At 42.1% G+C, this 71,827-nt stretch overlaps 1 protein-coding gene and 1 long non-coding RNA gene across 5 annotated transcripts; both read left to right on the forward strand.

Moving 5' to 3' along the window:
* Nucleotides 1–14,185: 14,185 nt before the first annotated feature.
* OGFRL1 (opioid growth factor receptor like 1) lies at nucleotides 14,186–41,235 on the forward strand. Of its 4 annotated transcripts, none has more exons than XM_069011338.1 (7): nucleotides 14,186–17,745; nucleotides 27,087–27,173; nucleotides 27,690–27,771; nucleotides 33,723–33,801; nucleotides 33,892–33,958; nucleotides 34,101–34,246; nucleotides 36,225–41,235. In XM_069011338.1, exons 1-7 carry the CDS (start codon nucleotides 17,722–17,724, stop codon nucleotides 36,979–36,981), a joined length of 1,242 nt encoding a protein of 413 aa, XP_068867439.1. In that variant the 5' UTR covers nucleotides 14,186–17,721; the 3' UTR covers nucleotides 36,982–41,235. The 4 variants fall into 4 exon arrangements, with proteins under 4 accessions (XP_068867439.1, XP_068867437.1, XP_068867436.1 ...); XM_069011336.1 differs by lacking the exon at nucleotides 14,186–17,745 and adding an exon at nucleotides 25,360–25,718 and having other exon boundaries at nucleotides 27,693–27,771; XM_069011335.1 differs by lacking the exon at nucleotides 14,186–17,745 and adding an exon at nucleotides 25,361–25,718.
* Nucleotides 41,236–44,874: 3,639 nt separating this feature from the next.
* LOC138108534 (uncharacterized) lies at nucleotides 44,875–49,827 on the forward strand. Its single transcript, XR_011149994.1, has 3 exons — nucleotides 44,875–45,014; nucleotides 46,477–46,808; nucleotides 49,406–49,827. It is a non-coding gene; the product is annotated as an uncharacterized lncRNA (long non-coding RNA).
* The last annotated feature ends 22,000 nt before the right edge of the window (nucleotides 49,828–71,827 follow it).

The following is a 71,827-nucleotide window of genomic DNA, read 5'->3' on the forward strand; positions in this document are numbered from 1 at the left end:
GGTGGGGTTTGTTCTTCTTCTTTTTTTTTTTTTTTTTTAATATCTCTAATGGAAAGCTGCAAGCTTTTTCTCAGGATCAAACTTTTCTGGTGAGTGCTGCACTTTAGGCCTTCACACCTGAGGATGGACTTACTGAGGGGATGACCAGCTCTGTTTGAGCTGTGAGCTTGAAACATGAGTAAGAGGGCGGTTAGAAATCAGAAGATTGGCCTTGTGCTGTGTTAAGGCAACTATAGGACCAATAAAATGAGCATTCACAAGTCAAGAAAATCTGGAATTGCAAAATGCTTGCTGTATCAACCGAGACACAGCTTGGCAGTAATTGCTGTAGGATATCTAAATTAAGCAATGAGGCTTCTGTGGTGGCAACTGCTAGGAAAGACTTTGCAATGTACATCAGCTCCTCCAAGACCCAAATGAGCTTTTACATTCAAGGGGGAGTTGTCAGCCTTGAGATCCTCACAAACAAGCTACTGAGGCCCTAAATCAGAAGAATACTTTAAAGCATATCCTTAAGCACTTTGTTGTTGATGAGGGGAGACATAAGCTCTTAATTATTTGTGCTGAACCAGGGAGCTGGGAGACTCCTTGAGTATCTTTTAAAACACAAACGCTAGCTGTGCCCTGACATGCAGAGCCTGAGACACTGCTGCCTTACCCTCTCTCAAGCTGCACTTGTCCTCTATGAATATGCTCACTAACCTTCAAGTAACTTGCCTTGCATCTGATTCTTTGTGGGAATTTTGCCTATCCCGAGTGCTTATCAGTTTAGAGGAATAGGCATAATGCTGTGTTCAGCTTTAACTGGAGCACTTTTGGTAACTGTCCATCTTACTCAAATACTGCTGAGTGTGGGGATTATTATATAATCTGAAAGACAAATGGAGGATGAAGCCAGGAGGGGAACTGACTTTGTCTTTTGTGTTTGCATCTATATCATAACCAGCTATTGGTAGATACTTCATCCCTATCAGCACAGCTAGCATTTTGGAGTTCACCACAGGAGGCAGAAAAAGGGAGAAAAGAACTCCCCATCCCCTCCCCAAAGCAGCAGGCAGTCGCAGCTGTTCTCAAGGAGAAGGTTTGTGTCAGCAGATCTTATACAGCTATGCTCAAAAAGTTTGTGTCAGCAGCCATAAAAGCTGGCCCATCAGCATTTCTGTTTTATTCCATACACAAAATGCATATTACTGAACAATTATGCCAAAGGCAGGGAATATTTCTTGATAGCACAACTTGTAAGTAGCATCTCCCTGTGGGAGCAATCATGTCATGTGCCACAGAAGTCTGTATGGGTTTAGATGTGAATCCTTGTTGTGGGTACTTACTGTAAGGTTGTGTTGGGAAGCAAGTCATTTGGTGTTACATTGTGGCCAAGGTAATCTCGGCCTGATCCAAAGTTCATGGAAAGGAGTGAATTGCTTGTAATTCTAAAAAGCTTGTTCAAGCATGCTCCCCAAAAGCTCATTCATTATAAAGGAAGCTTAGTGATGTTTAGATTTTTGGCCTCCAAAGTCTTCAGAGAATACATAAAACACACAGTGATTTTGGTGTGCAGTTCAATCTAGCTGGTGTAAAGAGAAGAATGGAGAACTAGGGTGAATTTTGAATAAAAATTGATTTACTGCTTTAATATATGTTTACTGCTCTATCTCAACCGCCATTTTACTGTGTTTTGGTTGTCTCCATTAAGAAAGATGTTTTCATTCCTCTTTTGTCAAAAGTCACAGTTCAGAACAATTATTTAATAACTTTGGTGGAGAAACAGAATTGGGTTTTAATTTCACTTTTTATTGAATGAGCCCTGCTTTTCTCTCCTGTGAAGAGGCAACAACTTGCTGCACAGTTCTCATCTCTGCTTATGGTAAGCACAAGTTCTATAAGAAACAAACCAAAGAAACCCAAGCAAAACATCATGCTTAAAGTAGTTAAGGAAATAGAAGTGAAGCATAAAAATCCACAGACACTCGTTGTGGATTTGGTTTTTATCCATATACAGGAGCTTGACTAATTAATTGCATGAGTCTCCAAGTCTGATTTCTGATAGTACAAACTTCTTTGGACATGGGGACTCTGGTAATCCAAATCAGTGTGGAAATCGCTATGATGCTATGATCTGCCTTGCCTACTTGTTGGTTGTTACCAGTCTGCTGCTGGAGGTAACTGCTGCCAACCCATCAGCCAGCAGAGCAGATTTTATGAGGCACCCATTTCTTTCAACCAGCCTTTGATAGTATTTATGATAGATCTGGATACCTGTACAAGGCAGTGAAGGGAATACAAGGATTAGGTGTGCTCAGAAGTTTGCAACCAGGCCATTGGTGCCAGGTGATAATCTCCAGTGGGGAGGGGGTGGTGTGTGTGTGTGTCACTATAACAACTCTAAAAACAAGAAACAAAACAACAAACCCCAAAACAAAACAAAAATCACCAAAAAAAACCAAAACACCATCAACAGGAACCAAGTGTGTTGCAAAGTCATCTGACCACAGCTGAAGGCAGACTAAAAAGAAGACCCTGTCTATGTAAGAGCTGACATAAATTTTAACAAAACAATACCTAAGGGTGCAAGGTAGAAGAAATGTTTTCATGGTGTTGCAGTTTCTCTTTTCCTTTCTCTTTTCCTTTCTCTTTTCCTTTCTCTTTTCCTTTCTCTTTTCCTTTCTCTTTTCCTTTCTCTTTTCCTTTCTCTTTTCCTTTCTCTTTTCCTTTCTCTTTTCTTTTCTCTTTTCCTTTCTCTTTTCCTTTCTCTTTTCCTTTCTCAACTTTAACTTTCTCTTTTCCTTTCTCAACTTTAACTTTCTCTTTTCCTTTCTCAACTTTAACTTTCTCTTTTCCTTTCTCAACTTTAACTTTCTCTTTTCCTTTCTCAACTTTAACTTTCTCTTTAACTTTTCTCCTGAAATCAGGAGACTCTCAGAAAAGAGAGAAAAAATCAAGTCATTAGGTATGCAGTATTTTCTGTTTTCTCCATGGACCTTCTAGAAATATGGTATTCAGTCAAATCAAGTAAATGAATACAACAGATTTTACTGTGTTGTGTTTATGAGAGAATGACCCAATTATGAATTTGTAGCCATATATGCAGGCACAATCTTGTTCATCTCAGAAAATGAAAACAAATGGCCTGAGGACTAACTGTGGGTGTTTCTATATAAGCTAAAGAATAGTTCTGATATCGTACCGTCTTGAATATCTCTCCACCACTTAGGGACTGAGTTGATAGTCATGACCAGTGATCTGTTTTCTCAAAATCTCCTCTACAGTAGTACCTTTATGGCTCTGATGTGCAGGATACCACCTGCCTTCTGTCATGTGGGTTCAGAGTCAGCACTGGCCAAGAACATTTGTAGGTACCACACAGTATTTCCATTATGTTCCTCATCTGACTGCACACCTTCCTGCAAGTTATCTAGAAGCTAAGATATCTTCTCTCCATTGGTTCATGGTGTCCATGAAGTGGGTGAAACTAGAGGAGAGAAGCTCTTGAGAATTTTTAATCCTGCACTGTTTGAACAATTCAAATAACTTTAATGACTCATGAAAAGATAAGGGGCACCAATTGTTTCTCTTTGACAAACCCTTCTAACTGCCTAGGAGAAAGGAAAGGAAGGGGATCAAGCTGATTCATTTGTGAAGCAGTCAGTTTCCTCGCTGTCCAGACAACCTTAGTTTCTTCAAAAACACTTTTTCCTAATACAGAGCTTAAATTAATTTTTTTTGGTTTCAGCTTCAGCCCTTGACACCAATGCAACTAATCCCAGTGAAAATATTTCTCTTCCTTTCAATCATTCTTTCCCTGTGAATATCTGTATAGTTATTTAGCTCTTTCCTTTAATTATTTTCCCTTTAGGCCAAATAAATTTAGTTCTTGTTATCTTACTTTCAAATTGTATTTTTAAATAACAAAGCAGTGTTAAATATAGTTTAAATCAGACAGCATAATGCATCTGAGATTTCACACTAATTTCAAAATTAGGCTTTAGAAGACAATAGTATCAATTTTACTAAGACCAGCAATATAATGTTATTAATTAGTCCCTTGTCAGAAATTTTTGAACATTTGAAATAATAACTGTCTTTTAAAAGTAATTTACTGTGTGTTACTGACATATAAAAGCCTATTGTCAGACTTCACGTGAATTCTCCATACTATTTTAATACTAATTACAATGACTACTTGAGTGTTTAATTTTTAAACACTGAATTAATTTTTCTTTTGCTTGTTAAAACACTGTAAAATAGCTTGGAAAATTTTGTGACATTTGACGTTGGATTTCATAATGCCTGATGGGAGGTGTTGCATGTTTCCTCACATCCTGCTTTGGTAATGTTAATGCTGTTCATTCTTTAGCAAGAATGGGGCTGGGAAGAAGTCCAGGCTTATCAATCTATTCCTGAGGGAGCTGGAAGGTCCAGGGGATTATGGGAATCAGATATTCTTAACTTCTAAAGCATTTGTTTGAATTGCTAGTAACTGAAAAGTTTAATATACTAAATATATTTGCAAAGCCTCTTACATACCGTTTGTATACCAAACAGATGCAGGATTTGAAGGAATACTAAGTAAGTTTGCTGACAATACAGAATAGGGAGGAACTGTTGACTTGGAGGCAGGGAGGCCCGGCAGGGAGACCTTGACAAATTAGAGAAATGGGCAGTCAACAACTGTGTGAAGTTTTAACATCTGCTCTTGGTATGGGGCAACCCTGGATGTGCATTTGTGCTGGGGAACAAGCTACTGGAGAGCAGCTAGAGAGCATGGAAAGGGACCTGGGAGTCCTGGTCGATGGCAAGTTGAACACAAGTCAGCAGTGCCCTGGCAGCCAGGAGGGCCAGCCCTGTCCTGGGGGGCATCAGGCACAGCATCTCCAGCTGGGCAAGGGAGGGGATTGTCCCGCTCTGCTCTGCACTGGGGCGGCCTCACCTCAAGTGCTGGGTGCAGTTCTGGGCACCACAATGTTAGAAAGACATTAAACTGTTAGAGAGTGTCCAAAGGAGGGCAACAAAGATGGTGAAGGGCCTTAAGGGGAAGCCGTGTGAGGAGCTGCTGAGGGCACTTGGCCTGTTCAGCCTGGAGAAGAGGAGACTGAGGAGAGACCTCACTGCAGTTACAACTTCCTCATGAGGGGAAGAGGAGGGACAGACACTGATCTCCTCTCTGTGGTGACCAGTGACAGGACCTGAGGGAATGGCCTGAAGTTGTGTCAGGGGAGGTTTAGGTTGGATTTTAGTAAAAGGTTTTTCACCCAGAGGGTGTTTGGGCACTGGAACAGGCTCCCCAGGGAAGTGGTCACAGCACCAGCCTGACAGAGTTCAAGAAGCATTTGGACAATGCTCTCGGGCACCTGGTGTGACTCTTGGGGATGGATCTGTGCAGGGCCAGGAGCTGGACTTTCTTGATCCTGATGGGTCTCTTCCAACTCAGGATATTCTATAACTCTATGAAATGGTATCCTGCAGTGAGTTTTTCAGTGGGTATTGTCTCCTGAAAAAGTTATATAGCAGTTAACAAAGATGTAACAACTTGAATTTGACAGAAATTATCTCTTAGCTCAGTAATACATTGCTGCCTATTTGAATTGTTCACTATAGTTTTTACATACAATATTGATAAGCCATTACCTGGTAGTGTATATAGGTCTTCTGTTAAGGTCAGATTTGTAGATACTCTTGAAATTAAAAGTGGAAGTGATGAGTATTAAAGGTCTATCACTGCCTTCTCACTAAGATCTTGACTACCACTGGTTAAAACTTCTAAGTGCAGAGGCAGACTTACTGAGATGCCTGCAACATGACTAAAAAATATTCTGAAGATGAATCTTTTGAGTAGTTTGACCAATAATTTGATCTTTGCAAAGTCATGCCTTTAGCTCCAATCACTGGGTATTTTAAAGCAGGCTCATGAGTGATGGAAGTTTACTTTTTTCAGGTGACAGTCTAAACACATTGCCAATATACCTAGTTTAAATTTACTAAGCAAGTATGCAATAAACTAAAGTCTACAGAGGTATATAAAACCAGGGTTGCTTGGATTTACTGACAATAGATGCATGATGAGTATTATTAAGAGGAAATTTATGCTGACTTTCTAATAACTCTCTCCTAAAATATGTATTTCAGGCATTTCTGTCAGCTTTATTATTTTTAATTTTGGTCTAAAGATTTTTATCTGATGCGATTGTTTCCTTTGGGGATTGTAAAATGCATAAATTTCTCAAGATGAGAGAGTTTCTGTGATTCATTTTTCTTGGGCTCTGTTGGTTAAGATAAAACTCCTTATCAGTGTCTGTAGTGTTGTTTTTTACTCTGAATTCTTCTCTTAAATCTTCAGTTTGCTTTAAAACTGCTTATAGCATAGAAAAGGTTTCCCTTCTGTATGAGTGCAGGAGGTCTGTGTACTTGTGTGGATATAGGAAGCCTTATCCTTTTCATAGGTGGAAAGAATTGGGGTTTGAATTCCCATAATTTTGTTTGTATTACAACTAAGTTCAGCCTGTGATCATGTTGAAAGAAACTAGAAACTGAAGTCTTCTGGGAAAAGTTCCTGCCCTAAAATTAAATGTCTATTGTTTTATCTAAATTTTCAAATGCAAGTGATTTAAGCCTCATGTCTTTAAAATAAGTATTAAAACTGTTCATCCTACCCATGACAAAGATGTGTCTTGCTTGTCCAGTGCAAGCAAAGGCAGCCCCTGCTCTGTCTGGCTTCTTGCTTCTGGTTCAAAACTAATCAGCCCTGTGTAGACGTAACTACACTTAAGACTGCCTCTAATGTCTGGAAAGACCTTATAGAAGAAAAAATTAGAAGACTAAATTTTACTATTTCTTGGAAATGGGTGGATGAAAGTTGATACAGATTCTAGTTTAATTTCTTCTGAATTACTGTGACTTTCCGGTACTACAGAAGCAACAAGGATCTCTGGCTGGGTTCAGTTCAGATCCTCAAGCATGGCTTTTTACTACATATCCTGCCTAGCCTCCAGCTGCTGGTCCAGAAGATTCTGTTAAATCCTGTGGGTGGCCTACCTACCAGCCTTGTGTGGGTGTTCTGTTTACAATGGTGTCTGTTGTGGATCAAGCTGAGTCAGTCTCCAGGGTCTGTTGACTATGTCTTCCTTGACTTCACAGGTAGTTCACCTGGGTGGCTGATTTGAACTGCAGCCATGGAGTGTACACCCTACACAGTCTGCTAATGAAACCATGATTAGACTGCAGGTGTGCACTAAGGCACAGCCAGGCACAGGAACAGCCCAGGAGCTCAAGTGTGCAGGGTGCTTTGCCTGTTGATGTGTCAGGGGCTGCACCTTAGTGAGCATCCGGGCACTGCCTGTGGGACAGCAGGGGGGAAGGAGGTGAAGCACGCCCTGCTCCTGGCCACTTAGGAGAAGACTCCTAGCAGGTAGATAGGTAAGGCTTTAAGACATTTCCATTGAAGATATGAAGGTAGCTAGCCAGGTCTGAATCCATGCCTGGGAAATCCACTATATGAGCAGGGCTACAGCCCACTAAACTATCCCCGCCCTCTCTCAAACACCCCTTTATGAGCTTGATGACTATGTGAAGCCATTTTATGTGAAATTCAGTGTGGACTATTTGCTTAAATGTTTACCCAGTTTCTCAGGGCAGGCCATGGCATATGCTAAGTTCCACATTGCTGCTACACTACAGCAGTATTTATGCACATTACCCTTAATAAGGTTAATTGAAACTTCTCTAGAATGGTTGCATTAATTCTACAGTGTAGACATAGTTCCTTTTACAGGGAATTTCCTGTAGTTCTTGAGCAATCCTCAGAGGCAAATGAAGAAACTTGAAGATGTTTCCTCCTTGTAGCAGGCAGAAGTTTGCTGGGGCAATTCCTGTGATGCTGGCCCTAGGCTGACTAACCAAGTGTGCAAGATTGTTGTGTATGAGTATGTTGCAAACTTCATAATTGTATGATGATCTAAAAGCTGACTCCTTTTTTGTTTTCTTTGTCATCCTGTCATGCTACTATAGATCTATATATATACCCACACATGCATAGCCACACAGTTATATATGCAAACACACTGTAATGGGGAACGTGGGTGGCTGTTCTCATAGTTCTATTTGGAAAGCTAAAACTAGGCTTTTGATGTTAAAAATGGTGTACAGTGCCCAGAGCAGTGGTTCAGCTTTGCCTCCTCTCCCTGTTTGCTGGGTAACCATAGCTACTGCACTTCCTTAGCAAGAACAGATTTGTGAGAGATCCCTTCTTGCAGAATTACTGATGTAATTCTTTTACAAATACCAGCAGGAAGCTTCTGCAGTGGAAGTCCAGTTTCTTCTACTGCTTCAGCCTGTTTCCTGGCATACCTGCTCAAGCCATGAGCAAAACCTGCCCCTGGTTTGCTCAGTCGCATACCTGTCACCCCTTTAAATGGTTTTGGTTGACAGGAGCAGCTGACACCACCTGTCCCTGATCTAAAGAAAATAACCAGCAGTTCTTCTTCTGCTGAGTATGTTGATGTTTAGCCATAAATCCTAATAGATTGATTATCCTGAATTGTTTTCACCAGCTACTGGAGATGCAAGTGTTAAAAAAGTACAAGCCCCTTCATAAAAAGAATCCAAGGATTTCAGGTCTCCTGCAGACAAGGCAAGCCAGGGGGGAGAATAAATCATCACAGGACTGTGGTACTGATGATTTGTATTCTTGTAGCACCTATTCCTTATTCTTGAACAGACACAAAATAAAAGGTATTCCCCTGCCCCAAATGATGGATAATCTTGGCACAACGGAAGGAAAATAGCAGATGGGTATAGATGCATCAGGGAGTACAGTCAGCCTAGGTCAGGATAATGCCAACCTTAGCTTAGCAACTGTCTAACTTCAGTTGAATTTTTGAGGCTTTATGACTTTGGAACATTTCAATACAGAGATACAATGCACACACTGTCATTGTGCTGTCATTAAAAAAAAATAAAGGAAGACTGTTTTGTAACATTTCTAATATGTAAGGAAAGGTTAGATTTTCATTATTCTTTTAGTGATACCTATTTGCAGTGTGGTTCTTGTGTGAATAACTCCCTGCTGTAATTGCTGCGACCCACCTACAAACCAATGCACTGCCAAAAAAGTAAAAATTAGGCAACAATGATGCCTTAGTGTAGGAGTCTACAGCCTTGCTACTGATGTGTACTCCCATTTCAGTGAGACAGAGAGCCTCAGCTAACTAGCCATCACGTGCCTGCAATGGGGCAAGTGCTTTTTAGGCTTCCTGAGCTGTGTTGATTAGGTTGTTACTGACTGTGATATAACCTGGATTTCCTTGGATATCTCAGATGTCGCCAGACACCTGAGCTCAGGCAGCTGAATCACAGCCCTCATCCCTGCTGTTTAACACCGAAGATGTCTGATCAGAGCCTGCGAACATGGCGCACAATCTTCATTTGGGTAACCTCAAGTGTTGGTGTAAGAGTGGCAGCTGAAAAAATGGCTTAGTGTTGGAGGGATGCTCAGCCTAGATATGTGCAGAGTTAACATCACACTGGGGACAAAGAACTCAGTATGGCAGTGGAAGAAAGCTGATTTTCACTAGCTGGGCTGAGTAGGCAGAGATCCTACACAGCATGTTCTCAGTCAAATTCTTTAGGTTACCTTTTACCCGAACAGCTTGTCAATGCAGTATTCTTGTTTTGAATGCCTCATCAGGTGTGTCACATCAAACTGAACACTGTCTTTGCACCCAGTGACTCAGCTTTGCAGGGAATAGGTACAGTGGGAGCTACCCCTCAGGGGGCAGTGCTTTGGGCATTTCTGTAGCCTGTGCTGGTGCCAGCCTGGGTGCAAACCTTCTGCCTTGGCAGCAGGCAAACACACCTGCATCTGGAGAAGCAAGGGTCAGCTGTGCTGCCAGGCTCTGTACCCTCAGGGCAGGACTCTGGTACTGATGTGCACTTCATGTGTTGCAGGGGAATAGCCTTGCACAGGATGGGTGATGATATTTGCCTGATGGGAACCCAAGGTAAACCTTGGGGCTAGGAAACCAAGTGATCCATCCCTGAGTCCTGCTCCATCTGCTTGTAGCCCACCAAAGTGAAGCCACATCGCTTTCTCAGCATTACCCATCTCATCCACCCTGCCATGCTCTTTATGTTCAACTTTCACATCACTTGGTTGCATTTTGTCTTAGTTTTGAGCTAGCTTTGCAGGTGAACAGTGCTGTTGTACTGCCATATGCTATGTGACTTGCAGCAGTGCTTACAGGAGCTGAGATCCCTAGTGTGTCACTCAGGGTAAGGGAAGTAGCTTGCCATGGCTTTGTACAGGGACATGGAACAATAAGTCCTTGATTGGAACCTCTGGATGTTAGTTTAATGCAAGCAATGACTGGTTCATTTACAAGGAGAATGGGAGTGATGCTGTTTTTATGAAAAGTAGACCTAAGGAAGGATGTAAGTTTTGTTCACAGCTGAACCTGTCTTACTTTTCTAAATTGTTGTATCACCTAAATTTTTTATCTGTCTCCACTCTTGGATAAAAATAAATGCTTTCAGTAAAAAAAATTCTTGGTTATTTTAATGTGTACTTCCTTTGCAAATGAATAGGAAGAGTTAGAGAATGAAGAAGCAGCATTACATTAGTGTGTGAAGCCGTATTATAAGCCAAGATACCCATGGAGGATCAGAACTGTCTCTCTTACCATGCAGAAGAAATACAAAAGTATTAATGTCTGATTATATTTGAGGAAAGTAGGAACACTTTGGAACAAAAATGACAAAGATTGATTTTAAATTTTAGGTTTTAAAGAACATTAGCTATTAAGAGATGTATTGAATTGTGTCCCTTTAGTCTTGTACAGAGTGTGCAAAAATTAAGTTTTTGTGATTCCATTTAGCCTTTCTGGTGTTTTTATGCAATGTCAGAAAATCCGTGCAACAAAGTTTCAATTTTATAGTTATAAAGTTGGAGTTGTTCTACAATTTTTTCCTTGATACGCCTGCTTTACAGAGCAAACCACTAACAAGATAGCCTTGTTCCAATGTACTTCCAAAAGGTTGTTTTATTGTTTGGGTTTGGGGTTTTTTTGGTTGCGTTTGTGTGATTTGCTGGTTTTGTTGGGTTTTGGGGGTTTTTTTAAGTAAAAGATATTTTGATCCCTTAGTAGCAGCTTTGCTAGAATTGAACTTGGGAGTAGCCTACTCAGAAAAACTCAATTTCAACACATACTCAGATTAAACTATGAAGGATTGAAAGAGTTTACTTATTTTTTAAAAAAAAGCCACACCAGTGTAACTATGGAAACATGCCAAATCAATTTTTAAAAATCAGAATTATTAGAATCATTTCAGTTGGAAAAGGCCTCTAAGATTATCAAATCCAACCATTAACCCAGCACTGCCAAGTCCACCACTAAACCGTGTCCCTCAGTGCCATATCTACACATCTTTTAAACATCTCCAGGAATGGTGACTCAGCCACTCCCTTGGCCAGCCTGTTTCAGTGCCTGAACAAAGATTCTAAAAGGAGTAGGGATGCTAAATACGAATTTTTTCCTTCCTGAGAATAGAAGTGTCTGCTTGTTAACAGGAAGGATAAAAGGTTTTGTAACTTCCCCAAAAGTATGTAAATAGCTTGCATGAGAAAGACTTTAAAGCTGGTGAAGCAATAAAGGCACTCACAGATGTCATGTAAAGGAACTCTTGTAACGATCACTTGGAGCAGTAGCTCCAAAGTGTAGTGCTCTGGCTGGGATGGAGTTAATTCTTAGCACTTCACATGGTGCTGTGTTCCGGATTTGTGGCTAAGGCTGTGTTGGTGATACTTCAGTGGGTCATTGATTAGCAGTGCTTGCCCAGCCTCCTTAAGTTTTTCTTTTTCCCACTCTGTCCACCAGTGAGGAGGTGGGGGACACAGCCAGGACAGCTGATGCAAATTGGCCAAAGGGATGTTTCACACCACATAGAATCTTGCTTAGTAATACAAGCTGGGGTAGGGGAAAAAGAAAGGACAGGGAGTGGCTTCCTAGGTGGCCAGTGTTCAGAGACTGGCTGGGCATCAGTCTGCCTATGGCACACCGTGACAGACTAACTTCCTTTGGTTGACTTGGGTTTTTTTCATTTTTTCTTCACCTTTTAAACAATCTTTATCTCAGCCCACGAGTTGTCTCAGTTTTGTTCTTCCTGTTTTCTCCCTCTGCCCTTCTGGAGTGGCAGAGTGAGCAAGCAGCTATGTGGGTGCTTGGCTGCTGGCCAGTGTCAGCCCACCACAGTCCTTTTTGGCACGTGATGTGGTGGGGCTTGGGGGATTTAAGATGACAGATTTGATCAGAGTGTGCTAGACTGAGCTTACAGCTGTTGCAGATATTTAGCTGTTACTTGGCAGGCTAGTGCTTGCTCTTCCTAGCTCTGATGATGGCATATTTGCTCCCTTACCTGCTCCATTACTTTCTCCCTTTCTTGCTGTACGTTGAATTCCAGGGCGTGTCAATGGCTGCTTTCTGCTTTTGCTGCTTTCTGTGTTGTTTGTCACTTTGTTTTGCCTTGCCTAGAAAACCTACAATAAAAGCACTGTCCTGAAACCAAGCCTGGTATTTGCCCTTGCGTCACTCACTGCCTCCCAGTCTCTGGAGAACAGTGTTACAAACCAGCAGCAGTTCTTGCTCTCCTCAGCTGCTTTTTGGGGAGACTGAAGCACCTCTCCCTTCTATGTGGTAGATGTTTCCAGCCTTATTGCAATGACCACTCAGTTTCTTGAACATCCCTACTCAACCAGATGTGGGCTGTGAATGTGATTTTGTTTTCTTGTACGGGCAGCCAGATGGTAGGGGATGTGACACAGAGGTCTGCCCTGAGGCAGCTGATCCCTGGGTGACCACAGCAGGTACACCTTGAAGCATCAGCAGCAGTGATGGAACACCTCCAAAGCATGTGACATGGGATAAGACCACACGAGAGCAGCCACACCCCTGGAGGGACTGCAGCCATGGGTAAGGCTATGCTGGAGCAGGTTTCTTTGAAGAACAGTGACCATGGCTAAGTATGCTACAGCAGGTATAACCCTGAAGAGACTGTAGCTTATAGATAAGGCTCCATTTGGAGCAGCACAACCTGCAGTCTGTGGATAAGGCAGCTAGGTCAGTAGTGCTGGAAACGGTCTTGGTGCTTTGTTTTGCAGTTTGCCCTGTTCTTTTGCAGCCATTAAAAGTTAACTGGTAGGTAATAAAATCATGGTTAGTTTACTACAACAGCCCAGTTTGTATTTTGAATTTACTGACTATATCTGATAGATAGAGGTAATCAACAGTAGTTAATTCACTACCTTATGTCTTGTGCGAAATTTGTTTCTGCCTTTGTTTAATGGATGTTTCCTTTGTTAAAATACTGAATTTTGGAAAACTAGTCCACCATCCATTTGGTGGTTGTTTGTTTCAGTTGCTTTTGAGTACTCTAATTCAGCTATCTCATCTTTCTAAACTCCTTCAGTGGTTAATAGAGCAGTGGACTCTTCCAGGATCCTCTTCACTTTGGGTTACATTAGCAAGTAGTGCAAGCCAGTGGCAGACCTGAAGAACAAAACAGTCAGTGCTGAAAATCTGACACCCACATTACTAAACGTAGTAATTTTTCTTTTTTCCACAGAATAGTCCTAATCTGGTCCTATGGCCTGAATGCCCATTGCATTTGGAGTGTATTGGGTACACTCCTGGACTCCATCTTCCAGTTTATTTGATCTAAACCAAATAAAGTTTATGTTCCCTGAGACTGCGTGAATGAATAATACGAACCAAAGCCCAGAAGGTGGAAGAATTTGGAACTTACCTTTAAAAGCTCTACTCTCTTCTGATCCAGGCTAAAATAGTAATATAGATGCAGCCTCAAAGCAGTGATGTCCAATTACAGTTCTGAATTTCTTGCTGTAGCAGCCTCCCCCGTCTTCACTCCCCATAGAGCAAGTTTGTGGAGACTCAGCAGCTACTTCATTGCAGAAAAGTTGAGTGCCGAGAGTTATGCTGTGACTTCCATGTGACACTACTGCAGTGTGGACCTTCCCACCTGGCAGGAACGACCTTTTCAAGAGTCTTCTAAAGCAGCCAATTTGTCAGTCATTCATCAGATGGCCAAGCAGAATAAGCTCATGTAAATTAAAATGTTTCTAGTGCTTCTTGGGTGTCTTTAGATACCATCAGTGTTTCTGTCTGTATGCAGGTAAGTCAGTTGTGTTCCCTTTATAAAGTAGACAAAGAAAGAGGTACTCCATCAGACCTAGTTTAAATGGCTGTTTAAGGATTAAATGGTTCGTTACCTAAAAGTTTCACTTTCTCACCCCTGACTGTAAGGGTGCTCTGAGCAACCATTTAGACATACCCAAAGCTGCATGAGAAACCCACTTCTCCTTTCCATTTTTGAGCCAGACTTCAAAGATATATTTGAGGGTTGGTTTGTGTTTGGTTCATTTTTTTTGTTGTTGTTGTTGGTTTTTGTTTTGTTGTTTTGGGTTTTTCGGTCAGATTTAATAACTTTTCTCATTTTCTGTGATTTTCATACCTTCTGACCTGGTGATGACTACTTTCACATTTTGTTCAGTTCCTGGTGATTTTTGCCTCACCCAAAATGTCTCCCAAATATAGCAACCATCACTAGTTCTCATCCCATGGTCAGATCTCCAATCCCATTTAATCTCAGGACTGCATACAGAAATACTGATCTTGGAACAAAGTTTAATTTATCTCTTGGTGGATGGTTGACAGCATTGACAGCCTGCAGTGTATTAACATACTGAATTATCAAGCCCCTTAAAGGAGTAATGAATGCTGCTTACACTGACTTTCTGCCAAAAACATCCCTTTGTAATGTAAATGAAAGAACACAGCAAAGCTGTCTTCTCAAACACACGGAGCTGAAAAGGGCTGTTCCTATTCTATCTTTTTAGCCCTAACATGATGTTTACATTACCACAGGTGCTTTATTTTTCACTCTGGCACACCTTCAGACCTGTCAAGTATTTCCCTGCTTAAGGATAGCTATGAGTGGTGTTAGAGGGTGACAAATTTCATAGAAATGTAATACAGAAATGAATCATTGTTTTCATCTGAAGCAGAACAGGGAGATGATCATTGCATTCTAGAAACAGCAAGCACCTGCGTGAAAGTGAATTGCTTATGTCAGAGTTTGAACCAGCTCCCAAAAAACCCATCCAGAACACTCAATATTGTTACTCATGCAAGGCTGGAAATCTTTATTTTTTATCTTGATTCCTTTGAAGAATTCATTTAAGGAACACAAACGTTCATCATGAATTTTTTTCTCCTGTGTTCCATACAATGTTAACAGTACCTCCTGTTCTTAACTTGTAGCCTCCTGCCACAAGGAAATACCACCACAAACATCACAAGCCAGGAAATGCCATTGCTTTAATGGTATTAAGAAAAAACAGTGGGGCTTTGTCCTTTTCAACAACAACATCAAGAAGAAAAGTTGCCTCTTTTCTTGTTAGCCATACATTTCTGTTGTAGCGTGGCGATTTTTTTTTTTTTTGGTTATGGCAATAGTGACACAAGTGTACATTGTTTAACTGTTCTTAGCCTCTTGGTAAGGATCCTCCTGTCCCCTGAGCAAGTGGCATTTACCCCACAAGGAAACTGTTCCCTGCTTCCAATCCCTAGCCTGGATCACTCCTTTTCTTTTTTTGTCTGTCCTCAGCTCTTCATGCTGAGACTGAATTTGGCTGTGTTCTTTTGCCCATGTCCTGGTTTGTGTTTTGCTTTGTAATGACCTCTAATATAACAAATGTAATGTTTGACAAAATAACAGCTTTATCCACTGTTCTGATTTCATCTGTAATTATGGTGACAATGTGGGCTTTTTTAGTTTTGCTTTTACTATTTTTTAACAATGCTATTGATCAACATGTAATTTGTACTCTCTTGTTTCTCCCCAAATCTTGGAATTCCCAGCTCACCTAGGTGAGTTTTTCTCTTTTGAAAAATTGACTCCTCCCAAACGCAGCTGCCTAATTATGATGTAAGAAAGCATAGAGTTCATACAGAGCAGTAAAAAAACTGCACAAAGCATTCACTGTATTTTAGCACATTACCACCAATATTTTGCTGACCCACTTTGCCACATGCAAAAGGATGTCGATGTGCTTATTTACTCATCTCTTCATTCAGGAGAGAAGTGAGCCCGTTTGGATGATTCATTCAGCCTGGTCAAACAACAGTGTGAAAGTGTGGCAATGTCTTTCCTGAGCCCGTCAAAGGCTGCTTGTATTCCAGCTGCCAGGCGGTTTCACGCTGTAATAGGGCATGTTACAAAATGAAATGGGCTAATTCCTTACAGTGCATGTGCTCACTGTATTCAGATCATTTTTTTCACTGCATCAGATTCCTAAAGTGAACATTTATTATGTTATTTGTTAACACATAACTCAGATTTGTCATATCAGGAAAAGATCATCCCTATCCCTTCTTAGCTCTCTGTCACTAGAAGCAGAATTTCATCTCTTTAAACTTACCGTCTTGCATGCTCTGTTGGGATGGCAAATACACTTAATGTATTTATGGCACCACAGAGATAAACAGGGAGAGGCTTTTGCTGGCTCTACTAACATGCTTTCTTCAGAATAGAAGAGCGCAATAGCAGTAGGATGAGGCTTTGGTGATCTAAGGAAGTCTGTGATAGGGAATATTACAGGGGCAAACAAGATAGGTAGGAAAAAAAATCACTCATTCCAGAATATGTGTGCACTAACTGCTGACAGTTTCATATGAGGATCATGTTGTGTAAAGTGTAACATGCTTCAGTCCCATCTCAGATCACAGACTGTGAGCCATGTCTTGCTCCTCATCACTCCAAAGCAGTTGAATTCCTCAACTCTGCCGTCATCTCTCTCCAGCCTGGCCACCTTGAAGTCACACAGAGATTGGCAGGCATGGGGAAAGGTTGCTTTGAGGTGCCATCAAAGACTAACAGGTAGGGCTGATGTGGACCTGTGTTTTAAGGCTGTGCAGAGTAATTTAACTAAGTGAACTAACCCAAATGATTTTAAAAATCACTGGGCCTGCGATAAGTACATGAAAGCCAGCATTGTTGGTGGTTTCTGTTTCTGGTTGTGTGTCTTTGCTTACTTTTGTATCTCAGTCTATGTGTCTTTGCCTTAATCACAAGCTAAAAGCCCTGTGGAGCATCAGTAACCTAATTAAAAATGGCTTCCCTGATGAACTTCTTCCCTAGTTCATGTATTTATATAGGTGTTCTACAGATGATGTAGAAAGCATTATATGAAAAAGGATGAAAAGCAGGTGGTGGCAGAGTCTGTGCCTGTAGTTGTCCCACTTGTGTAATTTGGTCTTGTGCCAGCCTGTGGCTGGAACTAATTGCTGAGGAGTTTGTCAAAGATCAGTGACTTTAGGCACTTTGAAATTATCCTTGATGAAGTGTATGAAATCCACAATCATCTCCCAAGAAGCAAACTATAGAACTGCACAAATGCATATCATTTAAACTGGACTTTTTTTCACTGGTAGGGATCCTATGACTCCTATGAATCATATCAATCTTGACGTCAATTAGATCTTTGAAATAGCTATGTTGCACCATCACGACTACATAAATTCACACAGTCATATCAAAACTCAGCTAAGAAAGAACAAGCAGAGTCTGTGGTCTTGAAATACTACTTTATTGGCAATATCTTTTCCAGGGACAGCATGAGCTCCTAGTCTAGTCAAACTGAAGTGTTACTGCTTCTGCATGCTCCATTTTCAGCTGACAGAGGTGGGTCAAACTTGTGACGGCTCTAAGTTGGTACCGCTTGGCTGCACTCCCAGGGGATGCTCTGAGTTTATGTCACCTTAAAGTGAGACCCTTTAATCCAAGCAGAACAGAATGGGATTCATTATTTACTATTCATTATGGATGGAGAAGGGGCTCTGCACAACTTCTGCTGTGTTTAGGTGAGAAAGTAAAGCACAGCAAATGACATACCAGGGTAGTATGATGCTATGATCTCCTTATAGCCTTTCATACTTCTCTGTATGAAGGCTGGATATTCATTCAGAGACCGAGGAGGAGGCAGTTTTCTTGTTCGTCTCCTTATCATTTTGATCTTATGCATCAGAAATTCAATAGGATGTGACAGGAAGGTTAAAGCCCTGTCTTTTCCTAAAGAGATTTGTACTCTTGAGTTCTGCATACCTAGCAACAGACACTCTGAAACAAGAGTCCTCTCCATCTCTCACTGGAAGTGTATTACATTATATGACCTGATTACAGATATTCTTCATGCCAGGAAAAGGGATGCTCACCACCAGCTCAGTTGGATGCTCTCTCTGTTCCTATGGTAGTGGGTACCCAAAAGTCAGTATTTTCAGAAAACTTCAAGAGTGTGGGACTGGGTCATGTCATGTAATTTTTACAGCTTTAAAGTTTGATGTCTAAACCGGAGTTTGACTAGATCTTGGCTTCCTTTGTAATCAGTAGATACAAACAATATTGTGATTTAGCTTACATATTTAAAACACCTGTTTTAGGATGATATGGAATATCCTCTGGAGGTTCCTATTTTTCTCTATTAGTAGTAGTGTGATTAGCTCAGGCTTAGCATCTACAGGTTAGATGCCTCAGGACATAAATACCCCAAATGAGAAGCCTTCTCAGGCTTCAGAAGAATGTCAGTCTCTGTCTCTGTTTAATGCCCCAGAGAAGAAAATCCCACAGCTTTGGGGGGGGGGGTTTACCTACTCTGAGTACACTAAATCATGTCCTACATTTGGCACAGATGCTTCGTTTAGCAGTTCTGGAAGTTCAAGACAGGAGATGTGTGCTCTCAGGTCAGAAATGTCCATTTACACATCTGTCATCAAAGGCAGTCTGTAGCACATTGTTACAGTGCGGATACTGCAACACATGTATCAGACAACGAGGCCCATGGAAAGAAATATATAAGGACCGATTCTTGCTAGATGTTTCAGAGATGTTTATTTCTCCAGCCGCATGGCCGGGGCTCTGCTGAGGAACTGCGGCAATCACGGGACCCGAGGGTCCTTGCCCGTGCAGGGAAACACAACCAATGGGGAACGAGGCTGACCAGGGGCTGTGGAAACCCCGTGTTTCCTGCCCCAGGGCCCCTCTCCCAGGACCCCACGGCAGGGGAGGGAGGCCCCAAGAGCACACCTTCCCAACAGAAATATGGATGCTCAGGGACATTAGGGGCAGGATCAAGTTTGTAAAGAAACACCCAAATTTAGTTGCTTACACAGAGATGTGTGCCAAAAGATAACAAGGGGTGTAACAGTCCATTAGATAAACGGAGCTCTGGTCAATACAGACCAGCAGCTTTCAAAGTGATCCAGCCAACCAACCAGTCACATACAGACATAGCTGGCCTATGCCTGTATATGATAAGCATACCCATAGAAGGTGCATTATTTCCTTGGAGATGACCTAGAGTAGCCAAAATGTCTTCATGGGGCTGGCAGCTACACCACGGGACCTCCTGAGCCTATGGAGCACCAGTGCCCTTCTGCAGCAGAAGGTGGACACACTAAGGGATCTCCAAAGGCACTTGGATGCCTCCATTTGGGCCTCTGCATCACACACTGTCTTTCAGGGAGAATTTCTTCCACTGCCAAAATTAATAGCTTGCATGGTGCAGTCCAGGAGCCCTTCAGCAAAACTTAATGGCATCACCTCATCCTGGGTGTACTTCTGGCAAGTGAATGTCATTTCTTATCTGTGATGTCAGGCAGCTGACCTGCTGAGGCACCCTAGATAAGCCCACTACAGAAGAGCTGGTAGTGCCAACCCGGGTAGCTGGTTCCAGTCCATCACAAGGGTGATGCAGGCCTCCAGCTATAAATCAAGGGTTTCTGCACAGCAACTCATTTAGACCATGTTGCATCCTAGAACTGGATCAGTTTCCTCTCAAGAAACTGGCTGCAGTCTTACACTCTGTTTGAAAGAAAACAAGAAGAATCTTAGAGTCTTAAGGACTACACTGAAACTGCTTCTCTGACTACCTAGACAGATCATCTTAAAGTAAAACACTCTTCTATTAATTTGTTCTGAGTTTACCTTGGCTGTGACCTTTTACAGACTTGTAGTGCAAGACACTCCAATAAACAGGGCTTTAGTTAAGGTCTTTAGGATTGTAGTCATAACCCAGCAAAAGGTGAGAACTTCCACTGGCTTTAGTGAGCTTAATACACCGATCTGTCACATCTACCATGATTTATGTGAAGTCTTTTCTTCTCTGTAAATTAATTTCAGATTTCAATAGAAACAAATTTAGGCAAATATGCAACCTGACTTCTGAGTTTAGAGTTAGTTAATCATTTCCAATTACATTCACTAGAGGGAAATTATGGAGAACTTTATAAATTAGATTCACCTTCTATAGCTACTACACCAAGCTTGGCATTTAGCAATCTGGGGCATTACTGGACTAAAGAAGAGAACTAAAATTCACCGTAGTCAAAAAATAAGTACATGAGGTAACAAGCCCCATTAAAATAACAGTCAGCTACAGCTATTGCATACAAAACATTGTCATACCTGTATGATTTTGAACACTTGCCCAAATATATGTTGGTCTCCAAATATATTTGGACCCTTGTCTGAATGTATGTAAATAATGCTGTAGCTCCCAGACATTTCTGTCATATTGATGCCTTTCTGCATTTCCTAAATCTACCTTTGTATGTTTAAATATCCACTATGAATCATTTTACATTCGCTCAACTAAATTTCATTTTACCAATGTTATTTATTTTGCCTTCCTCTGTCATTTATCAAAGCGGTTTTGTAGTCTGCTATATCCTCTAAGGATGCATAATCCCTCCCAGCTTTATATCACCTTAATATTAGGTTGGTAAGTCTCTTCACAGCTGTTAATTGACCTCTCTGGTATCTTATTCAAAGCATCCTCCCAAGATAATGATAAAGTACTACAATTACCTCATTTTTAACAGTTTTTTAACAGTTATCACACGATATACATGCAGCATGAACTTTGAGAAAGCAACGTAGTTTCCATTCTGAAGTCCTTATAAAACTCTATCCTCATGAAGGAAAAAAGAGATGGCTTTGATTAATCCATGCTGTTTAAGATGTATATAAATGTATATAATCCAAAGTGAAGTGCTTATTTTTTTATAAGTGTTATGAAAGTCCATATTTGATGTCCAGTGGTTTGCAGACCCCTAGGTCTTCTGTTGTTCTTCACCTGTGTTATGTGATAGTCAAACTAGTCGACTGAAACAGGTCCTCCTGGCTTTAGGACTTGAAGTCATCTTCCATTGTACAGGAATACTTTAGTGAACTCAAGGGCCATAAATTCACTACCTTTGCAAAAATGACTACCAGTTATGACTGTGAAGTAATGGAATTTATTTTTTTCTAATTAAGATATGTCTTGTGGGAATCTGTTCAAGCTCTCAAATACCACCCTGCGAAGCTATTCTAGGTGCTAGAGCCTCTTCATGAATCCTGACTGCCTCTAGTTCACAACCAGAACCAGCAATAATCTGCAACTGTGAAAGAAAACATTGTTCAGAGGAAAAATGCATACACCTGGCAAAGGGCAGATTGCCCCCCCCAGAACGAAAACCCCAAAATGCCAGGGAAAGAAAAAACCACAGTGGCCAGCTGTGGCAGTGCAGGTGGCTCCAGCCACTCTGTCTCCTGAGGAGAACTCAGACAACCACCTGTGGCGGTCAGCAACCCAAGTTTAGCATGTAACTTCAGTCACGGTGAGAACCCATGATTCCCTTGTTCTGCATTTTGCATGTTTTCTCCCAACTGGTTAATGTTTAGCTTGTTTTATGTATGAAGTTATGAATATTCATTTTCCTTCTTTAATATGTATCAGTTCTAGAAAGTTCTTTGTTCCTCGATGCCCCATTGGATCCTTCCCTAAGTCCCGCCTATGTGTTGTTCCTATTGGTTTCTTTCCTGTCAACTCCACCTGCTTGTTTCTATCCCATTGGCTGAGATCCCTTTCCCCGCCTATTCTGTACCCAGTATAAAAATCCCTGGACCCTCCCACCAATTGGTTTCTTCGTCTCTGGCTTTTCATGGGAATAAAGCTGCGTGGAACACGTATGGGGAGTCCCCTCTCTCTTTCTTCTTTGCCTTCACCTGCGTGCCTGCCTGACAGCGACAGAAGGATACAGCCCCTTTTGGGTGAGGAGCTCTGCCCCTTTTCATTGTGTGTTGGGCACTGAGTGCCGCCTTCCAGAGGGGTTTCAGCGTTGACCTCCGGGCTTCTTTGTGTCGGCAGGCAAGGGGTAAAACCCCCTTCTGCCAGCTCCCAGTGGCTGCAAAACCCCTCCAGCTAGCAACCTGGTGGGGAGAAAAAAATGGTGCCAGCTCCTGTCTCAAGGAAAAAAAAAAAAAAAAAAAAAACAAAAAAACCACAAAAGGTTCACACAGCAGCTCGGGCAAAACAGATGGGAACCTGGTGAATCTCTGGTGTTGGTCCCCTCTTCACAGAAGATGAAGCTGGTGGATTTGGTGTCTTTTCTCTCACTGGCTCGGTTTTTCCGAGGTCTGGGGCTGAGATGGAGCAGCCCCAGGCCAATTCTTCTTCCACCAGTTGTTCTCTCTGATCTCAGACCAAAACCAAACCATCCCGTTCACTTCAAAAAAAAAAAAAAAAACACCTGCCAAAGGACTGCTGTGGCAGCCTCTCCAAGGCCAGGGAAAGGAAAAAAAAACTTTCTTGCCTAAGCTAACAAAAACCAAGCTAGCTAAGGGAAAAAAAAGGACGCAGTCCACATGGCACCATGGATGCCTGGGGAGTGAGGCTTTGAAAAAGCCTGCAGAAGAGCCCCAAGGCTCCCCCCAGACCCACCTTAAAGCTACAGCAACCATTTCTGGGCATACAGCAGACGATAAGGGAATAGACTAATCATCATAAAATCACCCCAAGACACCCATCTTGTAGGTGGGTGTCATGTTGATTAACCTCTAGTCATCTGGGACCTCCCCTGTTAACCAGGACTGATGGTAAATGATGGGGAATGGCTTGGTGAGATCTCCCACCACTTCGTTTGACTCCCAGTTCTTAGCAGTGCTCTGAGATCCAGATCTTTTAAAACTCTACCTAAAATTCTGTGATGAGATTTGGCCGACAGCTTTGAGACTTGGCTGACAGCCTTGCTCTTCAGGTAAAACTGAGCTGTCTATAATAAGGTGCAGTTACTTGCACAAGAAATTCAGCTTTCTTGCAGGAAGATCTTTAGTTTGTGGGATTAACTGCCATACATACTGAATATCATCAAAACCTTCCCCTGACTTTTGATGTACGTGCAAGGCATGCTTTTGAGGCTCCACTGTCCATAGTATAAACACAATCACTGTGAGGGAACATTGCCAAAAGCTGTAGCAGGGGAGAGGAAGCAGAGCTGGTGTATACTGGGCCAGAAGATACTGGCTAATGGAAGTAGCTGGTCAGCAGGTAGTCAAGAAAAATGTGTTCCAGACATCAAAATTTCTTAAGTCAGTTCCTTCAAACTATGCCAACAGCATGGGAGGAGATACTGTGGAATCAGGAAAGAAATCTGCTTTTCCCCCAAATGAGGTCAAAAAAGAGGGAACTCTCAAAAATGTGCATAAAAATACATAAGCATGAGTGTTAAAAAAGACTGTTTCCCCAGCTGCAGCTCTAGCATCTAGTCTTACTGCTTGCCCGCTTATAACCTCTCTTGTGCCTGCTTGATGGGGATGTTTTATTCTTTATTAAAATGATGTCCACTGACAAAAATGAGAGTGAACTTTCCTGAGTTCTACATGCATTCCTTAATATCACATATCAAAAAAGTTCCAGTAGATCTCAAAAACCTATGGGGTTGAGGGTGAGGAGGGTGTCTTGGCTTGGGCCACCAGCTTTGATCTTGGACTGAGTGGGAGTTGCTGGATCCTGAGGAGGGAAGCAGCTGCCATGATGGTGACTAAAGGGTATTGGAAAGGCTGAATGGGCTTTATTAATCTCCATGAAGAGCACAGGAAGAAGAGAACTGTCTTGGCCAAGGCAGGTGATGGTGGGAGGCAGCAGGGGCATGGGTAGCAGAGGTAGACTGGGCTGTATGGCAGGCTCACAGCTCAGCCATGCAGCTGTGACTACATCTAGGTGAGCTGCTACTGCAAATACTTGCCTGAAACAAGGCCTCACAAACCAGGGCATTCCCAGTAATTTCTTGTCCTTGGTGTCAGTGTGTGCATCTAACATGCTTCAAATGAACCTGAAGGAGGGTTATGTATGAGACTGACATGAGTGAATCTAAGCATGACACTGTGGCAACTTGAGTTAAAATGCTCTTTCAGTTTATAGAGAGTAGACAGGGAAACAAGGATATATAGATGAAATCACCTCTATATTGATGATCCTGACATCCAGTTAAAATGCTGGTACCTGCTCTTGAAATGGATGCTAAAACATTCAAGACACAGCAGACAAAAAAGGTACAACTTTGAGTGAGGGAATGTGAAAGGCAATTTATGGCGAGAGGCTGAAGAAGCTTAACCTGCTTGGTTTACCAAGAAGAGGACTGAGATGACTTGATGATAATACACATCTTTAGGAGTGGTCACCAGACACCACAGAATTGTCTTTAAGGAGAAGGCAGAAATCCCCGAGTGTGAACTGAAGCCTACCATCCCTGGCTAGAAACGAGGAACACATTTTTATGCATGAGGGTGAAAGTAGGCACTGGAACAATGTGCTGAGCCGTCAACTCATCAGGTCTTCTCTCCTGGCAGTGTTTCTGTCCAAAAGGCATGTGCTAGCCAAATACAAAATACACTGTCACTGCCCCTCCAAATCGGTCCTTGAACATCATGTTTTATCCCCAAACTCGCAGGAGTTTTAGGAGCAGCTGAAACTGGCAGGTTACCACAGCACTGCCCTCTCCATTCCTGTCTTCTCTAGTACCTGTATACTCCTCGGGGTCTACCTCACCACAAACCTTCCCAGGTCTAGTGGACAGCGGGAGCTTGCACACTGCAGGTGTCACGACCACTTCTGTCACTGAGCAAAGCATCTCCACCCCAGACCACTGCTCTGGGGCAGCCGCCATCCCCACTCTTCTCGATGAACACCCGCACCCACTTCCTTTCCTTATAACCCTTCAGGGGACACCGCGGCCGCCTCCGGGAAGCGAAATCCCCGCGGAGCGCACCTCCTCGGAGGGGAGACTCCCACTCTCCCTTCGAGCGATGCTTCCCCGGCGCCCGGGCGGCGGCGGGCGGGCCCTGAGTCGCCCCGCCCGACCCCGCGGTGCCGACGGCCCGGTGCCGCCCAGTGCCCGCCGCCAGGGCTGGGCGCGCGTGTTTCTGGTGGAGATCCTGGAGCCTCCAGCTCCGCCCCGCGCGTGTCCGTGGGCTGGGGCCGGGCGGGGGAGCAGCCCCGGCCGCCGCCGCCCCGCCCCGCCATGCCGCAGCCGTAGGCAGCCCGCGGCCGCTCCCAGCCCTCGGCCTCCGCGGCCTCCGGGCCGATGGGCAGCCTGCTGAGCGGGGTCAGCTTCAAGGAGCCCACCACGGTGGAGGACTGCGACTCCACCTGGGAGACCGACTCGGAGCCCGAGGCGGTGGAGCCGCGGCGGCAGAAGGGGGTGTGCGCCGCCGCGGGAGGCGGGGAAGAGCCGGCCGAGCCGCCCGCCGCCGACTGCCGGCCCCGGGAGCCGCCGCCGGCCCCGCCAGCGCAGGAGGACGCGGAGCGGGCGGAGGCGGACGCCGCCAGCCCCGAGCAGGTACCGGCAGCGCCGGGCGCGGCCCCGCCTCGACCTGCCCTGCCCGCGGGCCCCGCGGCCGAGCGGGGACGGGCCGAGCCGAGCCGAGCCGAGCCGCGGTCTGGGCAGCCCCGCTCCCGCTGCTCTGCGGCACTCGCGGGCCCGGGCTGCTGCCCAGCGCTCGGAGCGGCTGGGGACAACCCAGCACGGCATGTCCACTAAGGACGAGCCCGTTTTGAGCTCTCCCCACCCTTCCCCTGTCATTATTGAGAGAAAATCGAGGCCTTGGTGTCGTTAACATTCCCGCTTCTGCTATTTCCAGGGAAGGCTGTGTTTTAAATTAAATGGAGCCTTAAACGTGGCCTCTTAATTAACAGGATGAAAATCTGAATATTGTGTCCTATGTGGCAATGGAATTGTGATTCCTCGGTGGGTGTGAGGAATTTTCAGAGCGAGTTTCTCTTCTTTAGGAAGCTTTGTAAATGCTGAGCTTAAAGAAATAAAGTGTTCTTTTGACAATAATTTTATTTGAGTTAGAATACCATGTAGGGTGGGCCAGCTGGGTCCTTTTTTAGCTTGTTGTATATGTCGTGTTTTGGTTCAGAGACCATACAGAATTAAGTAAGCCTAAGCGTCTTTCCTTTTTCTGCTTGATATATGGTGGTACTAGTGCCGGATAGCTAAGTGTCAAGGGGTGTTTCTTGTTCAAGCAAGTGTGTTTTGCCTGCAGGTATGGTCAGAGCTGGTCTTGTGAAAGGGGAAATGAACATAGTTGCTTGTTGGTCATTAATGTACAATTAATAAGCCACGGGTTGGGCAATAAGAATGGCAAATACCCAGTGCAGTCACAGGAAACTTCCCCTTTTAGGCATGACCTTAACCTATTACATGTGTATTGAAAGCAGTAGAATGAAATTTTTCAGTAACTATCCATTTTCTTCCACATGCTGCAATAAGTCTATGTACACATGACTTTTTTTTTTTTCAAATAGTATGATTTTCTCCTCAGAATTAGTCGTGTCTCTGCATTTTCAAGTTCAGTTACTTATTTCATCTTGTGCTAGCACTTGCCAAAATTACTTCAAAGTCTTCCATTTGGAAATGACAATCAGCCTGTTGATTTAAGTCAAATTCGACCTCATTGGAAGGATAATTCATGGTCTTGCTTTTGTATTTTATATTAAATTTTTTAACTTAAGTTTAAAGTGTGTTGTGTTAAGTCTCGGGTGGGGAAATTTTCAGTGTTTGGCCAAACAGTAGGCAAATACATGCACTTACGTTTGTTTACATTGCTGAAATCCATAATGAAAAGTAATTTTTTTAATATTATACAAATTTTCTATTTAGGGGGTTTGCGTATGATGATTATCTGCTTTCTAACTGTTTCAGGGTGGTGATGGAACTGAGCTGACAGCCAAGCCAAAGAGAAGCTTCTACGCAGCAAGAGATTTATACAAGTACCGACACCAGTACCCAGTAAGAATATTTTATGGTTTAAAATTGCCTTTTCAGTAAAACCATTCTTAAACGTTTGTGTTGTCCAATAAGTACAAGAAATGACAATCAAAAAGCTGATACAGAGGCCCAACATATGTGAGTGGGAGAGAAACAATGTCTTTTCATCCTGGGTAAACATGCAAACACACGAGATGTGTAAGCCTGGGAACTGTGGTAGGAGCCCAGGAAAAGGCTTGTGCCTAGGATATCAAAGATGGTAGATTATAGCGTTTGCCTGACCTATTTGTCTCTCAAGTTCCCTGAGACTGAAGGGAGGGTGCTGCTATGCTGCTGCTGCCCCAGTAGGAGAAGGTACCAGCTAGAAAGAACTTCCAGATCCTTAAACTGAGACTTTAAGTGCATGAGTAGAACTCTGTGGTTCCTAAAAGATTGATATTTTTTTGTCCTTAAATTATTCAAAGAGCCCAGTGTCACTTTCTGGCTAGCCTTGGTAGGTTTTTGTAGGCTGATAATGTCCTATTTTCTTTCTTTTAGCAGAACTTTAAAGATCTCCGGTATCAAAATGACTTGTGCAATCTTCGGTTTTACAAAAATAAAATCCCATTTAAACCTGATGGTGAGTAATCTGCGACAGTAACAGTGATAACAAAAGAATGCTCACTAATGATAGCAGCAGATTGAAACAGTGGTGATAATTGCAGCAAACTGAAGGTGTATCGTAATATATTGTACAACGTGAACCTCCCATGCTGGAGTAGCACATTGATAACACGAGAGCTGGTTGTGCTTAAAACAGAGTTAGCTTTCACTCTAGGGAGGTGGTGCTTTTCTTAGACATTATCAGCATGAAGTAGTACAGGGCGTTGTTAGTACCACTGGTTTGTGGCAGTACCTTTTATTAAACAAAGATAAAGTTCTTCCACTATATTGCACAAACTTGCTGCTTGAATAGGAGTGGCAGCAATCTAAGAGTGTTATCCCTAGAACTGTGTAAGAGGAAAAAAATGTGCTTTAATCTTGTGTGAGATTATTGCAATAACAATAACAAAGGCATTTTTCGGTGTCCCTAGTAGTTCTGGTAGTGGAGCAGGAACATCATATGCAGCATTCGGCACAAACACAGGAGAAGCTGAAAGATGACAAGCCCTACTCTAGAGAGTTTGCAGTCGACGTATGAGAGAGAAGAGGGTAGCAGACAGATCAGGAAGCAGGAGGAGACAATAAAGCAATCTTGGTTAGGATGTGTAGTGGTTTGGTCTAAAATACTCATTACTGTTTATCTTCTGTGAGATAAGAATTAGGAGAAATGCAAAGCAGGCACCAACTTGAATGAATATAAAGAAGTTTATTAACAGACCTAAAAGAAGAAAAGAAAAAAATATTATACCACCTTTAGAACTCTCCTCCTCCCCCCACCTTCCTCCCTTCTCCCACTGACAATGTAAAGACAACCCTTAAGATGTTCAGTCTGTTTACCACTTCCATAATAACCTTGTTCAGTCCATTTAGAAAGAGAAGTCTCTTTTTGCTCGTGCTATGAAAACAGTATCACACCGAGACAGCCACCCACTTCCAAATATTGTTCAGTCCATTTAGGAAGAGGAGTCTCTCTGCTTGCGATGTGAGTCCCTTCCCCCGACTTGCAGCTTTTCCCGCAACTGCTTTCGAGGGTCCACTCTTGAAGTTTTTCGGGGTACAATTTTAAGGTTGAGCTGTTCAGAAAAAAAACAGAGGCCCTTCTCCTTCCCTGGGAGCAAAGGGTCATCTTCATCTTTGAGACTATCACTGGAAGCATCTCTAGGAATTGAGGTTTTTCTCCTTTCCTCTTTGGAGCAAAAGTCCTCATCTGGTTCATCTGGTTCATCTCTCTCTGTCCAAACTTCTCATGAAATTACAGCTGCGTCAGCATCTGCCTATCTCAGCGCAGGTGCTTCTGCTTATGAGTTGAACACTCCACCCCCCATATCTTCATGAAATTACAACAGGATACTCTGATATATCATAGCTTCACAACAGACTTTCAGCTTTAAGCATCTCCTCTCTCTCTTCCCTCAGGTTTTCAGCTCTTCACAGCAATAAAAGGGTTAATCTCACCTCGGCCTTACAGCTGGAATGTGGCTTATCGCAGTTGGTCACCTGACCTCTGCCGGACAGAGGTGCCGCTTTGCTGAATCTCGGCCGCAGTGGAGGGGGGGATTCCGAGCCGCTCCGGCTGCCCACGGCAAGGCAGTGGGGGGGGGTTCCATGGCTGGAACAGGCCCATGGCTCCAGGCTGGCCGTGGCCCGGCCCGGCCTGGCCCAAGCAGGGCCTGGCCGGGCCTGCTGGCCCCTGCACGGGGCCTGCAGCCACCTGTCCCAGCGCCGGAAACGAGAGAGAGCTTGGGGGGGGAGTTTGTCTATTCTTAAGTGTGTATCACAGAGGCGGTCACAACTTTAAGTGGCTTAAAGAATTGTCCATATTCAAACTGGCCAGCTGATAGGTTCTATCAGGTCCCAGAGGAAGCTGTAAGCACCCCTTAGCAAGGATATCCCTTCCGGGACTATGCTTGCTAACCTATGACATTCTCCACCCCTCGCCTCTGTGAAGACACATTTAAGAGTTATTATCAAAATTGCATTCAACTTCTGCCATATTCCACCCCTAGGTAGTTCAGTACAATTACAATATAAGTTTCTCACTATCATGCTACTTAACTTATGACCTAATACTTGCTTTGCCCAGTATTCCTCCTAATTAAGCTTTATCTCACAGATCTCATCAATTGCCCGCATTCTCCACCATTTTGTCGCGGGTTGGGTTTGTAACCGGGCAGAAACACCAATTTAGTGTAGTGGTTTGGTCTAAAATACTCATTACTGTTTATCTTCTGTGAGATAAGAATTAGGAGAAATGCAAAGCAGGCACCAACTTGAATGAATATAAAGAAGTTTATTAACAGACCTAAAAGAAGAAAAGAAAAAAATATTATACCACCTTTAGAACTCTCCTCCTCCCCCCACCTTCCTCCCTTCTCCCACTGACAATGTAAAGACAACCCTTAAGATGTTCAGTCTGTTTACCACTTCCATAATAACCTTGTTCAGTCCATTTAGAAAGAGAAGTCTCTTTTTGCTCGTGCTATGAAAACAGTATCACACCGAGACAGCCACCCACTTCCAAATATTGTTCAGTCCATTTAGGAAGAGGAGTCTCTCTGCTTGCGATGTGAGTCCCTTCCCCCGACTTGCAGCTTTTCCCGCAACTGCTTTCGAGGGTCCACTCTTGAAGTTTTTCGGGGTACAATTTTAAGGTTGAGCTGTTCAGAAAAAAAACAGAGGCCCTTCTCCTTCCCTGGGAGCAAAGGGTCATCTTCATCTTTGAGACTATCACTGGAAGCATCTCTAGGAATTGAGGTTTTTCTCCTTTCCTCTTTGGAGCAAAAGTCCTCATCTGGTTCATCTGGTTCATCTCTCTCTGTCCAAACTTCTCATGAAATTACAGCTGCGTCAGCATCTGCCTATCTCAGCGCAGGTGCTTCTGCTTATGAGTTGAACACTCCACCCCCCATATCTTCATGAAATTACAACAGGATACTCTGATATATCATAGCTTCACAACAGACTTTCAGCTTTAAGCATCTCCTCTCTCTCTTCCCTCAGGTTTTCAGCTCTTCACAGCAATAAAAGGGTTAATCTCACCTCGGCCTTGCAGCTGGAATGTGGCTTATCGCAGTTGGTCACTGACCTCTGCCGGACAGAGGTGCCGCTTTGCTGAATCTCGGCCGCAGTGGAGGGGGGGATTCCGAGCCGCTCCGGCTGCCCACGGCAAGGCAGTGGGGGGGGGTTCCATGGCTGGAACAGGCCCATGGCTCCAGGCTGGCCGTGGCCCGGCCCGGCCTGGCCCAAGCAGGGCCTGGCCGGGCCTGCTGGCCCCTGCACGGGGCCTGCAGCCACCTGTCCCAGCGCCGGAAACGAGAGAGAGCTTGGGGGGGGAGTTTGTCTATTCTTAAGTGTGTATCACAGAGGCGGTCACAACTTTAAGTGGCTTAAAGAATTGTCCATATTCAAACTGGCCAGCTGATAGGTTCTATCAGGTCCCAGAGGAAGCTGTAAGCACCCCTTAGCAAGGATATCCCTTCCGGGACTATGCTTGCTAACCTATGACAGGATGATAGACAGGAGTCTCAGCACGTGAGAGCTTAACTGTTAGCAAAAAAGACAAATTGCAGGCCAAAAATAAGCTTTTCAGAATTTTGAAAGAATGATGACAAGCTTATTTTGAAGGTGTTTGCAGAAGGATCCTCTCAGAATGAGAGCGGCTCAGTAGGAAATAGCAAAGTGCACGTTGGAGTGCAGAAGGAGTGAGATGTGTAAGCTGCCTCTGAGGCAGGATCCTGTTGGAAACAGGATCAGTCTCATAGCAACAAATGGGTTCTGATAAGGTAGTAAGGGACAGGTCACAAAGGCTTTAGAAATAAAGGTGTATAGTTTTTGTTTGATGTTATAGAAAAGGGTTTCAGGATGGAAGAATGCAAAGCAAAAAAAAAGGGTCAGTATAAAAAAGATGCAGTCTAGAAAGATGGTCTTACCAGCATTCAGAGTAGCTGCATTCAGCAACACTCAGGGTAGATATAAGCATGGCAAGAAAGCACTTTTCAAGGTCCAGAAGAAGGATGTTGAGATGCAAAATGTGAGAGTTTGGATAGGAAGCTGAATGGAAAGGAACGTTATACAGAAGGTTGTAAAGATATACATATAGGAAAGTTGAAGATGAGAGCTGTTTATAGACAAGATAGTGGTAATACCCTTAGCAAGTGAGAAAATAACTCAGGTTGTGAAAGAAAGATAAGACTTTTGCTCTAACCAACTTGAGCTTTATCTAGATACCCATAGGCAGATTCTTTTAGTCAGTTTTAGCTTGACTGCAAGAAGAGAGAGGTCTGTGAATGGCCAGTAAAGAGGTAGCAGATTTGGGAGACATTACACAGAGAACAGATACAAGAAGAAAGCAAAGGGCACTGAGGTCTGTGTGAACCTGGGAACCATATGGATCTGAAACTAAAAAGGTTGTGGGGAAGAACTCCTTTAAGGACCAAAATGAAGGAGCAGTTCAAGAGGATTAGCTACAAGAAGAGAGAGCCATGAAAGCTAGAGGAGAACTTCCCTCCAAAAATCTGTAAAGACTAGCATTTCTCATAGTATTCCAGGAGAAAGCCACAGTTAGTAATGTCAAAGGTAGCTGATAAGCCACAGAGGCTGACGTGTTGTTGGCTGTGAGCTCTGGTTGTGCAGAAGTTTGTATTGAGAATGGAAAAGAGTAACCCCTCCTTGACCCAAGTCTGTGTATGTGTGAGAGTGTTTGGAGGGACTCTTAGCTACCATGTTAAGGACTGAAATACTGGAGAATGTTGTTAAAAAAAACCCAAAACATTTCTAGTGCAATACTAGATCTGAAGTTTAGTTCCATGACCTACAGATTTAGCTTGTGGCTCTGGATCAGAGCTGGCCTGTTTGTCTCTCTGCCCTGGGACTGAGCAACAAGTTTCCCAATACTTGAAATACAGGTTGGATACAATGCAGTGATGGCGAAGGTCCTCTTCCCAAGGTCCTGTTCAGCCTTGCCTACACTGGAAACCCCATGTTCTTAGTAGCCTCTTAGACTGGCTGCTTTCCTCACTTCTTAAATAAAAGTATCAAGTGTGTCCTCCTTTGCCATTGAGACCCAAATGGAAATTTTCACTGGGGGAAAGAGGCATCTTAAATGTATAGTAGGAGACTATCTACCTGAGGCTTTGGGTTTTTAGGCTGCTCCTGTGCTATTTGACTTTGGGAGAGTCTGTGCAGCAGTACTAAAACTGTTGTTGGTTTCAGAATAGAAACAGAAAAACACGGTGCTCATTCATGGAAAGATATTGTACAGGTTTGGGAACAAGGATCATCCTTTTATGTACTTTGTATATCTGTGTAGTACCTGGAAAAGGGCCCTGGCCCATGACTGAATTTCATGAGCACAGTCTCAGTGTGATGCTTGGCCACCATTAGTTGAGAAAGATTTCCCAATCATAATGTTATTTGCAGCTGGAGAGATTCCTGGTATGGGAGATTTCATAAAGAATTGAGGCTTTGTTCTGTGAGGATTAGATGGATGGATAAGATAGATAGACAGATAGATGCAGAGTTTTGTCATGTAAAAGCAATGACAGGTGATTCACAGTGCAGTATTTTATGGAAGCAGTTTGTTAATTACCAGTCAGTGTTATAAAGGGATCTATGACATGAGAACTCTTGGATATATTTTACAGAAGTTGCTGCCACATAACTTTACCTGTTAGTAACCCAGTATAAGTCAGTTGGTTTTGTTTATATTGACATTTTATAAATTCCTTATTTTTAATTATGTTTTAGTAAATAAATTAGCTTTAAATTTAAATTAATTAATTTATGTCTGCAATAGACCTTATTTCACATAGTATTTGAAAGAGAATTAAAGTATGTGTTGTATCATTGTGTTAACATGGCATGTACTTTATCTAGCTGAGTGCTGGTTTTGATGGCTACCTAACAGCTTTTCAAATTATTTTTATGCAGGGGTTTATATTGAAGAAGTCCTAAATAAATGGAAAGGAGACTATGAAAAACTGGAACATAACCACACTTACATACAGTGGTTGGTCACTTATTACCTATTTCTGTTTCAAAGCATTAATTTGATTAAGTATTCTTATACTGAGCCATAATGCACTTCTTCTTTTGCCAGGCTTTTTCCACTGAGGGAACAAGGTCTGAACTTCTATGCTAAAGAATTAACTACATATGAAATTGAGGTAATACAAATTGAGCTCAATACAAACCATCACAGTAATTTCGATACATAACTGCTTTTTGTTATGTAGAGTTGTCTTACTCAATGCAGAAGTACTCGGTTTAGTGCCACTTAGAATCTTGGACATATTCTTTGTCTGTTAGGAATTCAAGAAAACAAAAGAAGCAATTAGAAGATTCCTTTTGGCTTACAAAATGATGTTGGAGTTTTTTGGAATAAAACTAATTGATAAAACTGGAAACGTAGCACGAGCTGCTAACTGGCAAGAAAGATTTCAGCATTTGAATGAGTAAGTAATGACATTCACTTGACTTGCTAGAATTGCTATAGAATCTCTGTATCCTTTTGTTTTCTAGAGAAAGCAAAGATTTTTTTTCCAAAGACTGCCAGAAAAAAAAAGTGAAAAATAAATAGTTGACTCCTGGTTTGTGCCTCTATCTGTACATTCCTCCTTCCCCTTTTTTGATTGTTCTTCTCACCCATTACCAGTTGGACTGATGTCATTGAATTCCTTGAAAATACACTTTAGATGGTGCTGAAGAAGATCCCAGCTCCAAACTAATTTGTCATGTGACTGTATGTGTTTTCACCCAATCCCAAAGTGCTGCTTCTCACTTGGAAAAAAATAAGTGGCTTATCTTTGTATTTACACTTCTTTTTAAGAAAGATCCAATTCTCCGCACCTGTATGAAAGTTAAGTAACAAGATTTCCCTCCCTCCTCAAAACACAAAATACTATGTATTTAAATATTTTTAATTGAAATAGTGATCTGGGAATGTTTAGACATGCATTAAGTCAAACTTTGGCCCAATGTTGAGCAAATTATATCAGTTGCTTTTCATTGGTATTGTGTGGATCCTGAGTTTGCACTGAATTTTGTCTCATAGAGATTAATTGTACCAAAACCTCTTTTCAAATCTTGTGGTCACTTTCTTGTATCTCTGACCTTAGAGCTGCAGATTGTTTTCTTGCAGCATTTTGTTCTTCTGTCGTGATGAAAGCTTGTAGGTACAATTGCTGATGGATTCCAGGTGAATAGTGGGAATAATTTGTGAATACTTTTACTTAAACATTATATGAGCTAATGGGTGTGGCCTCAGACTCAGGCCACAGATGAAACAGGCTTTCAGGAAGTCAAAATGTTAGTGCATGTTTTTACTCCTGTTCTTTCCAGTGAGTAGCTACAGTTTTAAGTCAGGATTTGGGACTCTCTCTACCTAATTTTATCAATCTAAAATTCAAACTTAGAAGTTTTACTGCATACTAAGGTGTACTTTACGAGGGAAAGAGCTTTGCACAAGCACTTCCAGAAGAGTTCATTCATTTTATCTTAGGTATTTCCTAAAACAGTGGGACTTACTCTGCAGAGATGCCTGTATTTCCCGCAGCACTGACTGTGTCTGTAGTGCAGGTACTAGTCTAGACTGGAGACCCAGCTTTTAAATAACTTGAGTGAAGTGCAATGAACCCTGTTTGGTAGCTACACTGTAAATACACTATAAACCCTATAGTTTACAAAGTGACTGGGTTTTCTCCCCTGAAAGAGAACAGCATAGAATCTTTAAGGTTGGAAAATATCTCTGAGATCATTGAGTCCAATCTTTGACCAAACACCACCATATCAACTAAACCAGAGTACTGAGTGCCACATCTAATCATCTTTTGAACACTTCCAGGGGTGGTGATTCTACCATTTCCCTGGGTAGCCTGTTCCAATGCTTAACCACTCTTTCAGGGAAGAAATTTTTCCTAATATCCAACCTGAACCTCCACTTGGTGCTACCTGAGGCTGTTTCCCCTTGTCCTGTCACTTGTTGCCTTGAACAAGAAACCGACCCCCCTTGCCACAGTCTCCTTTCAGGCAGTTGTAGAGAGCAGTAAGGTCTCCCCTGAGCCTTTGTTTCTCCAGAAGAAACAACCCCATTATCTTTAGCTGCTCCTCATAGGACTTAGGGGTTCCATACCCTTCACCAGCTTTGTTGCCCTTCTCATACAGCAGAAGGAACAAAAATCAGTGCATGTTTGATTTTATGTTCTCTCAGCCCTCTCCCCCAGTGCTTTTTACAAACACTAATTTTCACTCACAACATCCTAGCAAAGGAGGTGCTAGTAAGCTTCAGCAGCTTTGAGAAATTAAAATACAGGAAGCCTGAAGTACATACCTGAAGTGATAAAAAGGACTGAGGAGTTGCAGTTCCAGTTCTGTGTTGGTAAAGTGGGGTTTTTTTCTGATTCAATAGAATTTTTTTACCCATTTCTTTTAAAGGTCTCAACATAACTACTTGAGAATCACTCGAATTCTGAAAAGTCTTGGTGAACTTGGATATGAGAGTTTCAAATCTCCTCTGGTAAAATTTATTTTGCATGAAGCTCTTGTGGAAGATACCATTCCCAACATTAAGCAAAGTGCTCTAGAATATTTTGTGTATACTATTAGAGACCGAAGAGAAAGGAGGAAACTGCTGAGATTTGCCCAACAACATTATACACCCTCAGAGCATTTTATCTGGGGACCCCCAAGAAAACAGAAGTCAGAGGGAAGCAAAGCAAATAAAAAGCCAGCATCTCCAGTTTCTATTCCCAATAGTCATATTTCTAAGCATAAGAAAACAAAAGAGCCCAAGAATACATCGGCAAGTGGAAGCTCAGCTGGTAAAACAACTGAAGAAAGAAAGGTAGAATTCACAAAAAATGGGGAAGAAAATGATCAGGATGAACAAGAAGTGAACTGTGATGCTGTTAGGCAGAATGACAGTGAAAAGAACAGTGACACTGATACCAGCCAGCTTTCAAAATCAGAAGAAAATGATACTTCAGACAGAAAGGAGGACGCTTCTCATTCCAAAAAAGATGATGAAAGTCTGAACAATGACTGTGGAAATCACCCAGGAATTACAGAGAAAGATTTATGTAACACTGAGAATTCTTCAGATGACACATCAGCAGATCTACAAGATAACCTTGATAAGGATACACTTTCAGGGGGGACCACCACAAAAACTAAGGATGAGCTCAAACCATGAGTCTGAGATTTAAAAAAATCTTTGTTTCACATTGAATGAAGCAAATTATTCGTTGCTCCTTCATTTTGGTTGAAATTTCCATCTAGTGTAAGTTCACGAGACTATGCTTGTTGCAAATGCCTCAGATTAGGCTTCTGTTGTAGGTTAATGAATTTTGGTTTTTTCAACCTCAGTTTATCAGCAGTCAGCCAGGTGTGTCTCTTTAAAACAATTGTGCATACTGAAAGCTAAGTAATTCATTATCTTTTCCAGACAGATTGCACAGAAAAGCTTATCTACTTTTTAAAATTCATGCAGTAGTAAAAAATTAAAGTGTAACAACTAAAAAGGCTTGGAACATCAGAATTTTTAAGTTTCTTTTAAGTTTGCTTTAAGTTTTGTTTTCCATTTATGAAATTACTAGAAATTATTTCAAGAACACAGTTTTTACCCTAGTGGGGTTTTTTTTGGAATCTATGGTCATGATTAATAGCAGTATTTGCACAGCATCTTTTACCTTAGATTAGCATCTTTGTTGGAGGCACTTAACAGTGGATAGCATATATCATGTCCTGTCCGGCTGGAAATCACTGTACATTGAATAAAAGTTTTAACTTAAAAAGAAACTGTATCCACAGCTTTTGGATACAAGGGAAGTTGCACTTTAGACTTCTTTTAGTCCCTGTTAAATTCTCCCTTCTCTTGACTCATTTGTTACAACTAATCTGGGGGGAGGGATCTCTTTGATGACTCAAATTTGGTCCCAGTTTGAAAGCTCTCTATTGATCAGCTGTAATAAGACAACATCCCCAGCTGGGTTCAGTACCTGGAAAGCCTCTGGACAGCTGAAAACAGTGTCTTCACCACAAAGCACTGCCTAATCAGCAAAGCCATCAGAGAAAAGGTCACCAGGCATGTCAAGTTGGGTGTTACTTGAACTTCGATGTTTCTTGTTCCGTTTTGGTAGGGTCTGCACAATGCAGAGTCACCCGTTGCTGGTCTCAAAGACAAAGGCAGTCCTGATGCTTCTTTCCAGCTGTCTGTTTCCTCTCTTTGCTCTCTATCATAAGTCTCTCACAGTTTTATGTTATTTTGATAATCAGCAGAAACTTAAGGCAGGCCAGTCTGTTGTGTATACTATTAGAGACTGAAGAGAAAGGAGGAAACTGCTGAGATTTGCCCAGCAACATTATACACCCTCAGAGCATTTTATCTGGGGACCCAACAAGTAGGAATTTCACTACTGAGATCGTTCCCAGCTTCTGCTGAAGAACTGTCTGCTTTCCCTGAGTAGCTGCTTCTGATTTTCTGCCCTTCAAGTCAAACAAGGTAGTACCCAGCATGTTAGTTGTGCAGAATATGAATTAAAAAATAAGGCAGGTACAACTCACAATTCCTACAGTCCTAAAATACTCTAAAACTTCTGTATGTATTTTCTGTTTAAAAGTGTATGTATTATCCCCTGCTTTTAATGTATTTCTGATTAAATGTTACGAGGCAAGAGGCTGACTACAGTTTGAGTGTCAGAATACTACAGGACTTTTTTCAAGTCTTATAACTCAAAATGATGAAGTTTTCAAGGGTTTCAGAGCATAGACAAAATGTCTTGTATTCTGTTTTTCTAATGCCCATCATGGCAATGCATCATCCATTGTTTTCCCCAGGTAGCGCTGGTTCTTGGGATCAAATAGAGTGGCAGTTAGAGATCTTGATCCCTATGGACAAAGATTAGGCTCTTCTCATCCTAAAGAAGCAGGGAAGCAGGAAGATGTATTTCTCCTTCTGTGCTGACTTGTGAGGAAAGGAACTTACATACATGGAATTTTTTTAGGGTAGCCCAGATCATTCAAGTAGGCATTAAGTCTGTCTGAGCAGAAATGCCCCAAAGAGTTCCAGCCACCACTTTCTTAAGGCCAGAAAGATCCTGAGAAGCCTTTCACTGTTCCCTGGACTTGAACTGGGATCCCCTTGTTCATGTTTGCCTTTGACCTTCAGAACAGAAGGGGAAGGGAATGCTGTGATAAAACTGGTCTGTGTAGTTAAGGACTCTGCCCTTCCACGTGTGCAAAGGGAGGACACTTCATTTACTGCCTATGACTTTTTCAGTCTTGAGTGCCTAACCATGCAAATTTCATAGAGTTGTTTTTACATAGCTATTTCTTGAGTACCATAGGGAAAATTGATACCCTGTGTATAAGGAACAAAACTATAGCATAAGTAGCTATACAGAGCCTTCAATTTATGGACTTTAGTATTAATGTTCAACACTTTACAGAAAATGCAGAGTATTGAAGTGAAATAAGGGATGCTGGAGGTGTTACTATATTTATACTGTAATTTGATTGAACATCAATGACCTCAGGAGATCTTTCATCTGCTGAAAAAGAAAAAGAAATCTTGCTCTGATTTTAAAGTTCTTGGGATGTGCATCCAGGTTTCTCTGCAGTATTTCATTATGGTGACACGGCTCTCACATGCTTACTAGTTCAATGTTCGTAATTAAGTACTTAAAATAGTTTTAATCTGACAGAGCTGTCTGCCTTAAGGAGCCAGGGTATCTGAAAATACTTTCAAGAACTTTGGCACTTACACCTGTATTAACTCTGCAATTTTTTATCTTTTTTTTTTAAATCCGCAATTCAATATATTTCTCTCAGTTTTCGTAGAAGAGTAGTGGTGTATCAGTGCCTACAAAGAACTGTGGGGACTATGTAAGTGAGGGGTTTTGTGTCAGATGGGCTCCTGCACACTCTAATCCTTGTTTTACAGCTTTATCAACAGAATTACTCCCATGGGACACTTCAGCTTTAACTAACAAATTCTGCTCTATGTAAAATGTGACAGTTTATCATTCTTTTCATAGAGGAATTTTTTCTTCTGATTTTGTAAGTACTGAAAAGAAGGATTTATTGCAGGGCAATCATACAGTTTAGCATCCCATTGAGATTTGTGAGGACCAAGTGGGTGCACTGTATGCATTTTTGTTACAGAATCATGGCCTTAGCAACCAGAAGCACCCTGTGCTTGAAGTTTCTAAGTATTGGTTTTCAGGTTTATATACAGTATATATATGTGTGTTGAAATTATTGTATTCTCAAAAATGCCAGTACATAGTTGTTTAACCATTACTTCAGGAACTGAGTGTATGCAAAGAAAGTCAAATCATTTGCTCACTGTTTCTTTTTGTCTTGCTATATGCTTAAGTATTCAGGGATTTCTGTGTACTTACTACAGTAGTGTATTTTGCCCCAGTGTTTGACTAGATCTGAGCTGTTCATATGTTAATTGAACAGAACCTCCCATAGGAAGGTCTTTTCCTAGTAAGTACATCTGAGTAGCCACTGGTACTGTTAAGTGGGAGTAGTGTGTACATGCACATACCTGTGAATTTGACTTTAAGGATCTTTTGGTGAGGGGATATGAATGTGCAACTTGAAACAGTGTTACTGAGTACACAGATGCGAGTGAAGGCGCTCATACAAATCATGCAAAAATTCGGCACTTTAAGATTAGTTACAGCTCTGTGCCCTACTATGCCAGACACAACTGTGCCTCAGTACCTGATACTGTGTTGGTGCACAGACTGAAGGCTTGGGTACACGAGGTGTGCAGCACAGACCATTCAAAGCAGAAGAGTAGTGACATGTGTGCACATATCTAGGAGCAGGTCTGAGGTCTTCGTGTTCATGTTACTCGAATAAAATCCTGAAGGATGCTAAAAATTAGTGCAATAACCCTTTGAGAGCTGTTCCCTGGCTTGGGTCAGCTCCTTAGTTTCCTACTCTAAGATTGCAGCACGCTCATGTATTAGGTATTTGTATAATAATTGTTAATATTTCACGTAACCTAGTGTAAGCCTCCTTGAACTATCCCAGGATAATTCTAATAATCTGTAGTTGCATATATCTGTACTATAAACAGAAGGTTTACAGACCTTAGAAGTTTGTATAATGTTGATGGATGATCCAGTGAGGTAAGACAAGTGACATTTACTGGATTTAAAGGGAAACCATTTCTTGTTTGTTTTTAAATAAAATTTATGTATGTCTGTTTAATTGGGAGGGTTTTTTACATCTTTCTTCTTCTGACTGTTGTGATGGTACTGATCCCAATTTATAGTAAGTTCTATATGTTTAAGTGAAAATGTAATTTTTTTACACCACACTTTTGCAGGAAACATATAATACTGAATTTCCTTGACAAAAGCTGTATTTATGAATAAGATGCAAGTATGTGAAGCAAGTTTTGCCATTAATAAAAGTGTGACGATACCATGCTGATGATGTATGTTGTCCTCAGAACTGCCAGTGTGGATCAGAACCAAAGATGTTTCTAGCCTTGTGTCCTGCCTCCAGCAGTGGCCACGAACAGATGATGTGAAAGAAAGAAACTATACAGTGATGTCATTTTTCTCCAGGATTTTTTTTGGTTTTGAACTCATGGTTTCTTTCAGCCTCTACACTCCCTTGTGGCTTTGAGTTCCATGTTTTAATAATGTTTTGTGTGGAGAAGGTGATCTCTTATTTGTCTCAGATCTGTTTATTCAAGAATTGTTACTGCATTTGAACAGAGTACTAAAAGTACTGCAAGATGAAGAGTAATCCACTTCCAGTCAGTTTTTAAACACCATGGGAGATTCTAATGACAAAATACTTGTTTTTAATCAGAAGATGTCTGCTGAGGCAGAAACTTTTCTTAAGCTGATTTCAATGCTACCTTACTTGTCCCTTCTGACTACATTTTTACACATAAATCCTTTTGTAGACTAGTGTTAAAAGTGTAGATTCAGTGTTAAAAGTCAGTTTCCAACTGCAGAACCAGGGTTGATTTATTTTTTTCTTACTGGTGTGAAAGCAAAATCAGTCAAATGAAAAACCTATTCCTAGCCCACATGTGAGTGAGGTACCTCTGGATTTGGAGCAACCAGCATCAATGAATCTAACATTGTGCTCATGTAGAAGATAGAGGTACTCTCTGGGGTTTGCTGGGAACCATACTCATCATTCCACATTTTGGTAATTTGTTTTGATACATGTTCACAGTTCCAGTTGTAACTGGAGTAACTGCTCAAAAGGTATTTTTGATGGCTAGCAGTCTGAAAATGAGGGATGGGTCAAAAAAGGCCTAAGCATGTAACCCGCCCCCCCCCCCCCCCCCCCCCAATTCACATTATGGTCAACACCATAGATTCACTACCAACAGATATTTAGATGCAGTTCTCCAAGGGGAGTGTAAATTGTGTCTCTGTAATATCTTTGTGCTCGGTATTGCCTATGAACTGTTTCTTTTCCTGAAAGTTGTTTTTCCTTTACAGCCCTTGTTTTTAAGTACACTTACTTAGGACCTTTGGTGAAAGCAAGAATTTACTTTAAAGAATAGGTTTATTACATGCTGTATGTAATGGACTCCTAAAATGCAGTTCAAAAGCTATAGAGATCAATTCAGTAGAGACCTCGTCTGGCTTTACACTGTAATCACTTCTATATTTATTTTCAAAAGCATTATGCTGTTGGCTGTAAGATAAAAATGTGAGAATTGGCAAATTGTTCTGAAAGTCTCTTCTTAGAAATGTGGCTCTTTAATCCTACCACGCTTACAAGTTCAGTGGCGTATTCATCAACTGAAGTTTATTGTGAAATATACTGAATGTACTTACTACTGTGGCTAACCACGTGAAAATTATTGTTTTGCAGTAAAAAAGGTTATGGCACTTATATTTTTGGGATCTGCTGCAGCATGTTTGCTAGTCATTAGTTGCTCTTTTTTCTCTGTGTTTTAACGTATTCCATGGTCATTTGCCCTTTATGGAGTTTGATTTTGGCAACAGATAATTAAGTGTAGTTTTGCACTGATAAAATTTGAAAATATCATAGACTTCATTGTTCAAATGTATTCTAAGAAAAAAGTGCAATAAAAAGAAAAAAATCCCAAAGCCCAACAATTTTTACTTGCAAAATGGAATGGTCCTGCTCTTTTCTCTGTATTCCTTTGCAGTGTTTAATTACAGAATGCCATGCATGTTTGGTAGTACCAATACCATATGTATGTGGTAGGAGTGGTAACCAGTTTCTGGATTTGTAATGCACTATAGAGAGATATTTTATAATTCTGTAACTGTATGGCAGTGTTATGCCAAAAAAAAAATTGTATAAACATAAAAAGCAATAGTTTATGTTGCTTACTGCTATATTTTAAATCATTTGTAAAATGAAATACTTGGATTTCCTTTCAGGTAAATATATTTTTAATAACAGCAGCCAAAAACTCTGAACTAATAAAGCTTCTTCATTTAGCAGCATTGTTTTAGCAACATGTGCAAATATTGTGTAGCTCTAATAATATGTAATTGCTGTTTGGCACTTGTTTGTATAGTCTTCTGTAAATATATTAACACTTAAAAGTAGGGAATTAAAGGCTCTGGTCCTCCTTTTTTTCGTTAGTGGCAAAATGACCATGGATAGTAGAGGAATGAGGGAAGGGCCAGAGTCAGCTTTTCTAAAAGTCCATGGTTTGTTTTTTAATTTAAGAAAAATGTATACTATGAAAACGCTGTTAACATTAAAGAGTAACATATCCACTATGATCATGCAGGCATAAATCCTCTGGAGCAGTGCCAAAACCAGGCTACTGCTGCTTAAATGTAGCAGGGAAACATTTAACCTGCTGGTTTTATTTATCCTACAGCTGAAGCTGTAGGATTGGATAGCTTCAGCTCTGGTGTTGTAGTAAGCTGTTACTCACATGGTGTGACTGTAGATGTATGAAGCTCTATAAAGGGCCCAGCAGATTTGGAAAGGGTTTCCTAATCTCACATGTTTCTTCTTAAAGAGGAGAAACAGGTTCTCCTTATATAGAAGGAGGACTTCCCATGTGGTGTGTGTCTCAAATCAAGCTTGCTGTTAAGATGGCTCTATTAACCTACTTCCATGTTGTCAGGTCACCCAGGGATGGCACTGAACTCGTAGTCAATAACGTGATGTGTCAGTGTGTTGGTCTCCCCAGAAAACTCAGTTACGGCTCCCTGAGGCAGCTGCTGTGGCTCACCTGCCCCTTGGCAAAGACTGGCTGTCAGGCAGTCACCCTCCCCTGCCCTGGGAGCATAAACTGCACCAAAAAGGGCTGGGGCCTCTGTGGAAACACTTGCTGATGTTGCTGGCTGGTGCACCTGCAGCTCCAGACTGTGAGCATGGCTGCAGTAAAAATACTGCTCCTGTGTGAGCAGAGACCCTCATGGGTGCCAGAGCCACTTGTGAAAAGTTATTGGTGCTCATTCCAAGAGTAAGAGCCTAAACTGATATCCCAAATTTAGCTGGCCCTAGTTAAATTAAGACTGACCAGCTTCTGGAGGAGGTGTAACAAGGGGCTGATGAACACAGCAGCCTGTACCTTGCCTACTGCCTCCCCTGGCCCAAGGGCAGGCACCCACGTGGAGCACAGTGACCCAGTCTGTCAGGGCCTTCAGCTCAGGGGGGGAGCCACCTGCTCTGTCCCCTCCCACGTGTATCTCTCAGGGTATCCATTCACCTACTTTGCTTTATTTTGGGGGGCAAAATCTAGGAAATTTCCAGCTGTGGGGGTGATGGGGGCACACAGAGCTCACTTCTGCACTGGAGGGGAGAGCACACAGGGGAGGAAGTGTGCAGCGATTGTGTTTGTGCGAGGCGAGCTGGGAAGCACTTTCATGATGCAGAGTGGTGATGCAGACAGCCAAAATAAATGGCAACTACTTCTGTTGTTTAGGGAGCTAAACCACACGGTTTTGTTTTGAAATATTTTTCCAACAGAGATGTGCCATAAAACTGGGATGAGAATGTTTTATTTTGATATATGCAGATGATCTTGAGCAAGGTCTAAAACATTTATAAAGGCCATATTAATTGCAAAAATGCGATTTAGCTAACCAAACCTGGGAATACTCTTCTTAAAATTACATTTTAATTGATTTATTTTGCTTTGTTTGCCAGGGCTGGATAATGAACTGGAAGAAAAAATATTAAATATCTTCGTTCCCTAGGGTTAATCTGGCCAAGTATTATCCCTGCAAAGTTAAATCAGTAAGTATGACTGGAGAGTATCTACAGTTTAAAAATAATAGTCCAAAGAAGCAGTAAAAGTATCTACCAAAGTATTTTGCACCTAAATAAAGACATGAAATGGCATTGCTTTTTGGATGTTAGATTCACTTATCTTCACAGCTGCATCACGTTGTAGGCAAAACTTTAGTATGACTTTATTGACTCATTAGTATGTATAATGGAACTGGTGCTTCAGCTCCACGAAAGCTGTTCTTTAAAACGTGTCTCTCTTCAGTGGGGACAGGTAGATTGGATGTTTAGAAACACTAGTGTGCCCTGCTTTGTTTGCACCTTGGCAGGCTGGCACTCCCGGCTGGCACAGGCAGCCAGTCCAGTAGAATCTGGGGCCAGAGTCATAACATGGCCCTGCTCCTGCCTCTCCAAAGATGCTGTAATCCAGCACACCTCACTGCCCCACAAGGAGATGAGCTGAAGATTTGGCCTTCTCAGAGCTGGCCTGGGATCTGGTCAGGATCCAGGGCTGGGGTGGGATCATCCTGCCTCACCCCTGGGGTCTGATTTGTGAAGGCTGTTATGTGAGTTTATTGATCTGTCCAAGAGCAATAACTTGCAGAAATTAATGGCAGCTCAGATCTTTCCTTCTGTTTAATCTTGGACTGCACTTTATGGAGTGAGGTTAAAAAGAAAACTATTTTTCACTATGAAAAGCCAATTTAAGAAGGTTTAATTAGGCCCAAGTATTTACCTTGTCTGATAAACTCACAGAATGCTTTTAAAATATTTTTTATATTGTATATGCAATGCATTAAACATTTTGGCAGGAAATATTCTATAGACATTGTAATTTCTAGTCTTACTGAATGTGGGGAGAATGTTTAAAATTCAACTGGCTCTTTCTATTTTTATTTAATGTATAAATCAGGCATAATTCATGCATAGTTCTTTCCAGGTTTAGACATTTATTGAGCACTTTTTATGGTTATAAACGTTTTGTGACAGCTGTTTCAAATTTCAGAATAGAAAAGAAAAAAAAAAAAAAAAGAAACCTCACATTTTCACATCTCCAATTTCCTCTGAAAGCTTACACGCGGAAGCTTCGCATTCTCAGCTTCCAAACTGGCAGCTGAAATTAGAGCCTTTGAGTTACTTCTGAGAATTAGGACTAGGGATTTTTAGTCCTACATGGTGGGACCCTCAGTCCATTGTAGACAGATCTGTAGTAATTAGTTAACTGAAAATGCAGAAATTTAGTAGCATTGTTCAAAACTACAAGGCACCTAATGCTGATACTTAATTAGCAGGTGCTCTCAGGAAGTCTGTGAAGGGTTTCTCTGCATCTAGAGGAAGCTCAGGAGCAGTCTAGTTCTTCAGTCAGATTTGAAAATATTATTATGAAATATGAAATTATTATTAGTTTAACTCTTTACCTAAAATAAGTTTCTTTCTATTTTTCTCCTTTTCTCTTTTTATTCGTCCTCAGTCACCACCATCCCACACCAAAAGCTGGCACTGCTCAGTGATCCTGCCCAGACAGGAGCTGTGAGTGCCCCACACCATGGAGGTGACCTGTGTAACTGGCACTGGTGGCCATGGTCCTGCATGGCCTCATGCACTGCTGTGGAGGTGATCACACCCAGCTCTTCAATGAGGAAAGCTACATCTACAGTAAACATCTGTTTTTTCCTCCTCCTCCCCAAATTTGATCCTTTTATGATGCTGAGTTTTGAAGCAATTCCCAGTGCTTCAGCTCCTCCCCACAAGGCTACACACTGCCTGGTCCTGGAGGAGACACTACTTTCCAGGCTGCAGCAGGTACCTGTTGCTTACTGCTCTTCTCTTGCTCAGCTGCTTCTCCCTCTTCCAAAGTAGAAGTAGTCTTCTCCCAGCTTTCCACACTGCCCTGTTTAAACAATAGGTAATAGCCCGTCTGTGCATTTCTACGTGTTTTGGGACCTCTTTACTCAACCGTTGTCCGTATTTTCAAGGCCTTTGCTGTTATCCCACCCTTTAGACCATGCAGACACCTGCCAAGCTCCATTCACCCAGAGAGATGGAGACAAACCCGTGACCCCTGTGCCAAGGCAGCGCAGCCTTGCTGACACTGAGGAGCGCCAAGAGAAGGCTTCAATCCCTTGGGAAACGGAGAGCCCAGCCCAGGCCCAGCCCACATGGGGCTTACCACTGCTTTTAAGGACATGGGCACAGGAGGTTGCAATGAGCCTTCCTGTGGCTTTATATGAAATTTCCCAGAAGGCCACGCTCAGGTATCAGAGTTTGTTTATGGTAATGGAGGCCCAGTGCCATAAAGCTAGCACAAATATGTCCCAATAGTGCTTTTTAGGAGCTTTTCACTACTTTGGATAAAATGCTGCTGACAACATTTCAATCTTGAAGTCTCCTGCAACCATCGGATAATTAGGAAATGTTGCTGAGTCACACCCGCTTAGCGTAAGTGCCTCCCTGGGGCACGACTGGGAATGCTGCTGCCTGTTTCAGATGTGTCCCCAAACACAGCAGATGTGAATGATTGAGTAACATACCCAGTGGCACATTCTCTGCTGACTCATTTCCTGCACTGCTACTGAGATAACAGGACTCCTACCAGGTAAATTCAAGGCAGAGTTTGGACAGAACTTTGCAAAGATCTTTTAATATAGACTCAGAAGAATGATAAATTTATGTAATAAAAGTCACCCTGTAGTTCAAGCATCTTTGCTGGAGAGAATCTGGCTCCTCTGGGACCTGTTTGTTGAAATTAGATGTAGGATGAAATCTGTGTCAGAGACAACTCTCTCATCAGCACCTGAGTAAATCCTAGTGAGCACCAGACACTTTTTTCAGAAATAATTTTGGAAATTATACAAATCCCACTGTTTTGGTATAAGAAGACTAAGAGCAAAGGTAAAAATGGGATTTTGCTGACTGAAACCTTTGATATAAACTAAAAATATAAAATATTAAAAGTATCATATCAATTGTGAAATTTGTGACCAGATAACTCCAGTTTGGTGGTTGCCTAACCCTAAATTGTCTTATCTGTTATGTGAAATGTTTATGACATCCCTGATATCCCACTTGTGGGCAGTCTCTGATGGTAAAATTCCAGCATTGGGAGGCAGATGGGAATTAATGAAACATTACAAGGGCCTGCATAGAAGGATGCTGAAAGAGCAGACACAGAAAGGAGTGTATTGGATTGGAGAGTTTCTGACCCAAGGATATTTTTAAGTAGTGGCTTGAGAATAAGAGGAGCTTTCAATGCCATTGTGAGATGGTCTGTGTATAGAGGTTGGCACTCCCCTCCTCTCCTACTCTCTTTCTCATCCAGAACTGACTGGATGTCACTGACTTGGAGATAAGTAGAAATGATGAGTGTTTCAAAAGAGGTTTATGTTGCACTCAGTATCTGATACATTTATGGATCTAAAAATCTAATTTTACCTTCCTGTAACATGAACTAAAAGCTTCATTCAAAGGTCCTGAGCCTGCCTTGAGCAGGATTTCTGTGAGGGTGGAAATTTATAAACTCTAGTGGAACAACTATCCTTATGATTCTTCATTTTTTGGTCCTGAATGCACCAACAGTCTCTGCAATATTCCATGAGAGGTTTGGTTGTCTTCAAGTGTTCAAGAGCAGCTCTGACTCATTGGCAGCACTATAACCTGGGATCACACTGCTGCAAAGAGAACTGTGGGAGAAAACCATGAGACTCCTCACTGGGGGCCCTCCACTGGAGCTGGGATAAAGCTCAGGCCTGGATTCCTAGGCTTTGCCTGTGCCCAACCATGCTCCTTGCTGAACCTAACTGGGTGGCTTGGCTCATGGCTTGTCTGGACCTGCCTCTTCATTATTGTTATTTTTTTGTTTGTTTGGAGACTAGACAAGGGAAAGAGGAGATTAAACAAAGGAATTGGATAGTCTTTGCTGCAAATGTAATGAGACAGACTGCTGGTAAAACACTGATGCCTCAGACACCAGCCTGGAGAGCCCCTGAGAACATCTTTTCCTTCTCAAACACCCTTGTCCCACCACCACAGCCCCAAACCATGGCACCAGCCAGAGCAGCAGCTGTGAGCATCTGCATCACTACTGGTGCCTGCTCCCTTCTGGCACTACAGCCTGAAACCCTGCTGACTTACAGCATGGCCCCATGGCTAGTGGATTTACTTGCACTTCTGGCCTCAGGCTTTCACTTTCCCTATTCTTACTGGGAAACTTTGGGTTTTCCTTGGTCTTGCTGCTTGACTTTGGGCTTGTCCTACCTCCCTTGCCTCCCACTCACTCTTGTTTGCATTCCTTTTCAACAAAATGTCTCAGAAGATGGCCCAATACGAGGATGAACTAGTGGCAGTCGCATGTGTTCACATCTGTTTTAGTGACAGTCCCATTAACCATTGCTGTGTTACAGCCTTTCTCCCCACCCTGGTAATCATTTGGATGGTGACTCCACTCGACTGAAGACTCTGGCCTGCAGATACCACCCCAGGCTCAAAGAGTTAAAACTCATGGAAGAATTCAGAGCAGTAAAACAAGGTAATTGTCACAATGTTTAGGATTTACACAGTGCTGTTCACACAGGTCATGTCAGCATTTCAGTTTCTGTGTTCTTTTGGCACTGTTTCCCTCCTGATTTTGCAATGATAACTATTGGCAAGATTAGAGAACCTTTGCTTCTCTTTTAGCTGTAAGTCTTCTGTGAAAGAGAATTAGTGAAAATCAGCTGAACCCTTGAAGTGGTCTATTTTCATGGATGAAAACTGGGAAGTTGTTGAGAGGTTAAGGTCATTATTTGAAAAATAATCCTCAATTTCTGAGGTAAAGGGTTCTTTGATTTTCTGTCTCCAATTTGCTTTCCCTCTCTCTCCTTTATATATATATCTACAGTGAAAGTTGAAAATATCTCAGGATGGGGATGGTTTGTAAAGAAATGCAAAGAGACCATAGGAAACTGATGAGATGCTTTCTCTGGAAGCCAAGCTGCAGGACAAGAGAGGCAATTCACAAGTGGTAGAACAGCTGGCAACTCCAACCCACACCATCTGGATTTGTGTGATTTCATAATATTTATTGTCACTAACTCTGAGAGGAATATGAATAGAGCTGGCTGCAAGTGGAAATGAGCTGGCTTTTCAATAGAGCGAATTGTGTGTGGAGTCTTGGCAGGGACACACGGCAGGGGGAGCATCTGGTACCAGCCGGCCGGCCACGCATCACCACTTCATTGGTCAGGCTGGCTACGTGAAACAACAACAGAAACATTTTCAGTCAGGCAAGGGAAGCCCTGCTGGAAAAATGGCATTTCAAATCTATCATTTGGAGAGGGGAGATATAGAGTTGCCAGCTCTCCATCTTTAGTCTGAAGCTTGTGAGAGGTGCATCTTTTTTTCCTGAAAACTTTAACATCAGTAGATGTCAGATTACTCAAGAATCTTACAGTTGAAAAAATTATTTTTTAGTCTTATGGTTAAGAAAATCTGTGATCCACCTCTACCTAACAGCTGCAGAAAATGCAAGAAACCCTGATTGCATTTTCTTAAGTCTTCTGATTTGAGACAGTTAGTGGTTTTGGGATTCTTATGTGTGATTGTGAAAACAGGGGGTTGTCAGCGTTGAGCATATTCGTGTAAGTAGCGTGACTGCTGCCCTAGGAAACTGTTCTCTGAGGTGCCTGTTTTGCTCCATGAACACCTAAGGGAATGCTGCTGCTCCTAGCACAGCTGTCCCATTTGGAAGCTCAAAGCGGGACAGGAAGAGTTTAGGCTGTTCTTCATCTGTGAAATGGGATAACATGATTTTTTTCCTTTCTTCAGCCAAACGATAAATTATTCTTCTGATACCACAATCTGGTAATTATATGAAAGTTCAACCAGTCTTATGTTTACTTTCAAATGTTTTTACTTCTAGAGGGGCATTAGAAAAGCTTAAAACTTTAAGCCAGCCTTCCTTCCTTCCTTCCTTCCTTCCTTCCTTCCTTCCTTCCTTCCTTCCTTCCTTCCTTCCTTCCTTCCTTCCTTCCTTCCTTCCTTCCTTCCGAATTCCTTCCGAATTCCTTCCGAATTCCTTCCGAATTCCTTCCGAATTCCTTCCCTCCCTCCCTCCTTCCTTCCTTCCGAATTCCTTCCTTCCGAATTCCTTCCTTTTTTAAAAAAAAATACTGGTTCTCTTTTCTGGGATTCACTAGTATTTGTAGTACATCAATTTACAGAACCTGTTAGGCTGAGGAAAAGTGTACTGAGACATGAATGCCAGAGAAGATGAAATGCCTAGCTAAGCAGCAGACAAAAATACATCTTATGTCCTGCTTGCGCTGAGTGCAATGCCTCAAAAGCAAAAGGGCAGAGAGTGCCGCTGGCTTTGCTGTCCTTAGTTAGCAGAAATGGGTAATAAAAGCAACAGCAGAGAGGAAGGAAAAGATCTGGCACTGGCCAGATTGTATTAACAAGATACCCCTCTAGAAAAGCCTGCAATGGGGACAGAAATATCTTCAACATTGAGACTGCTCTGTAAATAGTATGTTAAAAGGACACTGAGAGGAAGACCAAGTTTGTGTATCTAACTCAGGCACTGTGGTGAAATTAAACCAAGAAATATAGAAGGAAACTCAGCTGCTTCTGTCAGCTCTCTCATCATGGTGTGAGCTGGCTGTGCATCCATTAAAAAGGGAGAGTTCAGCTAGAGGAACAGCAAGAGGTTCAGAAGGCACAGCCTATGTGAAACATTCACTTTTCTCCAAATAGGCCCAGAGCAAAACCAGCCTGTGCCTGGGATAGTCCCACTGCGGAGTGCCCTGTTCCACTCTCCAGGATCAGGGTTTATCTCTGAAAAGCACCTGTGCAGCTGTGAAGGCAAATGGACAAGAGTGGATCCTGAGCAGGGTTCAGACAGCTTCAGTCACTCAAAGGAGCTGCCTGCACAATAGAAGATTTGAAAATCACTCTGAGAGAGAAATGCTCTGTTGAAACGAATGCTTCATGTAGGTATGCATTCTGCATCCCTTTCTCAAGGTGATAGAAGAGCCCTGACACAGCAGGAGTGCTGGGAAGGAAACCTCATAGAGACAAAGCATTTTAATATCTCTATTCCCTTATCAAGTGATATTGCTCTTCTACTTCAAGAGGAAGGATTGGGAATTTTTCAGCCTGACAGTGACTTCATCCATTTTACCTGTTTTCATGTCCCTCTCTGGTGAAATCTCATTGTAGCTGAAAAAATAGCAAACCTCGAGGACACATTAAAGAAGGGAATCCCAGCTGTTGTTCCTGGGCATGGGACACCTCCCGCTCTGAATGCCTCATGTGTGTGCACCAAGATCTGTCCCTCCCAGAGGCTTTTACTGAATGAGGCTGCATAATACTAAAAAAGTTCCTTTATGATGAGTTTCCCAAGGGCATTTTGAACAATGCTCCATCACAAAACCGTAAGTTTATTCACTTTGTCCTGCATTTTGTGGCAGGAGGGAAAAAAATGGTCCTGTTTCAGAAATGCTGGCATGTGCAGACAGAGGAAAAGGTAAAGTGGACAGCAGCATCTTCTCTTTTTCCTGATCAGACAAGCTCACCCAGAGCCCCAGCTGCCAGCAGCAGCTCAGACATTCCCAGGCACAAGTCCTGACTGGTGACAGGTTTCAGAGGATGAAGAGGGCAGGCTGCTGCTGGCAGCTGGCTGGGCTGGGCTTCCCAAAGGTCTGCCACTCTTTGGCCTCAGTAGTCTGGGCTTGATGCCACAGGAGACTCAGTGTCTGAGTGAGTGGGATTTATGTATCCTCAGCCATTAAACAGAGAGTCAATGTGGTCTTGAAACAAAATTATTCAATTGAAAATCATTGTTAGCAATCATTCACTCAGATCCACAACACTGAAATTCCTATAAACGCGGATATTTCACAGCCAGACACTACATCCACTATTCCTGAAAGAAGAGTTGTATTTTTTTTCTTTTTAAGTTCTGCTGTTGAGCAGACAAATGGAAACATGACCATTATATAGAACAAGATGTGTAGTTAAGAGAACAAATCCTTCAGCTCCTTGGTAACAAGATTGTATTTAAACATATTCAGCATATTGTCCAGGCATGTCCAGAAAAAAACCAGTCTTATGATCAACATGCAGCAGGAATCTCCTTTTTTAATTTATCTCTCTAAGGGATTCTGTTTTGATCCTTCTGATCAGACAAGAACAATTACTGTGCCTCTAAGCTCTTCCCTGCCTCTGGTCTCCAATTAGTCACATCTGATATCATTTTTTCAACAAAAAAATAAGGTCATCTCTTCAACTCTTTATGCCTAAATCAGGCAATACTATCATAACTAACTCACAGACCAACAGCCAGCCCAGGGCTTTCTGCATCCAGATTTTCAAAATTGTCATCTTTTAAAAACTTTTGTCTGGGCTGTAGGAAAGCCACTGATTGAATTTTTGTTTGCTTGAGATACCTCCTGGTGTTTTGAGAAATACAGAGGCTAAGCCAGGCACTTGGCTGGCTGTGTTTCATTTCACTAAACCAGTCTTCTGAGGTCAGTGGGGTACCAACACATCCCAAATAGAGCCTGTACTTAAATGCAGTAAGTCCAGAATTATCTCTTCCACACTTTTCCAGTTTGTTTACCTCTTTTCAAAGCTTTGAACTATGCATTTGTTCTTCATCTGTTCTTTCAATTCTGTCATGGAAAGAGGTTACAGTCTTCATGGTTTGTTGTTTTTCCTTTCTGATTTCAATCAGGCCTCGAAGGCAGGAGCTTCTCACCTACATTTGTACAAGATGAAAAGCATGTTGGGCATGATGGCACGTGACCTTATTGTTGAAGCACTTCCCCTCCCCATCAGGCTATCCTTTTCCTTTAGGCAAGTACCAGCAAAGATTGCAAACCATTCAAAACAAAATGGTACTGGAAAGAAAAATCATAACTTTTCATTCAAAAAAGGTCATGAAAAATGAAAGAAAAGGCTCACAAAAAAAACCCAACTCTTCTCCTTTCATATGGGGCCTGGCTCTTCCTCTGCTCTGGGGCAGAGATGGGGCCAGCCCAGTTGGGGAGCCAAGCCTGAGCCACATTGTGAGGACACAGGGCCACCCAGCACAGTCCTTCCCACCCAGTGTGCTCTTACTGCCCCAAAGACCTCAGAGGTGCAAATGTCCTGCCTTCATCCTTGTTCAGGGCACTGCCAGGGAGCCAGAACAGGCGATGCTCAATGGCACAGCTAACACAGGCAGCCAACAGCAGGTGCTGCCTTCAGCTTTGAGATCTGGGAAATTCTGGGATCTTTGGGAGACTCCTGGGAGCCCCCTGGAGATAAAGCTGCAAGTTAATTAGAGGAGGTTTGCTGGGGACTTTTGATCTGGGGTGTTGTGGAGAGGCTGCCAAGTCTTGTCAGCTTTGGGACTCTTACCCACTGCTGCTCTTCCATAGGGGCAGCAGTGAGACATGGAGCATATCAAGCATGACTACATGGATCCGAGGGTGGTAGCCAAGGGCACAGAGGCCAAAGCAGTGTATTTTCAGTACCATCAGTGAGGGGAATGTCTTGAGGCAGAGTGGAAGGATCCTATATGTTCACAAGGGATTGCATAGCTGGTGTCAACAACAAAGATTTGTCTTCAAGACCTTTCTGATGATCAAGGACTTCCGGGAAGAGATTGGATCCCTCTCACCAAACAGGGAAAAATGTCTTTGCTGATGTGCTGGCCAACCTGGGGAGGAAATGTTTTACACTAGAAGTGATAGTGGAGAGCGGTGATGATGACCTACAATCAAATGAGGAAGTGATTGGCAAGGAAGGGATGTGGGGTGATACAGACAAGAGACCTTATATCCAAAATAAGGCAGAAAGGAGCAGAAATGGGGCCATCCTAATGGTATGCACAGGAATAAGGTCAGTCTGCATGACAGCAATGGTGGGGCAAGACCTCATACATTTTCTGGGAAATCAGAACAACTGGGAGTTGCCTTTATATGAGAGAGCAAGGAGGGTGCAGCTGTCTCTGCCTTGGGGAGGGCGATGAGCTAGCTGAGAGCTTATGGATCAGGGTTAGAAGGTAGATCATCATTGTGATGGGTGATGGGTGTCTGCTACAGACCACCTGAGCAGGAAGAAGTAGAAAAAGCCTTATTCAGACAACTGGAAAAACCAAAATGTAAGAATGGTGTGTATATATAGCCAAAACCAAAAAGGTTTTATATACATAATCCCAAGACAGTGGTGAGGCACCATGGGACATGGTCTCCTACCTGGGAGGAAGCCTGGCCCACAGCATACTGGAGATCCCAATCCAGGCAGAGTTGTGTGGGAGGATGCCACAGAACCAAGGATGCCAAGTCTCAGGCACCAGGCAGTGCCTGGTTGCTGCCCCGGAGCTCAGGTACGGGACAGTGATGGTGTCCTTGTGGCAGGACATGCAGCAGGAGCTTTGGCAGGCAAAGGAGTTGCAGAGGAGGTGAGCAGCTGCACACTGTCAGGAAGAGTGAGCAAGAGATCAACAGGCTCTTTGCAGAAGCTAAACAGCCCCAAGGTCCCTTCTAAATGGAATTATTCCATGAATCTATGATATGAGGACAAACAAAAATAAGCAGATCTACCTTCATAGAAGCATGAAGGGAAACTGTGAGCACAGGTAATTTAGTGATAGGTGATATGAACAGATTTGTAGAGCTACAGTAACTGAACCTTAATAACGCTGAATAATGCTGAAAGGATAACCTAGAGGTCTCAAGCCAAGGTTTTGTACTCAGCTTTGAGGATGATGTGGAGCGACAAAAGTGCTGAGATGGCTAAAAGTACGACTTGTAAAGAAATATTAAACAGACTCACACTGTTAACACTGTCTGTGAAAGAAGACAAATTGAATGAAGTAACATTGTAGGTGTCTGCAAATGCTCCAAACTATACGTGGACAGTTCCAAAAAGGAAAGAAATCACGTAGTCTATGTTTGTGCTAGATATTGCAAAAATGCAGCATTCTAAATCTTCACAGACTCCTAAAGCACTGGCCTATTATCTATAGCTGTGTGGGCCGCCTATCACATGGAAAGCCCCTAGCAGCAAGGAAGGAGTTTTTGTTAAGTGTTTTCACCCACTGCACAAAATGCCATAACCTGCTACATTTACCTGAGTTCCAGCCCTGCATAATTGCCTTTTGCTTGTGGAAAGGAATTGTCCCCTTGGTTTGCCTGTTTCCACAGATACCTGGGAAGCTTTGTTTTGCCTTCAGATTCCACATTGCTTTGCCACAGTACTCCCTAGCTGAGGCAGATGGTGGCATCCCAAAGCATTACCAGGCTACCTGTCTTCATCAACAGAACCATAAGCACAGAAAGAGAATGAATATTCATAGAACCACTGCCTCCATAAACATAAACAAATATGGAGGGAAAGGGAGGCAAAGGATTAGGAGAGTTAGTTAAAAAGAGGTGGAGTTGTTTAGGGATGTTTTTATCCCCTCGGGGTAAACATCTAGCTGAGTGAAGATCCTGTATTTTCTCCACACCCCTATCTGATGGGTTGGCCTTGGCCAGCTGCTAGATACCCAATCAGCCACTCTCTCATTCCCCATCCTCAATAAGATTCCCCATCCTCTCATGGGTTGAGATAAGGACAGGGAGATTGCTCACCAATTACCATCATGGGCAAAACATACCAAACATGGGGAAGATTAATTTAAGTTGTTTCCAGCCAAAATAGACTTGGATGATGATAAACAAAGACAAAACCTAAACCATCCAAAATCCCCACCTTCTTCTCAGCTTCAGCTTCACTCCTCCATTCCCAACTTGTTGAAAATTGCCATTAAAGAAGGTTCACATTCCTATGCAGGAACTAGAAGAAGCTGATGTAGGTAGATGCAGTTGACTCTAATAGGTACAATATATAGAACAAAAAACATTGTAATAATGGAATGTATACATTACTGTTTCCTTTCTTTTCACTAGAAAAGAAGTGTGTTCCTGTAAAGGTTAGGAAATAGGATCATTTTTGTAGCTTGCTTTCTCATTTGTCTTCTGAAATTTCCCTTTAACATAGTGGACAGTATCATTCATCATCGTATTAAAGCATCCAGTGACCAACAGACAAAGAGCCAGCTAAGTAAAAAATTGGACAGGCACCTCTCCAATCCCCCCCAGATTGCTCAGAGGTGTCCCTTACACATACACAGCTCAGCTCTCTGGTGGACACACTTGATAGGTGAGGGGCCAGACATACAGCTCATTTTTTGGACAGATGGTCAGTGCTTCCTCAGTAAGCCCAACACATGGAGGAGACCTCAGACTTACTATGCAAATGATTGTCACTTGAGCAGTAGATGTGAGGCACGCTGGGTACACCCTGGCCATTGCAGACTCTGTAGGCATATTCATAAACTTCTGTCCAGGAACTCCAGGACAGAAATATGTCTGGTCTGTAATACAGGCATACACGATATAAGTTGCATTTTAAAAAGTAACTAAATAGCAGCATAAGGTCCATAGTCAAGAATCATACATTCAAGAGTTTATTTCATCAAAATAGGATTTAGTGTACATTTTCCCAAAGTGCTTACATCATTTGTGTTTTAAACTTCACAGTGTTTATGGCTGTGGGCTCCCTGAGGTTTGCTACTGGTTTGATAGAGAAATATTGCTTAATACCTTCTCAAAATATGTACAAGGTCATATCAAGCTATCCTTTTTTTAAGCAGGAGCCCTACAGAAAACAGCTGAACAATAATCATATTAATGGTCCTGAATGTGCTTGTATCAATGTTATTTCACTGCATAAAGAAATCAATGTTATTAAAAAAAAAATCATAGCAATTATAAGGACAGCCAATTTGAGAGTGCTATTTACTGAATAGCTAGTGACCAATTTTCCAGTCCTCCTGTTTAAATTAATGAATAATTAAAGAGGAGACTAATTCAATTTCCTTAGAACCTGCCCAGTTTCATTAACACAGCAGGGAAAATAAAAAATATGTATTTGAATGCTTTATTCTTCAGGAGAAGCTGTTCTACCTCAGATGTGTGGAAGATTAAAAGAAACCAGCGATTAAAATAATATTAACACAGTTTGTAGCACTTCTGTTATTTTTCAGTCTTAAACTATGAAAGATGGTTAAAGTCCTATTTTTTAATGAGACTTTTCATGGAATAATATACATGCTTTGTGAGAAGGCTGAAAAAATGACTTCTTTTTTTTTTAATCACTAAGCAGCAGCAACCATTTGAAGGGGAGGGTGACTCCAACATGGCAAAACCTGGTGCAGGTTAGGATGTCTCCCAACACAGTGATACTGCATTAAAGCCATTTGGAATGCCAGCATGCTTCGCTGAGCATGGAGACTCTAAATGATACCAAAGCAGTATCTTATCTGGGTAGAACAAAGACTGTCAAAAAAATGTTCCTTTATTTTTCTCTTTTTTTTTTTTTTTTCTGGATGAATTTTTTCTGAATTTCATTCACCTTTTCAACAGATTTTAAATCTTTTGTAAAATACTCCAAAGGCGCATAGCACAGTGTGAGACTTGTAATCAGCCTGAAAAGAGTGACAGAAAGCTGGCTCATTTGGTGTCTCCCAATGCTTTTCTTTATTCTAACCTGTCTGTTTACAGATTAAATCAAAGGAAATTTGAGTTTTTAACTCTTACAGCAGGTAACAGAAAAAAGCACAAAGGAACCTGAGCAAAATATTAGAAGTAAAATCTACATTCAGGAGAAAATCAAGGGCATGACTCACCTACAAAAACCAATTATTGTACATGCATAACCTTCTTTTGTTGTTGACCCACCTGACAAGTGAATGCATAGATTTAACATGAAAAAAATACCATGCTTAGCTTTTCATAATGAAAGTAACTAACTGAGTGAAAACACTTTGGGGGCGGGAAGGGTATGTATTAGCTGTTGAATAGCATGAGAAAAAAGATCTTGGTGCAGAGCTCTAGCAAGAAGAGCTGAAGTGTCTACAGCTGATATCTATCAGCCTGTTTGTAAAAGCATGTGATACAGGTCAGAGGTGTGCCTCAGCCAGCTTTGGGTCCCTAAGGAAGTATTTGAAAGGAAAAGTGAGCACTTGTGGTTTGCCTATTTGCATTCTGCCTAAATAAATAGATGCATATATTTTAGATCTCATCTTCAACCTCTTGGGACGAACACTGTCTTTCTGTTCTGTGTTGGCACAAAGCTGCTCTGTTGCATGCCTGGGCTTTCTATGAGGAACAAATTGTGTAGGGGAACAAAGTGAAGTCTGGATATAGCTGCCAAGATGAGAATATATCACTGTATCAGGTCCCTTTGTGTGAGACTGGGACAGCTGCATTTTGCCTTTAATTCCATCTGGAATTTCATGCACATGCTTCCCTAGGGCTATTTTCTTTGTCACTGTGTTGTGATTTAACTCCAGCTGGCAACAAAGCCCCACATCCGCTCACTCACTTTTCCCCAGTGGGATGGGGGAGAGAATCAGAAGGCTAAAAGTGAGAAAACTCGTGGGTTGAAATAGAGACAGTTTAACAGGTAAAACAAAAGCCTCACATGCAAGCAAAGCAAACCAAAGAATTCATTCATCAATTCCCATGGGCAGGCAGGTGTTCAGCCATCCCCAGGAGAGCAGGGCCCCATCACGTGTAACGGTGACTTGGGAAGACAAATGCCATCGCTCCAAAGGTCCCTTCCCTTCTTTCTTCTTCCCCCAGCTTTATATGCTGAGCATGACCCCATATGGTATGGGATGTCCCTTTGGTGTCACCTGTCCTGGCTGTGTCCACTCCCAAGTCCTTGTGCACCCCCAGCCTCCTCGCTGGTGGGGTGGCATGAGGAGCAGAAAAGGCCTTGACTCTGTTTAAGCACTGCTCAGCAATAACTAAAACATCCCTGTTATTAACACTGTTTCCAGCACAAATCCAAAACACAGCCGCATACCAGCTACTCTGAAGAAAATTAACTCTACCTTAGCCAAAATCAGGACACACTGCTATTTCTTTGTTGTCCCTTTAAAATAAAAATATAATTTAATTTTTAAGAAACACATGCTGAAGCCACTAAACTCAGTCTTTTTAATACCATGTTATCAATATAAAATACAACTCCTTTGCTCCACAGCTAGAGCATAGAACAGGAGGGATAGGATATTATCTGATAACATATTTCAGCATGCCCAGAGGTCCACCTATATAATCTGAAAGTTTCTGTACTTAATGTAAAGATTCAAAATAAAAGTTAATGCTCACACTGTATGTCTCTGTTATTTGTGAAACGGCTAAAACAGTAGTTTCAAACAACTAAGAACTTCAATAACATTAATAAATGGCTTAATGAAAAATGTGTCCTCTGTAAGTCTGAGCAGATTCTAATGGAAGTAAAATTAGAACCCAGATTTTCTAAGGAAGCAGGTGTCAAGCCATTCTACAGGTTAAGTACTTGTTCTTTCATCCAGCTTTGCTCAGCAGGGTGAAATTTTGCTTCTCAGATTCTCCAGGCTACACCTACAGTGCCAGACACAGCCGGACACAAGGGAATTGAACACCCTCTGGAGGACAGTCTCTGTTGTTAATTATTAAGCATGCTTCATGGAACAGCTTCTGCTCATGTCAAACAGCACATTCCCAGACAGGGCTCCCAGTGGGCACTCTGGATATATCTGGTTTGCATGGTAAGGTTTTGGTAGCAGGACTACTGCAGGGGTGACTGCTGTGAGAAGATGCTAGAAACTTTCCCCCTGTCCAACAGAGCTAGTGACAGCCAGCTCCAAGATGGACCCACTGCTGGCCAAGGCCAAGCCTATCAGTGACAGTGGTAGCACCTCCAGAATAAGATATTTGATAAGGGGTGAAAAAACTTCTGCAGAATTGCAGCCAGAGGTAGGAGTGCAAATATGTGAAGACAATAACCCTTGCAGACCTCAAGGTCAGTGAAAGAGGGGGAGGAGGTTCCAGGTGCCAGAGCTGAGATTCCCCTGCAGCCCATGGTGCAGCCCATGGTGAGGCAGCCGTGCCCCTGCAGCCCATGGAGGGGACCCACACTGGAGCAAGTGGATGTGCAAAGGAGGCTGTGATTCTTGGGAAGCCCTTGCAGGAACAGGCTCCTGGCAGGTTCTGTGGTCCCATGGAGAGAAGAGCATATGCTGAAGCATGTTTGCTGTTAGGGTCCCTGTGGGGGGACCCTCACTGAAGCAATTCATGAAGAACTGCAGCCTGTAAGGAAGCATCTACATTGGAAGAGTTCATGGAGGACTGTCTCCCATGCCGGACCAGGGGAAGAAATGTGAGGAGCCTTCTCCCTGAGGAGTGATAAACTGACCAGAGCCCCCATTCCCTGTCCCTGTGCATCACTGAGAGAAGGAGGAGGTAGAGAAATTAGGAACAAAGTTGAGCCTGGGAAGAAGAGGGGGAGGGCAGGGAGTGGAAGGTGTTTTTCAAGATTTCATTTTATTTTTCATTACCGTACTCTGTTTTGACTTACAATAAATTAATTTCCTCAAACCAAGTCTGTGTTGCCCGTGACAGTAACTGGTGTGTCTCTCTGCCCTTATCTTGACCCATGAATCTTTTGTTATATTTTCTCTCTCCTGTCCACCTGAGGAGGGAAGTGATAGAGTACCTGGTGCCCATCCAGGGTCAACCCACCACACTGGGCAAAGTCACCCTGCTTTGGGACAAAAGAGCATGTTTTAGAGAAGAGCCCCTTGCCCGTATTATTTATTAGCACTGACAGGGTCATGAAGACAAACATCTAAGTAAAGCAACTACTGTCATGCACAGACAGGGATGCAGAATCACAGGGTAGATCAAATGGTAGCCAGTAGGGTTGTTTCCACTTACAGCACTCAAAGATTTGGCAGTTAGTGGTAATTTTGCCTACATACCACAACAAAAGCTGTGATAAATTCCTTTGTCCGTTATACTTTTCACAGGGCACACAGAGCCACTTAGAATCTGTAAGAAATTCTACAATTTCTACAAAGAGACTGCTCTTTCTCAGCCAAATTCACTTGAAAACAAAATCAGCTAGTTTATTCCAAACCAGATTGATCTGCCGTGTAATGAAAAATGTAGAATTTGCACAAGAATGGGTGGAGACTGCACACATCCTTTCAGCCACCTCTGCCATGGCTCAGCTCATTTCATGCCAGTGGCTGCAGGGAGCAGAGGCTTGTGGTACTAGGGCCTGAAATAATATTGCAGATTTCCAGAGTCACTTTGTGCCTGTCGCATTAGACATTTTCATGAAGTGCTGTATCTGTTGTACTCCTGAGTCCTAAAACTGAACCCAATATTAAACTGTGGATTAAATCTTTTAGCTCAGACATCTAGGTATTCATGTTCTCAATTTGGTAGTTTATGTAAACAACAGTATTTCTGGCCCCATTAAAAAAGACACGGGAACTGAATTTTTTTCACTTACATTCAGTTTTAGTTCTGCTCTCCAGGAGTAGCTTTCCAATCAACACCAAAACACTCCCCCAGTGGCAAATTTGATTTCAAAAGACAAGCTGTTTTCTTAGAAGGGATTCTATAACTTGTGAAAAGGAGCTACTATCAAGAAGTTATGCTCTGAAACTGTCCTCTGTCAAGTAAATAAAAATAAGATACATAGCAGTCTTTCTCTGGCAGAGATAGTTCATCTAAATAATTTTAATCCTTTCAGTGAGAAGGAAACTGCTTTTAAAAATCATGTAAAGTACTTCGGCACTGTTCTTTCAAGCTTTGACAATGTCACCCCTCAGTGTAGTGATGTTCAACACAGATATCTGAGAATGCTGACATAAGAAGTGGCATTTCTGCACACTTTTGTTACCTTTCTTCCATATTGATATTAGTCCTCCATATTATTTAAAAGGAGCCACGGTTCTGCAAGCCACCTTATTTGTACAGAGCATATTTTTAAAAGCAGCAGCTTCTGGTATTTTCTGTTCAAACAGCTGGGATTATGTGAAAGAAGCTGGAGTTATCTCAGCAGCTGTTTTGTCTGGGCAAGACTGTAACAACTGTGATCTTGCTGTATGAAACTTGGGATTAAGAAAAGCCATGCTACTATGGTCATCATTCCAACTGATCTGAGACTATTGTGTCCTCTTCTCAATCAAATCCTCTCTTACAAATTTCAGATAATGGTCCCTTCCAAAGTACAGAATGTGTGAAGCACAAGCTTCAAACTCACTGGTGAGGTAGTTTCTTTCCTTCCTTCTGAACTTCTCAGAACTGAAGCAGTATGGGATATTACACCAGATGAACTGTTTTATTTTTTAATCTTTCCAAAGCAGGGACATCACTGTGAATGTTACTGGCAGCACCCTGCATCCTAGTGTATATTGCATTTCTAGGCCCAGATCAGCATGAAGAGTTGCAAAGCATGTATGGCAATAAGAAGGACACAGTGGTAAGGGAGTCTTGATGGAGCTGCCTGAGAAACTGATCTTCTTTACACAGCAGGAATTTTTGTAACAACTGAATTTTAAAAAAGCCACCCACATCCAGAAGCTGGGAATACATAGACTTATTTACAGAATGTGTGAACATATGCTGTAAACGTGACTCTAAAAATGGATTTTGTGCTTGTAGCAAAGGAGAAATCGAATATAAATTCCAAGTGGAAAAATCTACTGTTGATGGGTGTATTAGCAGTAGAATGAGTGGGTGGTGATGTCTTCCCTACTTGATATGAGAATTTGTACAGTTCTGTGTTGCTACACATCTCAGCTAGCACTCGTGATTTAACAGAAATTAATACAGTCTAAACTAGCTGTTCAGACATCCTGTGCATTCAGTTAGACACCTTCATAGGGCAACCAGCCTTCCTAGATGCCTGAGAGAGATGAGATTAATTATCTCCTAGCACTGTCTGTTTCACTTTGTTGACTGAGAGAGCCAGAACTATTACATTAGACAAGACACCTGTGTTTTAGATAACTAAATTTAGATTATTTGAATTCTATTTGCAATGTCCACATTTTCTAAAGGATGTTGGCATGCTTGAGATCACCAAAAAATTATTTTGTAACTACTGGAAAAGCCTTTCATGATATTCATACAGAGCTTTATGCATTTAGTTTATCCAACTCAAGATGATTATAGTGTTATAATATAAGGGAATAGAACAGATATTGAAAGATCTTTTACGGGGCAGAAAGAGAAGGCAGAAGGAATAGGTAGCTGGAACCTAGAGTGAATCACACTCAGTTTGTAAGCAGAGTGAATAACTTGGGAAAAACTTTCAGGGAAAGGGTGTCTTCTCCATTTCTTGGCATATTCAGTTTGGAACTAAATGACTTGCTGAAGTACATGCTTGCTGGGTTTGGCTGGAGTAGAGTTAATTTTCTTCAGAGTAGCTGGTATGTGGCTGTGTTTTGGATTTGTGCTGTAAACAGTGTTAATAACAGGGATGTTTGCTGAGCAGTGCTTAAACAGAGTCAAGGCCTTTTCTGCTCCTCATGCCACCCCACCAGTGAGGAGGCTGGGGATGCACAGGGAGTTGGGAGTGGACACAGCCAGAAGAGCTGCCCACAATTGACCAGAAGGTTATCCCACACTGTCTGAGGGGGAGGCCTTGGGAGTGATGGCATCTGCCCACGTCACATTACATGTGATGGGGCCCTGCTTTCCTGAAGATGTCTGAACGCCTGCCTGCCCATCAGAATTGGTGAATTAATTCCTTGATTTGTTTTGCTTGCATGCATGGCTTCAGTTTTACCTATTAAACTGTCTCCATCTCAACCCACGAGTTTTCTCACTTTCACCCTTCCCATTTTCTCCCCATCCCACCGAGGGGGAGTGAGTGAGCGGCTATTGCTGGCTGAGATTAAACCACAACAACCTATTACAGTGAAATCCTAACTACTGTGCTGAAAATGAGGTTAAGTGGATAGGAGCCAGCCTGCTAGCTTGAGAACAAAGCCAGTAGCATAAAGGCATGAACAGGCTCATGGGGAATGGTCCACTTCACAGGACTGGATTACAGTATTCTCCTGGAATTTAAAAGGAGGATGAATCTAGTCAGTCTTTTTTCAGCACTTCCTTATCTGTTCTACTGCCTGATTAAATGTTTACAAGGTGGGAGAATCTTACCACCATTTTGACACTAGAAGCAAAACACCTCGCATCACAGGATGAACAAATGATGCCTAGCAACAAGAAATTCAGTTCAGTGTGGGCTGCTTTGGTTTCAGATTTCACCAATTAGTTTTTATTTTAACATCTAAGATATAAAGAAATAGAATTCCAGATGGTACAATCTCTCTGTAATATGCTGTAGGATTTTGTTCTATAGAGCAATGTATTATTGCTGTTCACTCACGCCTTAAAAGATGTAGACATTATTTCTGCTACTTCATAGAAATAATCAGTCTTCCACGTGGTATATGGAAGCACAGTATGTACACAAGCTTTATACCTTAATCACATCAGTTCCATTTCTCCTGTCACCTAACTTCTCACTACATCATATCCCCAGTTTGCACATATCACAGAATCACAGAATCATTTAGGTCAGAAAAGACCTCAAAGATCCTCGAGTCCAACCTATGACTGAAGAACACCACGTTAAATAGACCATGGCACTGAGTGTGACATCCGGTTGTTTCTTGAACACCTTCAGGGATGGTGACTCCACCACCCCCCTGGGTAGTCTATTGCAATGCTTAATAACCCTTTCCATGAAGAAATTCTTCCTGGTTTCCAAACTAAACCTTCCCTAGTGCAGATTGGGGCCATGTCCTCTTGTCCTGTCGCTGGTTTCCTGGGAGAAAAAACTGACTCTCCACCTGGGTAAAATCAGGCAGTTGTGGAGAGGGATAAGATCTCCCCTGAGCCTCTTTTTCTCCAGGCTAAACACCCTCAGCTCCCTCAGCTGTTCCTCACAGGACTTGTGTTCCAGACCCTTCCCCAGCTCCATTGCCCTTCTCTGGACTCCCTCCAGCACCTCAATGTCCTTCCTGCACTGAGGGGCCCAGAACTGGATGCAGCACTCAAGGTGTGGCCTCACCAATGCCAAGTACAGAGGGACAATCATTAACCTGGTCCTGCTGGCCACACTATTGCTGATACAGGCCAGGATGCCATCGGCCTTCTTGGCCACCTGAGAACACACTGGCTCATGTTCAGCTGCTGTTGACCAGTACATGGCCAGTTCATACACAGCTATTGCCCTCTTTTCTGCTTCCTGTGGCTGTCTGACTCATAAAGCTGCAGAAAAATACTCTGGCTTATCACACAGGCTGTTGTGCATCCTTTGATTGAAGCCATATCTGTAACCCTATGCTGTCACCCCTCATTGAAGGTCATATGTGTGATTCCTTCACAATGATCTTGGGTCAAGAGGTATCAGTATAGAAGGATCACAAATGCTGGGGATCTTAAAGACTTGAGGAGAGGATTGTCATGCTGTGTGAGGGAAGTTATCGACAAATCATCCCAGAAAATACTATAATTAACTGGGAAGGGGTTAGATGGTCCTGCTTAATTCAGCATGTGTTCTGTCAGGCACCTAATCAATCATCTTCTCCCAGAACATCCTGAAACCATAGTTATAAGCCTGAGGTGAAATGGATCTGTAATTTGAAATTATATGAGGAAAACTTTGTCCAAAAAATCTTGGAAGCAAAAAAAAAAGAAACTTGGTTTGGGTTCATGAACTGAATGTGTCTCCTTGTTTCCGACAATAAGGATTCCTTTAGAGCAGCTGAATAGCAGGTTTCACAGCATCCCTCAGGATATTATGAGAAATTCAATAGCTGAGTTAGAAAATTATTGTGTGGATAAATGGAAAAACAATCTTGCATTAGCCATGCCAGTTTTTACTGCTCTTTGTTAGCATTCTCATCTAAATCGCTTTAATCAAGGTTTTTCAACTGCCATTTCCAATTACACTGGACTGAAATTTGTCCTACAGGATGGGAATGATTGATTGAAATTCTATTTAAGTTGCTTTAACCCCTTTCAATAAGAAGAGGAGCAGTGAACTGTTTACTTTAATATGCTTTCAGAGTTTTACTTGTTCCCCTGTTGTGACCTCTTCAGAAAGTAATTTGGTACATTGGCTTGACTGGTGAACTCCTGAAATTCATGGTCCCAATTCTGGCACTTTTTCTTCCTGGACGACGTCTTTGATTTTTCTTCCTATCGCCCTCTTCACACATGCAAAGTAGCTGGATGAGCCAACACAGAAGTAAAGAGGTGTAGCCACCCCAGAGTGCTTCTCTCATGCTGTTACATTGCTGTGATCTATTTCTTCCATGCCCCACTTTATCTCTCATTTGTTGTCATCACTTTCTATGTTTAGTCTCATTAATATTTTAAGCTCTGAAGTCAAGGCCTGTCACCTTTATTTGTCTATGAAGTTGCATGAACATTTCTTGTACCTGTTCTGCAGGTAAAATTAGAATAATAAATAATATTAATACCAGTTTAAGATTCTGAAACTGGGCACTCTATCTGCAAAATAGATTCCTTTTTTTCTTTTTATTATTCTTATTACCACTACTCTGAAGTGGCAGCTTAGGACTTCAAGTGGACTAACAGCATCTTTCAAAATTACAGTTTAATCACAGCATAATATTTTTTCCTTCCTTTGAAATCATAAATTTGAATTTGACATAGACCATCAAAACTAAAAAAATAATCTGTCTAGTTAAATGTAATTTGGAATGGGATTTATCAGTCCAAATTCAGGTTCTTGCAATGTAGGTATCTGCATGTAAACAAGGCATGTAAGATCCAATTTACCTGACACAAATCCTTCTAGAGAGTTCTGTTTAGTCCCTATACTATGCAGGACTTCTGGACAAGTACCTCATCTCTATGGTGAAGATATTTCAAGTTAGGTGAGATAAGCACTACATTGGTGCTCTATTCAGCATTTTTGTGCTCCAGCTCCAGTCTCAAGGTAACTTGTTGCTTACCTTAAAATAAAAATTAACACTTTTAAAAATCCAATTATAAATTGAATGAGTGTTGCACTGAGTGAACTTTTCTCCAGTGAGGCAGCTCCTTCCTGGTAAGCACTTGTTTGGATAGTGTGGCAAGGAGGATGACTGGGGTCCTGCAATTTGCAATGTTCTTGTCATGTGGATAAGAGCTGCAGTCTATAAAGCTGTCAGTCTGGTGGATTTTTACCAACAGAGATGTCATTTTAAAGTAAGACTGGAAGAAAGGGCACCACAAGTAAATACTATCCGTCTATGTTAGGAGCCTATGCTTAGCTAGGGAGTGTTTTTGATCCCAAGGTACTTCAAACAGTATATCTGGAATGTTAAGTGACTAAGATACTGCAAGGATCAAACTATCACTTTATGTCAGCAAGGACTGAAGGTTGCAAAACCTTCTAAGCTGACTCCTCTCAATGAAAATGTCAAGATCAGCCAAGCTTCAGACTAATTCAATTATTTTCCCTCTACAGTACGATGTCCAAAGGAAGACTTCACAGTGCTGCAATGTCTTCAGCTGCCCTGCTGTCTCAGGGTGACTTTATGATGTTGTATCCCCTATCGCTGCTCTATGCCCAGAAATTAATTTTGTGCCTTTTCTGTGCCTTTAAACTGAGCCTTAGAGGGGGAAGAGGAAAAAACTGAGTGAACTTTTCAAAACAGTTGTTCAAGGACACAGATATACACACTCCTCTGCGTTCTCCTGCTGTGGTAGCAAGAGCAGGGGAAGCACCCTTCTACTTTTCAGCCAGCTTTTGGCTCCTTTTCTCCAGAGGGAGACGGAGAGCAGAACTTTGTTTTCCTGGGACTTCAGTTTGTTTTTCCCTTCTTCTCTTCTGGACTGTTTCAACATCAGAACACATCAGGAGAATTTTCCACCGAGGCCCTGGAGGTGGGCCCACATAGACCCAGCTCTGAGGAGGAGGAGGAGACCACATCCACAGAAGGACTCTGAAATCTTCCCAGGTTTCTCTCCACAGTGAGAGGTTTTATTATTTAGCATTATTATCCTTTCCCTGTGTGTTTGTTAAAGAAACAGCTTTTTTATCTCTTTCACTTTCCTCCGAGGAAATTTTTTTTCCCCTGAACCTGGTGGGGCAGGGCTGGTTGTAACCTGGCTTCTATCAGAGGATATTTTCTTCCAGATTTGTCCAGACTGTCACACCTGCACATTTTGGTCTGTCTCAGAGAATGGCGCCTTCAGATCTGACCCCCTGTCTGCTCTGCTGGGTGCAGACAGCAGCAGAGCTGCCACAGGAACTGATGAGTGTCATGATTTCCCTTGGTCTTTCTATTGCTCTGCTTTTGAATGAACTTTCAATTTGTCACTGTCTAGGGTATATGTGTTGAGAACTCCAACTTGTAGGGATTAGTGAGAAACAAAATTCCCTATATTAAGATTATTAAATTAATCTGCTTCATTGAAGGGTGAAGCAGATTGAATAAAGAAGTGACTATTGCACAGACCCTGGGGGCTTAGGGCATCAGTAGAGGAAATGGAATTATTTATTGCAGTGTATTTTAGTGTACTTTCAAAGTTTGAATCACCTTTGTAATTTGAAATCAGTTTGGATTTATCAGAGCATATCCAAAGACTGGCAGAAATTAAAACCCAGTAATTTAAGCCTGAAAGTGTTTGACCAAGGTTAGCAGAGATGAGTGAACATTGACACATAGATGTCACAGAGAAACAGGGTGAAGATTAGGTTTTGGACCAAAATGTTGATGCTGTAACTGATCTTTTATTCTTGCAGCTTCCTTGAACATACTGATGCCTTAAGTTTTAACTTTTATATTTTTTAAATCCTGTACTGCCTAGTAGTAACTCTGAAGTTTCTTGTTCTTCTTAGCTACTGTTCTCTTATGCTAGTTAGATATAACAAGCCACTCTAGGTGTGCTCTCCAAGGACACCTAGATTGTCCCAAGCCCCAAAATATGTAAACTAAGGCCTCTGAAGAGGAGGGCAAACTTGGGGTAGTTACATCATTAACTGGGGTCGTAACTGGAGAACTGATCCTGATATGCAAATAGACCAAACTTGTAAAAGTGTGAAGAACTCATGACCCAGGGTCTGTCTTGGGAGTAGCCTCTTGACTCCCCAGGGTGTACCTTGAAGGCCCTTCAAATAAATAGCTACCTTTATTCCCTTATTCTTGTCTGTTCTCTGTGGCCACCCCAGGCATCAATACCACTTGTGAGGAATGAGACAACTCTTTGTAGAAGTTAAAACAATTTATTAAAACAGAAAAATTGAAAAATTGCAAAAATTAACAAAATATAAAAATTTGGGATCCTAGTGGCTCAGGAGGTATGCCCCAGGAGCACAGGGATTCAGGAGCTTCAGGCTTAGGCAGCTCTGAACCTCAGGTAGAGAAAAAAAAACTTGCAGTGCTAGGCTGGTCAAAAAGAAAGATATATATTTCTAAAGGCCCCTGAAAAGGAGTAGGTTTCTCCAGCACTGAACTTAGCAAGCTGGAGGGGAAGGGGAAATGAGAGAGGGCGTGTCTTTCTCTTGCACCTTTATAGCTTTTGCTCTGCCCACAGTCTGCCCACAGTTTAAGGTGATTGGTGTTTTCCCTTTGACGGATTACCTCTCTCAACCAATGGCTCCTCCTTGTCAGAGGGGTGGTATTAGTTGAGATAAGAGTCACGGAGCTTACGGGGGTATGGCTATGGGGGCTGGGCTGTTTGTTGCAACTGGGGTTTTTAAAATCTGCCTTGAAACCAAGGTACAAGTAAAACATAAAAAAATACATCCAACACATCTTAAAACACTTGTAAAAGTATACAGTAAACACAGGAAGACCATAAAAACTTGATCTGTGTACCTGGGCTGATGGGTTAATTTTAACATTCAATTTAAAAATATTAAGCTCAAATTAATTAAGGCACTTAATATGCAAAGACCAAGCACAAATAGGGATTTCATGTATGACACCACTGAAGTTTTTGGCATTTTAGCCAAAACAGGTAACTGAAATACCAAAACAGTCTCTGGTATGGCAAGAAAGTACAACAGAAGCTAGAACGCTTTTCCCTTTTTAATATCAAATTCACCACTGCCTCAAGAGCATAGGTTTGAGTTTGTTAATTAAACTCTTCACCTCTATGCTGACAAGGCTTAAAACACATTTTAGCTACTTCATCAACATAGGTACGTCCCCTGCTGCCATCCAGCATGTCATCCTTTTCTTTGCTCCTGTGTTCAGCAAGGGTCTGTCTTCATACCTGTGGTAAAAACAAGACTTCTTTTACGAGGTCAGTGCTTTGTTTCTGCCAGGGTAGATCCTATTCCAGATTTGGTAAAGCTATTTGATTATACCTGGGGGTACCTTGCTGGGTCACTACCTGGAGGAAATCCCATGCCCTTGGCTGTCCAAAAGGCAGTTTTCAAGAGTAGCTTTTTTTGAAATTAACTCCCTAAAATGGGAGGGGCTTCCTCCTAGCACCCAGTGCCATAGCTCTCCTGTCCTTACTGCAGGTTTCCTGTGGGCTACCCCCTCTGCCCTGCCCCAGACCCAGAGTGAGATCCTTGTGAGATCTGTATGAGAATTATAGTTGGGACTCACCTGTAAAATCCACAGAGCTTCAGAGAAATTTCCAATCCTCGGTTCTCTAAAAATCATGCCTTAATAGATTAATATGGTTCACCTACTTTATTTTTCAAGCTGTCAAGTACATACTACACTCCTCAAACAAACATGTAAGGACAGAGATCATTCCAAGAGCTCAAATCCATATTTGGCATAATCCAGTGAGTAATGGTGATTATGAGATAAGAGTGAAGGAGACATGAGGGACGAGAGCTGTTGCTAAGACAGGTGTTTGGCAAAATTGAGAAAGGGATTTTCCAAAGAAATTTGGAAGACCTGGAAGCACTGACAAAACAGTTTTGGGCAGAAGGACAGATGGTCCTAGATGGATGGGAGGGGAGGACAATAGGAG

Source organism: Aphelocoma coerulescens, chromosome 3 (assembly GCF_041296385.1).
Source record: "Aphelocoma coerulescens isolate FSJ_1873_10779 chromosome 3, UR_Acoe_1.0, whole genome shotgun sequence".
Lineage (NCBI taxonomy): Eukaryota > Metazoa > Chordata > Aves > Passeriformes > Corvidae > Aphelocoma > Aphelocoma coerulescens.

What these genes read in the sequence shown, in the direction of transcription:
- OGFRL1 (XM_069011335.1), top strand. Translation starts at nt 25,464, where the DNA reads ATGGGCAGCCTGCTGAGCGGGGTCAGCTTCAAGGAGCCCACCACGGTG. An exon ending in AACCACACTTACATACAGTG is followed by an intron (nt 33,802 to 33,891) that starts GTTGGTCACTTA and finishes TTCTTTTGCCAG; the next exon opens with GCTTTTTCCACTGAGGGAAC. An exon ending in TAACTACATATGAAATTGAG is followed by an intron (nt 33,959 to 34,100) that starts GTAATACAAATT and finishes TTTGTCTGTTAG; the next exon opens with GAATTCAAGAAAACAAAAGA.